Here is a 72,089-nt window from a genome sequence, read left to right on the forward strand (position 1 = left end):
AGGCATCGGACGTCCGGCAAGTCTCGGTCGTCCGGTGGCTGGAAATTTTTTGGCTGCTCTTATTCTGGTTCCTTGTACTTGGTGTCCTCGCCGTCTTGTCCATTTGACGTAGTTGCTGAAGGAAATATGCCCTAGAGGCAATAATAAAGTTGTTATTTATATTTCCTTATATCATGATAAATTTTTATTATTCATGCTAGAATTGTATTAACCGGAAACTTAGTACATGTGTGAATACATAGACAAATGGAGTGTCCCTAGTATGTCTCTACTTGACTAGCTTGTTAATCAAAGATGGTTAAGTTTCCTAACCATAGACATGAGTTGTCATTTGATGAATGGGATCACATCATTAGAGAATGATGTGATTGACTTGACCCATCCGTTAACTTAACATTATGATCGTTTAGATTATTGCTATTGCTTTCTCCATAACTTATACATGTTCCTATGACTATGAGATTAGGCAACTCCCGAATACCGGAGGAACACTTAGTGTGCTATCAAACGTCACAACGTAACTGGTTGACTATAAAGATGCTCTACATGTGTCTCCGATGGTGTTTGTTGAGTTGGCATAGATCAAGATTAGGATTTGTCACTCCGTGTATCGGAGAGGTATCTCTGGGCCCTCTCGGTAATGCACATCACTATAAGCCTTGCAAGCAATGTGAATAATGAGTTAGTTGCGGGATGATGCATTACGGAACGAGTAAAGAGACTTGCCGGTGACGAGATTGAACTAGGTATGATGATACCGACGATCGAATCTCAGGCAAGTAACATACCGATGACAAAAGGAACAACGTATGTTGTTATGCGGTTTGACCGATAAAGATCTTCGTAGAATATGTAGAAACCAATATGAGCATCCAGGTTCTGTTATTGGTTATTGACCGGAGATGAGTCTTGGTCATGTCTACATAGTTCTCGAACCCGTAGGGTCCGCACGCTTAACGTTCGATGACGATCGGTAATATGAGTTTATGTGTTTTGATGTACCGAAGGTAGTTTGGAGTCCCGGATGTGATCATAGACATGACGAGGAGTCTCTAAATGGTCGAGACATAAATATCGATATATTGGAAGGCTATGTTTGGACATCAGAATGGTTCCGGATGAGTTCGGGCATTTACCGGAGTACTGGGGGATTACCGGAACCCCCCGGGGAGTCAATGGGCCTTATTGGGCCTTAGTGGGAGAGAGGAGGAGGCGGCCAGGTGGAGGGCGTGCCCCCCCAAGCCCAATCCGAATTGGGTGGGGCGGCCCCCCTTTCATTCCCTCTCTCTCTCTCCCACTTCCTTCTTCTCCTACCCCTACTAGGAAGGGGGGAAACCTACTCCTACTGGGAGTAGGACTCCCCCCTTGGGCGCGCCCTATGAGGGACGGCCCTCCCCTCCTCCACTCCTTTATATACGGGGGGAGGGGGCACCCCACAAACACACAAGTTGATTGGTTAACCGTGTGCGGTGCCCCCCTCCATAGAATTCCACCTCGGTCATATCGTTGTAGTTCTTAGGCGAAGCCCTGCGTCGGTAACTTCATCATCACCGTCATCACGCTGTCGTGCTGACGAAACTCTCCCTCGGCCTCAACTAGATCAAGAGTATGAGGGACGTCACCGAGCTGAACGTGTGCGGATTGCAGAGATGCCGTGCGTTTGGTACTTGATCGGTTGGATCGCAAAGACGTTCGACCATCAACCATGTTTCATAACGCTTCCGCTTTCGGTCTACGAGGGTACGTAGACATACTCTTCCCTTCTCGTTGCTATGCATCTCCTAGATAGATCTGGTGTGATCATAGGAAAATTTTGAAATTACCGCGTTCCCCAACAGTTGCTCCATGGCTTTCCTTTAAGTACCTGATCATGCGTAGGGTTTCCGCCTGAGGTAGTAGCCATGTCTCACATATAGAAAGTGGTAGTTCAGAGAGGAGCGAGTTCACTTTATCTTTGATAGCCTTTGCTCGAGCTCTTGTCATTGGTCCAAGTTGTGTCATGGGAGACGTAGGTAGGTCCATGGGGATGACCATAGGATGCTCCGCATCACTAATGGTCACGAAGTAAACAAGAAGGGTGCATTTCTCAAAATTTCATTTACCTCTATTTTAAAAACTTGAGCTCTGGCACCGCTGCAAATCAATGCTTCCCTCTGCGAAGGGACTATCTATTTACTTTTATGTTGAGTCATCACCTTCTCAAATAAGCGCTAGATCCTGAGAGCACTATTGTCATCCTCATGCATTGTGTGTAGCTAATGTTGGGTGCATCATGACTGGGTCTTTTCTACCAGGAATTACAATGTTTAGTCGTTGCTTGAACTTTGGAGGTGCTCTGCATTTATGTTTTATGGTCTCGGAAAGGGCTAGCGAGATACCACTATTGTCATATTATATCATGGTTGTTTTGACAAAGTGTTGTCATTTGATATATCTCATTATTGCTCGGTAGTTGATTATGTCATTGATATGAGTTGATATAATTTTTAAGAGTTATTGTCGACATGGTTAGTCATGATCTTGGCTGAAAACCTGGGTGCTACTTAAGCTTATTTATGTAAACAAGAGCAAAAGAGTTCGTAAAAGTTTTTCTTTTTCACTTTCAGTTTATCAACTGAATTGCTTGAGGACAAGCAAAGGTTTAATCTTGGGGGAGTTGATATGTCTCCGTCGTATCTACTTTTCCTAATGCTTTTCCTCTTATTTTGGACTCTAATTTGCATGATTTGAATGAAACTAACCCGGACTGACGTTGTTTTCAGCAGAACTACCATGGTGTTTTTTGTGTGCAGAAATTAAAGTTCTTGGATTGGAACAAAACTTATATAATAAAATAGAATTACTAGAGTCAAGAACCACCGGAGGAGGGCCCTTGGGTGAGCACAACCCACCAGGGCGCCCCCCCCCCTCCTAGCGCGCCCAAGTGGGTTGTCCCCACCTGGTGACCCTGCAGACCCTGAATCCAACTCCATAAATACCTATTTTTTCAGGAAAAAAATCAGGGAGAAAGAATTATCGCGTTTCACGAGATGGAGCCGCCGCCCCCTCCTGTTATTCATCGGGGGCCAGATCTGGAGTCCATTTTGGGCTCCGGAGAGGGGGATCTTCGATCTTCGTCATCACCAACCCTTCTCCATCGCCAATTCCATGATGCTCCCCACCGAGAGTGAGTAATTCTTTCATAGGCTCGCTGGTCGGTGAGGAGTTGGATGAGATTCATCAAGTAATCGAGTTAGTTTTGTTAGGGCTTGATCCCTAGTATCCACTATGTTCTGAGATTGATGTTGATATGACTTTGCCATGCTTAATGCTTGTCACTTTGGGCCCGGGTGCCATGATTTCAGATCTGAATCGTTTATGTTATCACCATTATATCTATGTTCTAGATCCGATCTTGCAATTTATATTCACCTATTACATGTTATGATCCGTAAACCCCAGAGTGACAGTAGTCGGGATAATTTCCGGTAATGACCGTAGTTTGAGGAGTTCATGTATTCACTATGTGTTAAAGCTTTGTTTCGGTTCTCTATTAAAAGGAGGCCTTAATATCCCATAGTTTCCAATTGGACCCCGCTGCCACGGGAGGGTAGGACAAAAGATGTCATGCAAGTTCTTTCCATAAGCACGTATGACTATTTACAGAATACATGCCTACATTATATTTATGAACTGGAGCTAGTGTTGTATCGCCCTAGGTTATGACTGTTATATGATGAATATCATCCAACGAAATCACCGATCCAATGCCTACGAATTTCTCTTATATTGTTTTTGCTAAGTTACTACTGCTATCATTATTGTTACACTTGCTACAAAATCATTGCTATCACTGTTACTGTTACTATTGTTGTTGCTACTAGTACCAAAACTATCATACTACTTTGCTACTGATCACTTTGCTGTAGATAATTAATCTCCAGGTGTGGTTGAGTTGATAACTCAGCTGCTAATATTTGCAAATATTCTTTGAATCCCCTTGTGTCGAATCTACTCTACCCTCGAAAACTATTGCGATCCCCTATACTTGTGGGTTATCAGTCACTCACCCACCTCGCCAACCACACAGTTTGCCAACAGTAATAACCTTTTGTCCAAAATTAGCATACGTTGGATGGTCCACTTCACCCAACACCAAGAAGATTATTAACATAAACATGCAAAGAGGATATCAAATCTAATATCAATAGATCTATCACACACTAGGGTTCATCCATGTCACCAAGAACTAAGGGAACTACTCACACATGAAGGCAACGAACATCACACCACCGAAGATAGAGATCATGAATTAATCGCAAATGTAATACATAAGTTATTCCTCTAGGGTTATTAATATTACAATAGGGGAGAGGGTAGATGATGATGACAGTGGGGATGATGTTGGAGCCTTCTTGATGAGGATGGTGGAGGCGGCGACCTCCTCTCACCGGTTCCTCCCTCCGGATCACTCTGGCGGCAAGGGTTCCTGCTTCTGGATGAGTTTATGGTGTCTCTAGACATCTGAGCCATGATTCATCTTCACAAGGCGAATATAGTTAATCCGGCGGCAGCGATGGCACTCCATACGACCGCGCATACAGGCGGATGCGATCGTCTGGAATGTCGTCTTTTGCTCTAGACCTCCTACGACGACTACTTCTTTCTCTTATGGTAGGTGATTACCACTTTAGTTGCGTGATTCCACTACAATTTTATGAGATTTCTTCTATAATAATAATATTTGGCCCAAAAGGCTTTATCTAAGGAAAAAGACAAAAAGAAGCGCGCGAAATCGGTAAAATTCCAACAGCCTATAGAGTAGGCACATAAATACTAACAAAATAATCACATAATTTGGACTCATCACCTAACTCGTGCTAGTGTTGGCATTGCCCATTCTTGTCCTTTTGTTACATGCCATGTTATTGTGTCCTGGGTTGTCGCATTTACCACAATTGTTGTTGTCAGGAGGCTCCATGAAATGACCTCTACCAAATGTTTTCATGTCAGTATATCCAGGTAGATCTTCCATGTCACCCCTGGACCTCTTCTTTCTTCTTCTTCCCTTTGTAGGCACCATGAGTTCAGAATCAAGCACGATATGTGGTTCATCATACTCAGGCCACCGTGACTGGTCGAAGAAAGGATGGAATCGAGGCGCCATGTCAACCTTGTGGTTTCCAATGTGAACTCCTGCAACCACATGGTCATCCCATCAGAAATGGGCAAGTTTCTCGCCTTGGCCGCCATCATCAAATGCGAGCACGAGCAGTGATACTTATGAGGCCTCTCACACGCACACCACCGGTTCTTGAGGTGCACCTCATACACAACACCATTGTAAGTCGCATAGTCTCGTGTTGTGCCACCTGGCTCGTCGACTTGGTAGATCATTTCTTTATAGTTGAATCTAATGATTTGTTGATGTGAAGACTTTCTTGCTTGAAACCTCAGCCAATCATCAACCTTGTTGGGATAATTTATTTTCCACCTATCCATTTGGCAGTCTTTAGGGAATGCCTAAGAAAATACTCATTGAGCTTCAAGAAGGTATATTTCAATATTGCGGGCACCGACAAAGAATAGACACCTTAAGCACATTGAAGCATTCAACCATGTTGCCCTTCATGTCGTTGTATCTCTGACATCCTTCATCGTAAGTGCGTGACTACTTGTGCTTATCCTCCAAATTGCTTTTCAAGAAATCTCTTCCCCCTTTGTTCTTTTCCAATGCCTTCAAGAGTTTATCATAGCAACTTTTGAATGCATTGGTGTGAATGCCAGACAAACATGGGTAAGGTCTTTGCAAAACTCCTTGCTCTTGCATGTCCGATAAAAGTTTTCCAGGAAATGCCTCATGCACCATCGATGGTGAAGCTTCGGGAGGTCCAGAATAACAACGTCTATGGCCTTGAGAATGCCATGGTTCCAGTCAGATATGATGCATACCTCCCTATTCCCAATCACCCTGGTCCTCACATGCCCCATGAACCACTCCCAGTTGTCGTCGTGCTCGGAAGACACTAAAGCAAATGCCACCGTCATCACGTTATCATTGGACGAGTGAACCATTGCCACCATTAGTGTGCCCTTGTATTTCTCGGTCAAGAAAGTGCCATCTATAGACAACACTGGACGACAATGCTTAAATGCCTCAATGCATTTCCCAAAACCCTAGAAGGCACGGTGAAACACCCCGTCAATTTCCTCAATCCCATGCCGCATGCCAGGGTTCCTATGTGCAATGGCTCCCAACATCCTTAGGAGAATATTGTATGCGTCCTCATAATCACCATGCAACATCCTAATAGCATTTGCACTGGCCTTCCATACCTTCCCATAATTGACCTTGTATCTATATCGTTCTTTAACCGAAATCATGAGAAATTTCGCCTTCACGGTTGGATCGTGGGATATCTCATTCAATAATTTGTAGAGAGGAAACTCATACATGAGTTGACGGTGTCCCTTACTTCGGTCAGCATTCTCTGGCGGTATGCACCCATGAGTGGCCACACAACTCTTCAGACCCATTGCCTGGTTTCACAAATTTTTCTTCCATGGACCTTCCATGGGCAACCTTCTTTGTCACATTTCAGTGTAACACACACTTTGGTTGGATTTACCAACAACAAATGGCCTATGGTTCCTAATGACGTAGTCACTAAACCAAATCTTGAACTCTTGCAAGCACCCAAACTTGACGCCTTTCTTCAAATAAGCATTCTCATCCCCAATCTTTGGCCTTGGATCGCCGACTTTCGCGCAAGCTGTTGGTTCAACCAACCCCAATCTCATGCCACCATCAACAATGGCCTTGTCGGCAAGATTAATATAATGAAACAATGGGACACCTCTTTCCTTGCCCGTCACCTTCTTGAAGATTTGATTTTCTTGCGCCATGAATTGATCATCGTCTAATTCCTCTTCCGGACCCTCATCATCCGAGTCATACCCATACATACGGCTATAGGGGAGGCTACTATCCATGTCTTGCTGGTAGCGAATGGCATCCAAGTTACCAATGGGATTATAATGAATCTCTTCAGCTTCCGCATACGCATCACCATGAGCAATATCATCATTATCACCATGAACAATAGCTTCAACCTCTTTCTCTTGAATAACTATGGCCCGAGCATTCATCTCGGCTTCATTTGGTTGGCTACTTGGTGGTTGGCTAGAAGAATTAGAGACATACACCTTGACTCTCCCATCATGCATTAGGGAGGAGGCATGCTGGTTCAAGTCAATTTGTAGGAAAGGAACCTCAACCTTGGTGGCAAATAATTCAATTAACTTGTCTTGTGATTCCTCTACTTTATCCTTGTACACCTTCCAATGCAATTCTGAGGTGATGGGCATATTGGTTAATCGAGACTTCACGCCCACTCCAATATCGTACCTTCCAATAAGTTTGGTCTCATCACTTGGTGCAATCCAATGTAACACACTTCTCACTTTCACACAAAATAGAGCTAGGGTTTGCATAAAAATGACAGATGCCACAAAATGAGATGATTCCAACCAACCAAAAAGATGAGATTGAGTGAGGTACCTTGAGTGATGAAGATGGGCTCGATCCACCGGAGAAAGCTAAGCAATGGGGATGTATTTGGTGGAGGCTTGGGTAGGGGTGAGAGGAGGAAGAAGGGGTGAGCTCGGGCAAGAAGAGGATTTGGGGGCAAATGGGTGGCTGGTGGGCCCCACCCAAGCCCCACTCACTCACTTAGCACACTCACCACCCTACCGTCATGGCCTACGGCGGTAGGATATAACAACCTACCGCTAATGGTTGTGGCAGTAGCTACTTATCCACATCAACAACGTTGTTTACATTGACCCGAACCCTACCGTCAGGACCCGTAGCGGTAGTCTGTTACACCCTACCGCCGGATCAGGTGATGGTAGAAAAAGGGTCAGATCCGAATTTTTTTTGGGCAGTGATAGGCGCCGGGAGTCAGGCCGAACGGTTGGGCCGGACTAGCCCCAGCCGCATAATACGTGGGTCCCAGACCACAGGATTCCACCCCTCGCCCCCACCCCCACCTCGCGTCTCCTTCCTGCAACAGTTCCCCACCCTCCTGCTTCCCCGTCCCCCTCCCATGGCCTCCCCCTTGAAGCTCTGTGGCCACCGCTCGCCGGCTCGTTGGTGTCGCTCGCCGGGCCGCTCGCAGATTTGATGATTGCAGCAAAAATCAATTGGTAAATCCGGTCCTAGCTCCGCTTCGCGGTTCCAGCAAAAATCAAAAGGTCGTTGTAGCAAAATCAGTTGATGATTCCAGCAAAAAACACAAATGTAGCAAAAAAGTTAAAAAACATGCCTTGCCTCATGAAGAAATTGGTTCCAGCAAAAAAACACTGGGTTCCAGCAAATTAAATCATCGGTTCAAGCTTTTTTCAGCATTGAAACCTTTTTCCTACGGTGGAAACTTTTTTCTCGTGGCACTTGAAGCTTTTCCTCAAGCCGAATGAAGCTTTTCCACAGCTGGTTGAAGCTTTTTCTCCCCAGGATGGAAGCTTATTCTTCCATGCCGGCTTGAAGCTGGTTCCAGCAAGAAGCAAAACTCAGCGCGTCGTGAAAAAAGGATGTACCAATTGACCATGCTGATAGTAGCAAAACTCGAAACGGTGGTAGCAAAAAGCAGTACACTGGTTCCATCAAAACAAAAAGACATGGATGTAGCAAAATTTGTCTCCGGTTCCAGCAAAACAAAAACATGGTTGTAGCAAAAAACTCAACCGGAAAAAACATCACATTTGCACATTCCAAGCAAAGAAACACTCGCCGATTCCAACAAAAATCAACGTCGGTCGTAGCAAAAATTGAAAGCCGGATGCAACAAAGATCGCAGAAACGCTCAAAAACAGCTTCTGGTCCAGCTCGGGGCTTCGCCGGTAGTAGCAAAAATCGACAATGGTTGCAGCAAGAAAAACAATCACGATCCTCGGTATCGCTGGTAGTAGCTTTCCGTCGTCGTCCATGGCTTTCGTCGTCTATGGTTGAAACTTTTTTCGCCGTCGGTTGAAGCTTTTCTCGTAGCCGGTTGCAGCTTTCGGGTTTGCGCAAATGCCTCACCTCCAAAAATCAGTCTTCTGGTCGAAATCTTTTTCCAGAATGATTGTATCTTTTGAAGGAAATATGCCCTAGAGGCAATAATAAAGTTATTATTTATTTCCTTATATCATGATAAATGTTTATTATTCATGCTAGAATTGTATTAACCGGAAACATAATACATGTGTGAATACATAGACAAACTTAGTGTCACTAGTATGCCTCTACTTGACTAGCTCGTTAATCAAAGATGGTTATGTTTCCTAACCATGAACAAAATGTTGTTATTTGATTAACGAGGTCACATCATTAGTTGAATGATCTGATTGACATGACCCATTCCATTAGCTTAGCACCCGATCGTTTAGTATGTTGCTATTGCTTTCTTCATGACTTATACATGTTCCGATGACTATGAGATTATGCAACTCCCGTTTGCCGGAGGAACACTTTGTGTGCTACCAAACGTCACAACGTAACTGGGTGATTATAAAGGAGCTCTACAGGTGTCTCCAATGGTAGATGTTGGGTTGGCGTATTTCGAGAATAGGATTTGTCACTCCGATTGTCGGAGAGGTATCTCTGGGCCCTCTCGGTAATGCACATCACATAAGCCTTGCAAGCATTGCAACTAATGAGTTAGTTGCGGGATGATGTATTACGGAACGAGTAAAGAGACTTGCCGGTAACGAGATTGAACTAGGTATTGGATACCGACGATCGAATCTCGGGCAAGTAACATACCGATGACAAAGGGAACAACGTATGTTGTTATGCGGTCTGACCGATAAAGATCTTCGTAGAATATGTGGGAGCCAATATGGGCATCCAGGTCCCGCTATTGGTTATTGACCGGAGACGTGTCTCGGTCATGTCTACATTGTTCTCGAACCGTAGGGTCCGCACGCTTAACGTTACAATGACAGTTATTATGAGTTTATGCATTTTGATGTACCGAAGATTGTTCGGAGTCCCGGATGTGATCATGGACACGACGAGGAGTCTCGAAATGGTCGAGACATAAAGATTGATATATTGGAAGCCTATGTTTGGATATCGGAAGTGTTCCGGGTGAAATCGGGATTTTACCGGAGTACCGGGAGGTTACCGGAACCCCCCAGGAGCTATATGGGCCTTAGTGGGCTTTAGTGGAAAGGAGAAAGGGGCAGCCCAAGGTGGGCCGCACGCCTCCCCCCTCCCATGGTCCTATTAGGACAAGGAGAGGTGGCCGGCCCCCTCTCTCTCTTTCCCCCCTCGAGGAATCCTATTCCAACTAGGATTAGGGGGGAATCCTACTCCCAGAGGGAGTAGGACTCCCTTGGCGCGCCCTCCTTGGCCGGCCGCCCCCTCCCCCTTGGCTCCTTTATATACGGAGGCAGGGGGCACCCTAGGACACACAAGTTGATCCTTGAGATCGTTCCTTAGCCGTGTGCGGTGCCCCCTGCCACCATATTCCACCTCGATCATATTTGTAGCGGTGCTTAGGCGAAGCCCTGCGACGGTAGAACATCAAGATCGTCACCACGCCGTCGTGCTGACGGAACTCCTCCCCGACGCTTTGCTGGATCGGAGCCCGGGGATTGTCATCGAGCTGTACGTGTGCTAAGAACTCGGAGGTGCCGGAGTAACGGTGCTTGGATCGGTCGGATCGGGAAGACGTACGACTACTTCCTCTACGTTGTGTCAACGCTTCCGCAGTCGGTCTGCGTGGGTACGTAGACAACACTCTCCCCTCTCGTTGCTGTGCATCATCATGATCTTGCGTGTGCGTAGGAAAATTTTGAAATTACTACGTTCCCCAACAGCTTTCTTATGAACGATTGCAGCTTTCTTATGGACGATTGTAGCTTTTCAGTTTGCGGTGTCTCGGTTGAAGCTTTTTATGCCACGGGTTGAAGCTTTCGAATCGAATAGTGGAAGCTTTCGTATGAACGGTTCCAGCATCACCCTGCTGTCACACGCCATGGCTGGTCGTGCGCCATTGACGGGCACCAGCGCCGCACGTGGCCCTCTTGCAGTTCCCCCGCCTCGCGACTTCTCCATCCTCGCCGTCTTCTGAGCCCCCGTCGTGGCTCGCCATAGCAGCAAAAAGCACCATGGCTGATTGTGCGCGCAGCGCCGGAGATGAAGGGAAAGGAGCGGTTGCTCTAGTTATGTCGTGGGGGAGAAGAAGATAAAAAAACGATTCGGAGGAAGAGTGCTCCCGTGGCCTGCGGGACGTACGATTGAGAGCGACCGCAGGGCGCGCGCGCCCGGCGCAACGGTTCGGCCGGCGCTTCGGAGGTAAACGTTTTCTTTTTTTTACAGTTGAGGTCAGATCGTGCTAAACTATACAAAATGGGTCAAAACAATGAATTTGGCCGGAGGTAGGTCGTGATCGCAACTCAAGGGCAGCAAGCACGGATGACCGTCAGATCAGAGAGCTCGACGGCGCGAATTGAGCGTAGATCTTATAGCAGCCCTCTTCTCGCCCTCTCCCAAACGCTTCGTAGGGTTTTTCTCTAGTCTCGGTTCTCGGTGAGGCCTTCTTCCCAGCCATCGCGACGGCGGCCGCCATGAGAGCCCTCCTCTCCCTCTCCAAGCTTGCCCGTCGTCTCCCCACCTCCCTGGCCGCCACCAGGGTCGCCCCGCCCCTCCTCCAACGGCACCTTCACGCCGACTCCGCACTTCCTCCTCAAGCTCCGCCCCCTTTTGCCTCCCGCATCCTCCAATCCGAAGAGAGCCCGAACCCGAGCACTGATTTGGAACATGCTCAGCCCGCCCCCGACCCTGTCCTTGATGAGTTCCTCGCCCGCTTGGTCACCGCGCTCCGTCCGACACTTGCGGCCGCCTTCCCCACCCACACCCGCCCCGTGCTCGACGAAATGCTTCGTCTTATCGCGGAGGCCGTCCTCAACCGCCTCTCCGGAGCCGATCCGGGGCCAGACACCGTCGAGCTCAGCGACGACCTCTGGGCGGCGGTGTGGGAGGTCAGCGCCTCCGTGCGCGAGGCCATGCGCCGGGACCAGGTCCGCGCCGACCTCCGTAACTACCTCCACTCCGACGATGTCAAGGAGATGACGCGGTTCGCCGTTGACGTAGGCATCCGCGGCGCTATGCTCCGCGAGCTGCGCTTCAAGTGGGCCCGCGAGAAGCTCGAGGAGGTCGAATTCTACCGCGGCCTCGAGGTCATGCGCCAACAGGCTGATGCGGCTGATAGCCCTGCCGCACCCGCGCCGGCGAGGCTAACCGCGTTGCCGCAGAGGAAGGGGGAGGTTAAGTTCAAGATCTCTGGGTTGGACTTGTCAGACCCAAAGTGGGCTGAGGTGGCTGAGCGGGCGGCTGAAGCTGAGGCACACTTTGTGCCAGAGGAGGCCAAGGCTGTAGATGGGAAGGCGAAGAAGGCCGAGGAGCAACTGCTGGCGGTTGAGCCGAGGAAAGGCAACCCAGTTCCTGCCATGGAGGAGTGGAAGGAGGAGCTCCGACCAAAGCGCGTTGACTGGATGGCACTCCTCGAGCGGGTTAAGGCCCGCAATGTTGAGTTGTATCTCAAGGTCAGATTTTCCACTCTAATAAAATCTAGTGTTGCTTTATGCTCTAGTGTTAGTTCAGTAGTTTTGCTGCAGGTAGTACTATGTTTCCTTCTTCTATAGTGTGTTTGTAGCTTCAGTAGTTGTTGTGCCAAAATGGCCTTACTGCATGCATAACTAGTTCGTTCATCAAACAGAAAATAGCACTGAGGTGACAATGTCTTCATGCCTAATCTGCCTTCATAATACACATCGGATTCCCTAGGTTGATCTCCGATCGTTTCATCTGACTACGCCTTTGTGATTTGCAGACAAATTGTTCTGCTCCTTGGTTCACGTAGTGTTTTTATGCCTCTGATGTTTGTGTTTCGAGTGGCTAGTTTGTGGACTGGGAGTCTGGGACATACAAGCCCCAGAATTGTAAGTATAGAACTGATTTTTTGCTATCGCTTTTCCGTATCGTGATAGGAAAGGGCATAATCAGGTTGTTCTGGCATGGCTTGGAGACCCATATGTGCACACTGATAATAATTAGGACGAAATGTACTGTTTGGAATTGATCTCGCTTTAGACAGTAAGGATATCTGTATCATGGTAAACTTTGGGAATCTGATTCTACCTCAATTTACTATTTAAAACTCCGAGCTTTTATGTGGCGGTTTAGCCCATGTAAGTGACTTTAGGAAGACCAAGAAAACAATAGTCTAGTAGTCAAACAGTGGGTCCATCAACACAACTCTCCTTCTGTTCCCAAATATAACTCACTGTTAACGTTCTATGGTCTGAATTATGCAACCACTAACTTTTATCATAACATACTGCTACGTGCTTTAGAAGTACTGCTACGAATATTTATTTCCTGGCATGATGATTTTGACGTGGCAAGTGCAAGTGCTTTTAAAGGATTGATACCATCAACTAACTTTTATCATAACATACTGCTATGGATATCAGAAGGATTGATACCATGCTCTCCAAATGATGCATTCGTGGTTTGTGTAACTTTGGTATTTAGATGAACTTCAGCCTCAGTTGCTTTGATAATAAATTTGAACTCTATTACATGTGGCCCATGACATGAAAGGTTATTCTGGACTGGCTTTTGTCTAGTATAGTAGCCTGCTACTATTTCGGCCTTCTGTAAGTTAGTTAAAATTGTCTGAGTTTACATGGAAATGAAACTTCAGTTTGCAATGGACAATGTATATGACTGGTCGAGTTCAGTCAGAGAGTCCAACCTCTCACTTAATTTACCCTTGTTTTCTCTATTTTTGGCATAGAATTGCTTGAGTTATGCATTCAAGTACATGGTTACATCAAACTACTGAAGGGCCGTAATGATGTTAGTTACTTTGCATAGCTGGCCAGTTAACATTTTGTTTCAAATGCCTGCACGGGCTGCACTAATTCAGCGAACACTAATACTCTTGTATAATTTCTCATGTGCACTTTGTTTCAATTTATTGGTTGCTGAAATTCTTAGCACTAATACCTCACATTTGCACTTTGTTTCAATTTATAGGTTGCTGAAATTCTTTTGGATGAAGATTCATTTGCTGCAACTATCCGAGATTACTCCAAGTTAATTGATCTTCACTCTAAAGCAACTCACGTGCAAGATGTAGAAAGGATACTTGGTAAAATGAAAGAGAAGGATATTGCACCTGATATCCTCACATCCATCACCTTAGTCCACATGTATAGCAAATCTGGCAATCTTGAACAAGCCACGCGGGCGTTTGACTTTATCCAAAAGGAGGGCCTCCAACCAGATACGAAACTCTTTACATCAATGATTAGTGCCTGTATTAACGCTGGAGATCCGAAACAAGCAGAGAAATTGGTAAAGAAAATGGATGAGCTTTCCATGAAACCCAGCAGGGAAATATACATGGATGTGATGCGGGCATATGCTGAGCGTAACTTAGTAGATGGAGCTCAATCGGTGAAAACAAAAATGTCATTTGCTGGAATCGAGCCCCCGTTGGAGTGCTTCACATTGCTTATAGAAGCAAATGGACGGGCTGGCAACCCTGATTATGCATATGAAGCGTTTGAACAGATGAGGAAGAATGGGCATGAACCAGATGACCGTTGCCTGGCTGGTATGATTACTGCACTCATGAAGAAGAACCAGCTGGACCAGGCTTTGAAGTTGCTGCTGAGTTTAGAGAAGGAGGGGGTTAAACCTGGAGTTAAGACAAATCTGGTCCTGCTGGATTGGCTGTCCACGTTGCAGTTGGTGCAAGAGGCTGAACAACTTGTACAGAAGATAAGAAAGGCGGGAGAAGAGCCCCTAGAGATCCATGTTTACCTTGCTGATATGTATGCGAAATCACGCCAGGAAGAGAAAGCCCGCAAATCCCTCAAGATCTTGGAAGAGAAGAAGAGACTGCTGAAGGCTGATCAGTTTGAGAGGATTATAAGAGGCCTTCAGGTAGGGGGGTTTTCGGAAGATGCAAGCAGATATTTCAAAATGATGAGATCTCGTGGCTTTGTTCCATCAGCAACAGTCGAGGCCGGGGTCAGGGGCGTCGGTCGCCCGGCTGGCAGGTAGTTAGCCGGTCATGCCACTGATTCTGGTATGAAATCTAGCAGTAGCACCGACGACGTCACAGCTTATTCAGAGGAACTGATGTGATAAAGATCCCCATTATCGGGCGAATTTTGGTTGTTATTTAAGGTCTGTAGACCATAAGCTCAGATGAAGTTGATGAGTGCGTGAACCCCTGGTGCTAGTGCCATGAATTTTCTGCTCTCATAAATCGGGTCTTGCACTTGTATTTCATATAACATGTTTTGTCATTGTAAAATCTGAATCGCCAGATTGTGCCAAGAAACAGATTTATTTATCTTTCTCGGAGCAAGTACCCCTGAGTTTGTTGGTTAGCACGTCTAAACGCCATTAGTGGTGAGTTCAGTCTCACTCCACCTCATTTTTGGTCTTCTATTTAGAACCCAGCAGACCCCTCTCGTTTGGAAGAGTTCACTCCCCACTTCACCCCAATCTCCCTCAACCTCATGACTACACTTACATAGCTCGATCAAACCAGCAACCGACCACCTCGCATGTTTTGAATGGGAACTTATGTAGCCCACTCATGTTTTAAATGAGGAAGTATTTTACAAGTACAGTACATGACAATACATAGTTTTACCGCAACACAAACCACCCAGTCAATCCGCCGATTACTCTTATTTTCCTGCCGCGGCTCCTCCCCGAAATGCATCCCCCAGCTGCCCCTCCTAATCTTCGTCATCCTAAATTTCAAATTTCAAAATCTGGACATGCTGTTTGTCGCTACAAATCTTGCATCGGTGCTCCCATGGCCCTGCAGCTACGCAAGTGTGCAGTGTTGCCTGCTTGTTTGAGTTTCTCTTCGTCTGTTGTAAGTGCATTGATTGTCATATATACTACTAATCCCATACAACTTCAATTATTTCTATCATCCCGTAGCAACGCACATACGTTATAGAACTTGCGTCGCATATTCAGTTTAGTGCTAGAACCTTAAAAAAATGGTTTTATGATCATCTAACTTGTCTCAAGCATGCAGATACAGTCACAATACATGTATGTTGGTGTATCCATGCGTAGGCCCCATTTGTCAGTGAGTTATGGCGTTGGGTGCGTCATAATTTTACACACAAAACCCTCATATTTTTTCTATTTGCGGAAAAAATCAAACACGCTGACAAATGTTTTGCATAGAACCCCCTAACTTCTTTTTATTTACAACAAAAATCTAGCAACAGTCGTGCACGTATATAAGTGAAAATAAACACCAAAAAAGTGCGCCAGGATTTGAACCGGGATGGATTGTTTTAAGGCGTGACGGACTAGCCAATAGTAGTTTGACCTCCAGCTATTTTTTCGAGATATGTTTGACCTCCAGTTATTTTTTCAAGAGATGTTTGACCTCCGGATGACAAATATTGACAGGTACTGAAGGACTCATGTGGAGCTTAATTGGTCTGCGGATACTGCGGCCCTTTTTGCACAACCTATTTTTGAAAAATATCTGTAAAATGTAAGTAATATAGTTATGCTCAAATATTTCTGTGTTACAATATTATATATAGATAATGATTAGTAAATAAAAACATTTAAATATAGACATATGCATTATATATAAAATATTTAGTACAACGTAAGTAATATAAATATGTGTATTATATATAAAATATTTAGTAAAAACATACGTATTAAACTTACGTGCAAATATTTTTGTGTTAAATATACTATACATACAAACGATGAGTAGTAAACAAAAACATCTAAACATAAACCTGTGTATTATATATAAAATATTTAGTTAATACTGACACCAAAAATGTTTATTAAATAAATATGTTTATTGAATTGTAATTTTGAAAAAAATGTAGTACGCACATTTATAAAACACATATATTTACACAATACTCAGATTTATAAAATATTTTACCAAATATTTTTCATATAATACACAGATTTATATTTATTTACTAATCATCGTGTATGTATAATATTTTTAACACACAAATATTTGACCATAACACTATTACTTACACTTTTCTAAATATTATATATATAATACACAGGTTTATATTGAAATGTTTTTATTACTAATCATATATGTATAATATTTTTTTTGCGAGAGTATGTATAATTTTTTAACACACAAATATGTGGACATAACTTTATTACTTATGTTTTATGTTTCTTTTAGTCTACTTACATTTTACAAAGATCTAAAAAAATAGTGCCTGCCAAATGAGCCGCAGTATCCGCAGCCATTTAATTTCCACATGGGTTCTTGTTTAATCAAAGTATACATCCTCCGCTGAATTGTTGAGGTAGCTGGAGCGTCTCATGTTACAGTAGGTGGTAGACGGTAGAGGGTATGAATCTTGACGGACCCTCTTCTTGGCTGTTAATATTTTTTGCATATATATTCAGGACTGCTATCTGGTTTTTCTGTGAATAAAAAAGTGAGGTAGTTTTGTGCAAAAATACATCACACTGGCGCCTTTCTTCACTGACAAGTAGGGCCATACACAGTGTTCCATGTCAAAAAAAAAGTAGGGCCATACACATGAATGCGCCCGCATATGTGTATTGTGACCGTATCTGCACGCTTGAGTCAAGTTAGATGACCACAAAACCGTACTTTCAAAGTTCTAGCATCAAACTGAACATGAGACGCAAGTTCTATGACTCGGTGATATTACCTCTACGTTATACTAGTATAGGCTAAATTTTAACGATAAATCACGAATGGACATGCAGCCACGCGAGGTTGGTATCCTGCCCGTCCATTCCCATGTGATTCGTGCATGTCGAATACATCAAGCGTGTATAATTAATTCCATGCATCATATACAACTTGTATGGCTTGCGTATTACCTCTCACATCGGCAGCAGACGGCCCACAATGCAGCCTCACACATGATTTTAATCATTCCTGGATTACTTGATTGCCTGCCATGCATTTACAACTTGGCAGCTCGCAGCCATTTAAAGGAGGGTTGGCAGTATGTGGGAAATTTATGACAGTTGGCGTGTGCCCGATACGCCTTATTTATCTGCTTGCTTGCTGATGTTTTGTGTGTGCAGTCAGTCTTTGTAGAAGATTAGCATGGTTAGATATTGCCAGGAGTCTTGATTAATTTGTAATGCATTGAGGAGTTTTGCCCAGGCCATTTGTACCTGGGCAACCATAACACAAAGCTGTTTGCACGGTAGGTGAACCAGGTAGCACATACTAGTACACTGAGGAGCTTGATGGAAAACTAATTACTACCTAGTACATGAAGGACAACAGTGAAATGAAGCATTACTAGGTACTGATTGGCCGTCCGATGATCTAAAAATGGGTCACAGCTAAATGAACAAGGCGACGAGGATGGTTGCCCAGGGTTGAATTCAGTGGTTGTGGAGCTTATCGAGGATCAGTGCAAAGAAGAAAACAAAGAGAGGTCCCATTGTTGCCTTCTTTATTTTCTCCATTTTCTTCCCAAACAGATTTGTCGTCTAAATACTGCCCTTTACTATGAAATACTCATCTTCCAAACATGTCTGAAGGAGGAAAATATTTGTGATTTAGTTGGATCGCCATGCAAAGGAGAAAACAAAGAGAAGTTGCTTTATTTCAGGGAACCTTGATTTTTGTTGTAAAGGTGTTAGCACAAGTTTAGAACCAACTTCTGCTAGCATAACATGAGAGATGCAATTTTCATCTAGCCTAAAAAAAGGCAGTTTTGGCAAACCTGCTATTGCAATACAGGGTTGTCTGTGAACATACATAGTAAGCAAGAACCTTTTTCTTAGGCAAGCAAGCAAGAACCTAGTAGCAAAAACTGGAGCAACAATCTTCACCATCAGACGAACTGAATCCCATGAACTAGGTTGACCAAGGATCCATAGTGCAGGTTGGGTGAGTAATTTTTACTCACTCCGTTCCAAAATAGATGACCCAACTTTGTACTAAAGTTAATACAAAGTTGGGTCATCTATTTTAGAACAGAGGAAGTACTTACTAGGAGCAGACCTCATTTGCTACCACCCAACCCAGGCCATGAATGTTAATTACTCTGACGGGTAGCCAGCAGCCCTCCATCCTGACCATAAATATACATACCAGTCCTCTCCACCAAATGCAATAATAGCTGGCCAACGTCTACTGTATTAATGTTGCGTATTCACTCACTTATTCCACAGTCCAGTCAAGCACTATATTAAGTGTGAATCGCATGGCAGCAATCGTCGGTCAGGATAACATCTTCCCGTGGCACCATGTCCCAAAAATCCGCGTCGAAATTTTGACTCATAACCCCCCCCCCCCCCCCCCCCCCAATTCCCTCAGAAAAGAAGGTCTACAATTTTTTTAAAGGCCTACAAATTTCTTATTTAGTCAAACGGTATAAAGTTTGTTCAAGTCTGTAGCAAAAGCTATCAAGACCTATGATACCAAATTAATAGATACACTATAAAATATATTTTTTCATATTATATTTGTTCAATATTGTAGTTGTTGATTATTTTCTACAAGCTTGATCAAAGTATTAATCATTTGACTCTATCCAAAAATTATAAACCTTCTTTTTAAAAACGGGGGAGTACAGTATTTTTCAATTGGAGTGCAAGGATCAACAGGTTCATCTTGATCGAGGGGGAACGACTTTGACGTTCTTCTTGATTGGCTGAACTTAAAGCCTTGCAGGATAAAGACCTACTATGAGGTTGCACCTGACGCGCCGCCAAGATTGGAACCTGAAGCATTCGTTGACGCACAGACACTTGTAAAACAACAAATATAATGTTCATCTCATATATATAGGGTGCCGGAGGCAAACCACCATCAACCTATGAGTTTCACACCCAGAATATAAGCATGCCATGTGAAATTCTCATCATTGTACAAGAAAAACCCTTGTGGTGGACTAATCGGACACAAATTATCACACATGCCTGCCGGTGATGACATACTGAACCAAACACCACACACCAGTCACTATCTTTGAGCCAGCTTCTTAAGGTGCTGAAACAGCTTCTGCTTTATCCACTGCCGGTCATATGGCAGAAACGCATGGATTTCATGATCATATCTGCAAACAGAAAACATAGATATATGTTTAAACTCTGGACAGGAACATGTGAATCAACTTTGCCCCGCAGTGATCTAATAACGATTGATGGTCTTAAAAGTTATATTGTACTCACACTAGCGCACTGATGTCAGCTAGGCCGTCGATGAAGTTGTACAGGTCGGTGATGTCATAGGTTATGTTCGGGATCATTGGGTTGATATCCCTGATTTTCCTTTCATAGAGACCACAGATTCCTGACATTTCCATGGAGCGGTAGCAAACAGTTAACGAATTTACAAAACAAAAATGAAACAACAAGCAATTCTGGAGGGAAAAAAAGAATTTGTTTTCTATTACGGCATATGACATAACCATCACTTTAGTAGCGAGCAGTTGGGCATAGAGTAGGGAACATGAAACATTGGTCCTTCTCACTAGAATACTTCTAATTTGATACACTGCCACAGAGGAGCTACCCAGTTCATCTTTGGTTTCCTAAAACTCGAGCACTCAATAGTTTAATGCATAGACAGATAGAGCCTTAAATATTGACCATGCCTGCAACTAATAATAGGATAGGATAGGCACAGGCTGATCATTATTAAAATTTTAAACTAGTCATTTTTAACACAGCCAAAACTGAGGGGAAAGACTTGTTAATGAGGAAAAAACGAAAGAGGTTGCAAATGCAAAACATAAGAGCAACTACACAAAATCTCCAGTTCACATGGTGATCACTATGATCATGCTAATAATATTAACTGGGCTAGTTAATTGAACATTGCAGCACAGGTTCCATAAAGAAACTACACGTACCATCCAATGCATGGTTAATTGAATTATAATCCATGAACGTCCTGGAGCTCCTGTTTTGGGATGGTTGCATCAGAATAATGGTGTGCCTCCCAGCCTACAATATGCGCAAAAAGAGATTAAGATATCAACACACACAAATTGCTACAACATTACCAATGGATTAATTTTAATCTTTGTTAAGATACCACAGTGAACAGCAATGTATATTAATGGTTGCTAAATAAGTGGGATAAAGATTTAATAAACTTCTCCATATCTGAGTGCTAAATAGGTTTCTAAAATAGCCGCTATTTCTAGATGCAACTCTTGTACTAACAGAGCCAGTACTACAAAAGTGAAGATTGTCTGGAGTACCCATTGATAGCATGTGAGGTATGGTTCCTCTGTTTAAACAGCTTGATTGATACCATGATATTCCTAAGTTGAAGGATATTATGCAATTATCATATCCACAAAACTTCTTGTCAGGTAGTAATAATAGTTGTAGAGTGAAGCAAACGCAACCCAATACGATGTCTTGCAACAAGCAATAGTATTGATAACAAACTTAGTCATGCAATCACCAAATAGCTTTCGTTCTGTTTGAGAAAAAGTAAAAATTTCATATCAAGGTCCAACAACATGCTAGATCCTTGAGGCAGCTGCTGGATGGCCGCTTAGTGCCTACCGCCTACCCCGCTTAAGCGCAGGCTAGGTGGAGGTCTAAGAATGCAGAAGGTTGAAGAAGGCACATATTCGTGAAAGAAAATATTAAGAGAATAAAACGGAGTCAGTGTAGACTGCCCAGTCCATTAAAGCACCAGAACGACGCATATGCACACAACACGAAGTTAGGGCTCCCCCAAGATTCTCTTCCATGCAGCCGACTCCACCCCCGTCCCCATTTCCGCTAGCCCTAACTCCACGAGCAGGCAAGCAGCAGCAGTGCCAGCAACCAGACAGGTACCACAATACAACGTTCTCTCCTTCATCCTTTCTTCCCCATGCTGCCTCCTCTCCTTCCTCCACACTGTTGATTCCTCACGGGAGAAGTTTGATGCGCCGCCAGCTGCCTACAGCCTCAGGCTTCCTCACAGCACCAAACGATGCCTTTTGCAACTCTTCAGATTGTGCGCACGTAAGGTAGTTGCGATTTTATGCCGACACATTGTTTCCTAATATAGGTAAGATCGACTACGCATCACATTGATGATGGCAACTCTTAAGAAAGGGGAAGCAGAAAATTTTGAATAATGATTCAGATAGCAGGCATTACTTCCTGGCAGTAACTACATGCTCTGCTTGAAAGGTAAATTCTCATATTGTGCAAGCCAATAACTATGCTCTTCTAAATTGCAGGAAAGCTTTTCATGTGCATTTTGTAGGAAGTGTTTAAGCATAACTGATGGCAAGATGGATAATAAGTAAATAAGCAGCACTCGATCTTTAATACTGGGCCTAAATATCAGATATTTCTTTTTCTTGCCGAAATTAACTTTTTTTTGATAATATGCCCTGATTGCCTCCTTGCCCATAGACCATAGCGTAAGTACTTCAGGTGAAATACATAAGGGGGGAAATACCACAAACAAAATACTTTGTTCCGCAGCCATCTTTATATTTAAGTCAAAAGGCTCTTTTTCTAAGCTATGTTGCACTGGTACGCATCCGACATGAGATTAGCCATTTTTGAAAGAATTGTGAGTATACTTTGTTTCACAAGCCATGTTGTATATAATCCAAAAGGTACGTTAGGCGGGCGGCCAATATATGCACAATGTTGTCGAGGGTGATGTGCTGTGGCATGACGGGAATCGGCCGATTGTGGAAGATATGGGTTGAGTTCCAAGAACTCAGGGAAGAAGTAATTTTTTTGCGGTCACCACCAATCTCCAAAGAGAATATATACACGGTGCACATGCTGATCCAGACACCCCAGACACAACCGCCCCTAAACAGTAGGTTACAGGAGAAACGTGGAAACTAGTTACTTCGAATCGAACTCAAAATCAATGCACATTATCTACGCCTTTTCTTGTACCAAACATTATTGCTTAGCTACAAAGAAAGAAAAGACTATATGAAAATGGGCAGTGAATGAACGAAATCCAGTTGTTCTAAGGATTCGGATTCGGCAGTCGAGACATCCATATCTATGGAATTACAAAAGGAATAAAAGGATCTGAATCCGACCCGGGGACAGACTCAAACCTTAGCACAAACATTCACAGTGGCATGCGTTCCCACGTTAATCAATATAGCTAGGTGATCATCAACGTCTTCGGATAGGCCACGGCTCGGCTCGGCTCAACACATCCTCCCATAGTCCCTTTTCTCAGCTTAAAACCTAAAAGGCTATACATAACTTACTTTTCTATATGCTCATAGTTAAAAAAGGCATGCCTAGGCTCTAGGGTGGGTTTTGGTCAGAAAAGCGCAAAGTGCTTAATTGCGCTTAATCTGTGCAAGGCCCTTGATTGCGGTTATATAAACATTTTCTATATAACCTACTTTTCTATATGCAAAGCGCTTAATTGCACTTAATCTGTGCATAAGGGTGGGTTTTGGTCAGAAAAGCGCAATGCTGTGGCAAAACGTACAATTAACACCTAGCGCTTTTTTTTAACAATATATATGCTTAGAAATAATAGCAGCTGGAAACATGGAAGATGCACCCTAACTAGCCGGCAGCAGGCAGTGCATTAGCGGAAAAAAAACAAAAGGAGACACGAGTTTAGATTCTACGAACTCCTCCAATCTACAGACTACAACCAACCAACCTAGGCTTCGAAGGGAACTTCACCTGACCTCAGTGGCCGCACAAATTCTTGCGGCGGTGGTATACATGGAAGGAGGTCACCTAGACGAAAGAGAGGACAGGGGGCTCACCATTGCTAGGAAGGACTGTCGGGAAGGAGAGGATAGTGGCCCGCGCAGATCTGCCGATGCCCGAGAGGAGAGGAGAGGAGAGGAGAAGGGGGGCAGCGGTGAAGAGCGGTCGCCGTCGCTGGTTTGCCGAGTAGGCGAGAGCGAGAGGGCGAGCAGGGAGGCGTCTGGAAGATGTTCTAGGGTTAAGTTTTTGTTTTTTGTTTTTTTGGGGTTGTTCTAGGGTTAAGTGTGGGGTGACGTCGGCTCCGACTGGGCCGTGCCGTGCGACCCTGTCCGGATAGGTCCACGTTCACTAGTTGGACAACTTTTTTCTTTTCTTTATGATTATGAGGGGTCGCTGTTTCTCAAAAAAAAAAAGAGGTCGCTAGTTGAAAAACTTGCTCAGCGTGTCTGCACCATGTGTCTGAGGCCTTTTTTAGTTCATAGGATAGGATTATCATAGGAATAGGAATTTTGTAGAAAATGAGATGGCATATATCTCAAATCCTATGAGTAGGAATAAGAAACGAGATGTCATTTAATTGATACCAAAAGAATTTTTTCATTGAGTCTAGACTCATTTTTTTTCCTATGAAATATGAAGGATAGGAACCAATCCTATGTAGGAATAGGAATCTATTTCTATGAACCAAAGGGCTCTAAAGAAAAAAATTCTATAAAATTCCTATCCTCTAAAATTCCTATGAAATTTCTCCAAACTAAAGGAGGCCTGAAAGTCTGAAATGGATCGGCCTGGACAACTAAATTAATCTACACCGGAAGAAGAATCCACGCCAAATTAATCTTCACCATTTCCAGTATATTTCCGGAACAAGCAAATAAGTATCACACCCAAGGATTTAACCTGCACAGCTTTTTTTAGAATATTTAAATTGTATACTTTTCTAGGAAAATTTAACTTGTACAGTATAGTTGATCGGAGTACTACAGCTTGCGGATCGAACACATATAAAATACACACTCCCCGAAAAAAAAACACACGGAATCTCTTTATTTCTTCTAATTATCACGGTACAGATACCCTGATGCAAAGAATTATACATACAAAACCACCATAAAAGAATCCTGTATACTTTTTTTTGGCGAGATAAAAGAATCATATACACATGTGTAAATATATGGCCAACCTAGCCTGCACCTAGCAACTAGTACTAGCATATAGCATAGCAAAGCAGATATATATACTCGATCGAACAACACTCCGTGTTCTCTAAGATGCCAGAACCGGTTAGGATTATTTGTAGGACCAACTCACCTCCGCATATATTTCCACAATACCACTTGCAGCACCGGACTCTTGACTAGCTTGGACTAGCGTGTAGTACTTGGGTCATCAGGGCTTGAATGGGATGGCGAGGCCGCTGGCGGAGACGGAGACGAGGAGGACAAGGTACCCGCACGGCAGAAGACGCCTCGCGAAGGCCTGGAGGCGCGGCTTGCCGGAGAGGGCCGGGATGTGCAGAAAGATGGACGTCGCCATCTCGGCGGCGGCGGTGGCGACGACCACGGCGAGGATGAGGTAGCAGAAAACAGGACCGAAGATTGGTCCGGCCTGCGGCGGGTGGAAGGCGGTGCTCATGCCGAACGCGAAACTGGCAGAACCCACTGCCCAGAGAGAGGTTGCGAGCTGCGCCTTCGTCGGGGAAGCCCCTGGGAACACGGACCGCGCGATCTCGCTCACCGTGGGCACTTGCGCTTCCAGGTCGAGGTCGGGCGTGGCGGTGTTGTTGGAGCTAGCGGCGGATGCCATTGTGGCTGCTGAATTGCTGGAGCGAATGAACAATTAATTAAGCTGCAGCTCCTGGTGCTAGTAATACGAATTGAATAATAATTGTGCCCGATAATATTTATAGTGGCTGCAGCAACGAGTGTGTGGTCCGGTACGTCCTCATCAAGTTCCCTTTTCCTCTGAATAATAATGGCGCACGATGGCCAAATGTAATATAAGCTGCGAAAGCAACAATTGTCACCAGTACCTATCCATGATCCCAAGTTCACGACTTCATTTTCCAAATCGCCGTTTCTGTCCAAATCGTCGAGTTCACGCGGTTTTGTGCAGCCACGGAGTATAGAACTACGATGAGATCTTGTGGAGAGTCGACGAGTGCCGTGTAGGCCGAAGACCAACGACCGAGGGCGTGGGCGCCTCCGGTGGCCCATTTTATTCTCAGGATAATATCACATGAAAACCAACCTTCAAAAAATCATAAAAGCTAATTTTGAAAGTTTAAAAAAAACTGAAAAAATATATTTGATGTTAAGAGGGTAATGTTCTATAGGCGCGCCAAACTCTAAATCACATTACCGGATATGAGCTATAAAAAAACAAACTCAGCATGAATAGTGATGTTACTGTTTGACACTATATAATGATGATTTCTTTTTATAGCTCGCATCTCGTAATGTGTTTAAACTTGAATTTTCGTATGGATATAGGGCATCACCCTCTTATCATCTCATCGTTTTTTAATCCTTTCTGAAACTTTAAAACAACGTTTTCGTGTGGTTTTCATCGGTTTCCTACATTCAATGTTGGGTTTCATGTGATTCTACCTTTATTCTGAAACCTTTGCATTGTGAGTTTTTTGCTTGGGAACACAATAGAAACCCTTATAGACACCCTTCGATGTGGTGCACAAGCGTGGTGCACAAGGGGCTTGAGGTGGCCGGTGGCTGGGTCTCCCCCCGTGTCGCCCATGAGAGCGACGCAGGGGTCATGTGCGTCATGCAGGTAGATTGTGAGCCTATAAGGCCAACTTCAACACACGACACCATCCGGTCCGGGGTGTCTGTGGCCCAAAGGGACGCCACAGCCCAACATGCAACCCCATCTTCATTTTTTGTCCGTGTGACGTCCAGCCCGCTCCATTTCCGACACAAAATTACGCCCGGTATGCGTCCAGACGAACAGCGAACGAACGTCAACGTGTCCGCTCCGCGTCTGCCTCGGGCCCACGTTGTAGCCGCCCACCTACCTCCCACCGCTCGCATTTACGGCGCACGAGCGAGGCGCGCGTGCGCGCCGCCTGTCAGCCTCCCAGCCGTGGGGTCGGCGTCCTTTTTAATGTGGAAGTCATGGACCTGTCAATCCACACTTCCACTCCCGACAACACGTGCCTCCTTGAAGCCCGACATGCCCAAACCCTAGCTCCGTCCGCCTTTCCTCCACCTCGCAGACGGCGGAATGGGCTGGCATTGGATCCCGGCCGCAAGGGGAAGCACGACCACGAGGTCGGGTCGTCCTCCGACCATTGCAGCCGCTCCTCCAGCGTTCCACATGTCACCGTCGGTGACCGCTCCTCGCATGTGGCTGTACACCAAGGCGGAGATATGCAAGCATTATTGGGAGACGGGCACACCGTTGCCGGGGAGCGACATGCACCTCCCCAATAACTGGCATCTCTCTGCGGATCGGGTGCCCATTCCACCGATCTTGGTGAGCGGCCGCGACCGTCGCGAGGAGATCGACCGCCGCCGCGCCTGCCTACCGCCGGACCTCTTCCACGACGCGAGGTACGCCGTGGACTCCCTGCCGTGGGATACATGGCTCCGCGACGAGCACGATCTGCGACGACAATCCTTTTTGCCGGTCGTCCTCCCAGTCAGCCGCGGGCGCGTGGGCGTAGGCTGGTTCACGGCCTCATGCCCATTCCTTCACCGTCCTCGCCACCACCTGCTCCGATGACCATCGAGGAGGAGCTCATGAGGCTAGTGATAGAGGACTCCGTCTGCACCCATGACGAGCGCCAATGGTAGGGCCTCGAGGAGATGATAGGCCCACCCCGCGGCCGGCGACGTCGCCATCCCGAAGCTCGACACAGTCGTCAAGGAGAAGGCCATGGAGGACGTGCGCGAGGAGAAGCCGGCGGCATGGAACCCGACCTTGGTCGGCCAGTCCTTGTCATGGACGGATACGGTGTCGTGCATGCCGGAGCCCGGGTGGGTGGACACTGGCACGTGGTCACCGTCACCGCCACAGTCAGAGGTTGTGCAGGCGCCACCGCAGGCGCCACAGCATGCGCCTCCGACCTGGAAGAGGCCGCCAGCCGACCTCTGGCAGCCACCGCAGTACGTCGACCTCACCGGGGACGACAACGAGGACGACGGCAACTAAAGACGACGCCACAGCATGCGCCTCCGACCTGGAAGAGGCCGCCAGCCGACCTCTGGCAGCCACCGCAGTACGTCGACCTCACCGGGGACGACGACGAGGACGACGGCAACTAAAGACGACAGAAGCCGCAGTGGCAACGACCTTATCTACTTTTTTGTCTTTTAATTTTAAGTTTAGTTAAGAAATGTATTGGACCGGACTTTTGTTGACGTTAATGTTTATATTAATATTTTAAAATTATTTGCAATGTCTATTTGGGTTTGTTTGAGGGTCAAATTTCTAAATCCAAAAGGCGGACAGTTTGGGATGCGGTGGACCGGTTGGGCACACCGACAGCCGCACGACCACGAGCGGACGCACGTGTCCGTTTTGCCTACCCGAACGGGCAAAATCCGGACAAACCGGACGTCCCTTTGGGGTCGAGGGTTGGAATTGGCCTAAGCACAAGTGAAACAAAAAACATCAAAGGTTGTGCTCAGAATGTAGCAGCAATCCTATGAACAAAGTGCAAGTAAATATGGCACTGCAGATTTTGAAGTTACATGGGCCATTAGAAAGAGACGAACATATGTGGTTGAATAATAGAAAACAACAAAGAAAATTGCCATTCGGACTGAGCCGACCTACTGCTGCTACTCCTCGCCGACATGGTGCCGTTCATCTATGCTCAATGCTAGTAGAAAACAGTCAAGCACACATTAAACAATTAACCAAAGGAGCCAATGTAGCTCTTCTCCGGGATATCATCCTTCACAACCACAATTTAAAAGAGCAACATGACCATGCAAGACATAGTAAATGAAGACTTCTCCTGTTAGTAAATTGTCAAATATTCCAGAGGAAATTCCTTGTAGTTAGATTTGAAGCATTGGCGAGAAACAATTCATCAAACATCCAAAAGTGCATTGTCCAACATCAAGAAAAAAAGAGGTTACCTAGCATGGGTGCAGGATTCAACCTGGGCAGAGAAAAGGTAAGCATGCATAACTTGCTGTGGACAGGACAGAGAAGCGGAGCTCAAGCCTCGATCTCGTCCTCGTTGAAGTCGTTGACAGACAGGTCCTGCATTGCCCACTTGTAAGGACAGTGCATATCGTGTGTTTCAGTGCGGATTGTACATAGAAAAAATGATTGCAGCATGCTGTTGGCTGCATACAACCTCGTAAAAATGACATAGCTGATGCAAGTATGTTTTAGTGTCAACTGGAACAAACATAAAACTCCAACAACAAATATGCAAGTTTGGACTGAATAATAACTTATTTTCTTCATGCCTAATATAATTATAACATGACCCTATATAACCACCATCAACCTATGAGTTTCACACCTACTCCCTCCGTTTCTAAATATAAGTCTTTTTTAGGGATTTCAATACGGACTACATACAGATGTATATAGACATATTTTAGAGTGTAGATTCATTCATTTTGCTCCATATGTAGTCCGCATTGGGATCTCTAAAAGGACTTATATTTAGGAACGGAGGGAGTAGAATATAAGCATGCCATGTGAAATTCTCATCATTGTACAAGAAAAGGCTTTCTGGTGCACTAATTGGAAACAAATTATCACACATGCTTGCCGGTCACGGCATACTGAACCAACACCACGCACCAGTCACTATCTTTGAGCCAGCTTCTTAAGGTGCTGAAACAACTTCTGCTTTATCCACTGCCAGTCATACGGCAGAAACGCATGGATTTCATGATCATAGCTGCAAGCAGAAAACATAGATATGTTTAAACTCTGGACAGTAACATGTGAATCAACTTTTGCCCGTAGTGATCTAATAATGATTGATGATCTTCAAAGTTATATTATACTCACACTAGCACACTGATGTCAGCTAGGCCGTCGATGAAGTTGTACAGGTCGGTGATGTCATAGGTTATGTTCGGGATCATTGGGTTGATATCCCTGATTTTCCTTTCATAGAGACCACAGATTCCTGACATTTCCATAGTGGTAGCAATTCGGAAGAAAAAGGAATTCTGACTCTATTACGGCATATGACGTAACCATCGGTTTGGTAGTGAGCAGTTGAGCATAGAGTAGGGAACAGGAAACATTGGTCTTTTTCAATGGAATAATTCTGGTTTGATACACTGCCACTGAGCTACCCAGTTCGTCTTTGGTTTCCTAAAACTCGAGCACTCACAAGTTTAATGCATAGACAGATAGAGCCTTAAATATTGACCGTGCCTCCAACTAATAATAGGATGGGATAGGCACAGGGTGATCGTTATTGCAATTTTAAACTAATCATCTTTAACACAGCCAAAACTGAGGGGAAAGACTTGTTAATGAGGGAAAAATGAATGAGGTTCCAAATGCAAAACATAAGAGCAAGTGAGCAACTACACAAAATCTCCAACTGACATGGTAATCACTATGATCATGCTAATAACATTATTTGGGCCAGTTGTTTGAATGTTGCAGCCTATGTTTTTAAGGCGACGCCTTACCGCCTTAGGGAGGGGGGCGCGTTGGCGCCTAGGCGCCCAAAGCGGTCAATTTTCCAAAGCGGAGGGGGAGCGCTTCGACGCCTAGGCGTCGCCTTAGGGACGCTTTAAAAACATAGGTTGCAGCACAGGTTCCTTAAAGAAACTACACTTACCATCCAATGCATGGTTAATTGAATTATAATCCATGAGCGTCCTGGGGCTCCTGTTTTGGGATGGTTGCATCAGAATAATGGTGTGCCTAACAGCCTACAAGATGCGCAAAAACAGATTAAGATATCAATACACACAAATTGCTCAAAGACTACCAATGGATTAATTTAATCATTGTTAAGATACCACAGTGAATAACAATGTATATCAATGGATGCTAAATAAATGGGATAAAGAGTTAATAAACTTGCCCATATTTGGGTGTTGAATAGGTTTCTAAAATAGCCGCTATTTCTAGAAGCAACTCTTGTACTGACAGAGCCATTACTACAAAGTGAAGATTGTCTAGAGTACCCATTGATTGTATGTGAGGTATGGTTCCTCTATTTAAACAGTTGATGTCCCTTAAGTTGAAGAATATTATTCAATTTATGGTATCCACAAAACTTCTTGTCAGGTAGTAATAATAGTCGCAGAGTAAAGCAAACACAACCCTAGACAATGTCTTGCAACAAGCAATAGTGTCGATAACATACTTAGTCTTGCAATCACAAGTTCTACTTGAGAAAAAGTAAAAAGTTCATATCAAGGTCAAAAACATGCTAGATCCTCAAGGCAGCTGCTGGATGGCCGCTCAGCACCTATAGCGCCTACCCCGCTTAAGCGCAGGCTAGCTGGCAGTCTAAGGCCCTGTTTGGTTCGGCTGTGGATTTCTAAAAGCAGCTGTGAAAAATCTGCTGTGGAAAAACAGCTGTGGAAAATCTGATGTGAAAAAGATGTAGGTCATTTGGCAAACCAGCTGATACAGCTTTTTCAGATTTTGGCCCGCAGCGGAATCAGATTTTGGAAAGCACATCCTGGGCTGCTTCCGCTTTTGGTTCAGATTTTGGCAGCGGATTTCTGGAATCGGACTCTCCTGGGTTCGCCCTTTGGTTCAGATTCTGCTGCGCGGCAGCGGAATCCGTCGATAAAAGCTGAACCAAACAGGGCCTAAGAATGCAGTAGGTTGAAGAAGGCACACATTTGTGAAAGAAAATAGAGAGAATAAAAAATGAGTCAGCAAAGACTTGCCAGCCCATTAAAGCAGCAAAGACTGCCCACCAGAACAACACATATGCACATGACATGAAGTTAGGGTTCCCCCAAGATTCTCTTACATGCAGCCGACTCCACCCCCGTCCCACTCCTGCTAGCCCTAACTCCACAAGCAGGCAGGCAGCAGCAGTGTCAGCAACCAGACAGGTAACACAACAGAATGTTATCTCCTTCGTCCTTTCTTCTCCATGCTGCCTCCTCTCCTTCGTCCACACTGTTGATTCCTCACAGGAGAAGGTTGATGCGCCGCCAGCTACCTACAGCCTCAGGCTTCCCACAGCACCAAACGATGCTTTTTCCAACTCTTCAGATTGTGTGTGTGTGTGTGTGTGTGTGTGTGTGTGAGCTAGCTACGATTTTTATGCCGACACATTGTTTTCTAATATAGGTAAGATCGACTACGCATCACATTAATGATGGCAACCCATAACAAAGGGGAAACAGCCAAATTCAAATAATGAATCAGATAGCAGGCATTACTTCCTGGCAGTAACTAAATGTTCTGCTTGAAACATAAATTCTCATATTGTGCAATAAGCCAATAAGTTTGCTCTTATAAATTGCAGGAAAGCTTTCCATGTGCATTTTGTAGGAAGTGTCTAAGCATAACTGAAGGCAAGATGGATAATAAGTAAATAAGCAGCACTTGATCTTTAATACTGGACCTAAATATCAGATATTTCTTTTTCTTGTTGAAATTAACCTGCTTGATAATATGCCCTGGCCCCTGGTTGCCTACATTCCCATAGACCATAGCGTACATACTTCAGGTGAAATACATATAGGGGAAAACACCACACACAAAATACTTTGTTCCGCAGCCATCTTTATGTTTAAGTCAAACGGTTCTTTTTCTAAGCTATATATTGCACTGACAAGTATCCGACATGAGATTTGCCATTTTTGAAAGAATGGCGAGTGTACTTTGTTTCGCTACCCCTGTTGTATATAATCCAAAAGGTATGTTAGGCGGCTAGCCAATATATGCATGATTTTGTTGAGAGTAAAGTGTTTGCAGCATGATGGGAATCGGCCAATTGTGGAAGATATGCGTTGAGTTCCAAGAACTCGGGGAAGCAAGTGATTTTTTTGCTGTCACCACCAACCTTCAAAGAAAATATATACACGCTGAACATGCTGATCCAGATACCCCAGACACAACCGCCCCTAAACGGTAGGTTACAGGAGAAACGTGGAAACTAGTTACTTCCAATTGAACTCAAAACCAGTGCACATTATCTACGCCTTTTTTTATACTAAACATTATTACTTATATAACTATATAAAGAAAGAAAGACTATGAAAAATGGACAGTGAATCAACGGAATCGAGTTGTTCTACAGATTCGGATTCGGCAGTCGAGACATCTATATCTACGGAATTTCAAGAGAGAGAAAAGGATCCGAATCCGACCTGAGGACGAGCTCAAATCTTGGCAGAAACATACATAGTAGCGTACGTTCCCCACCTTAGTTGAGATAGCACTAGGTGACCATCCACAGCTTGGCTAGGCCACAGCTTGACACATCCTCCCACAGTAGCTTAAAACCTAAAAAACTATATTTCTAAGATGCATTGTATGAGCACAGGCAAACATGTGCCGACAGAGGGGACATAGCTAATATATATATGCAACGCAATATATAAGCTATTTTTCTATATGCTCATAGTTTTAAAAGGGCAGCCTAGGCTCTAGGCGGTAGCGGAGTGCTTAATGTGTGCATAAGCGTGGGCTTTGGTCAGAAAAGCCCAAGGCGGTGGCAGAACATACAATTAACGCCTAGCGTTTTTTTAACTATGTATATGCTTAGAAATACTAATACTACAAGCTGGAAACATGGAAGATTGGAAGATGTACCCTAAATAGCCGGTAGCAGGCAGTGCATTAGCAGAAAAAGCAGAGTTTAAATTCTACCAACTCCTCCAATCAAGACTGCAACCTCTCCGAACTACAGCCAAACAATCTAGCGTTCAAAGGGAATTTCACTTGACCTCAGTGGCCGCCCAAATTCTGCGGCGATGGTATACAGGGAAGGAGAGCACCTAGACGAAAGAGAGGACAGGGGGCTCACCATGGCTAGGAAGGACTGTCGCCTGTCTGGAAGGAGAGGATAGCGGCCCGCGCAGATCTGCCGACGCCCGAGAGGAGAAAGGGGCAGCGGTGAAGAGCGGTCGCCGTCCCTGTTTTTTTTTAGCAGGGAGGCGTCTGGAAGAGGTAAAGTGTGAGGTCAATTCCTATTTGGCGCGCTTTAAGCGCCCGTTTGCAAACAAGCGCCCGCCCCCCCCCCCCCCCCCCCCCCCCCCTCCCGCGAGCTGGGCCGGCCCGATTCACTTTTTTCTCTGTTTTTTACACTGCGAAAAAAGCGCAGAAAGTGTGATTCAAACCCGCCACGTACGTGTTTGGTATACGATAACCACCCGGCCACCTCACCTTGATGTGATTACATACATGTTTTGCGTATTTTCTTCTTTCTTCTCTTTTTTTCTTTCCTTTCATTTTTCATTTTTCTCTGTCCCTTTTTTTCTTTTTCTAATTCGCAATTTGTTCTTCAAACAGATGAGCCTTTTTCCCTTTTCAAAATGCACGAACTTTTTTCAATTCGATAATTTTTTTATTATATTTAATGAACTTTTTTCAAACTTGATGAACTTTTTTTAAATTTGTAAACTAACTTTTTAGAATCCGTGACCACTACAAGGTCTGGGGCGGCACGAAGAAAGACTCCATGGTTGAACTCGTCTCGGCCATCATCGACCCCTACTACGAAAAGATGAAGTAGGATGCCAAGAAAATAAATCATGTATCCTGGCACGAGCCTGGATGCGGGAAGTGGATGAAGCTCACCTCAAGTTCACGGTCAAGAACGTGTACACATGCTAAGAGATGCACAGGCGAATCGTTGACATGAGGGAGTGCCTCCTTCCCGTAATCAACGAGGCCGGACCGAGCCACCAGCAGAGCAGTGGCGGCAAGCATCACAAAAAAAAGTAGATGATGGTCAGATGATCTTTTATATTAGTTAATTATGCATGTAATAATTTATTTTGGTGTGCAAATGTTCGTATGTGTGCTAGCCACCTATGTAATTCGATGGTTAATTTGGTTATGCAAACACGTCTTTATAATTAAGTATATATGTTGTTGTTCTGTATGCAATCACATCGCTCAAGGACTAAGCTAGGGAACCCATTGGTGATGATTTCATCAATCGTTGACAGTTGTATACCAACAAGCTTTTGCCCACAACACACACGACTTATTAGCAGTAATCGTCTGTCTTATTAATGATCTTCGCACACATATCTGATTATGGACCTGTTTGTCGCATAACACTGATTGCTTACATCTGCGTTGGTAATTCCCTGAAGAGGAGAGGATGATGCAGCACATCAAAGATAAGTATTTCCCTTAGTTATGAAACCAAGGTTATCACACTACTGCAGGTTGCTGCTAACGCGACACTATGATCAGAGACCCTTCGACGAAACTATGTGCGATGCCATAATCGCAAACAGTGGTGTAAAAAATCGTCAAGAAAGGTGCAAAACGTTTGCGATGGAGCATGTATCAAACACGTTTCAGATTTTAGTTGCGTGTGCGATGCAGGGCATACAGTTCAGCTCAATTAACTATTTGCGATGAGGAGGAACGAAATAAACGGGCAGCCAGATAAAGGTGTGTGCGATGTACAACGTACGGTTCACTCGGATGATCTGTTTGTGATTAGGCAACACAAAAGAAACGGTCAGCCAGATCAAAGATGTGTGCAATATACAGCATGCGGTTCACTCGGATGAACTGTTTGCGTTGAGACATGAGAGCAAAAATGGTTCAAATGAACAAGATCTATGTGATACGAGGCAAACAGGTGTGTAATCGAAAACGTGTGCGAAGACCGATGACAATATAGACGATTACTGCTAACAAGCAGTGTGTGTTGTGAGCAAACGATTGCTGGTATACAATTGTGAGTGATTGATGAAAACATCACCGACGGGTTACATTGTTTAGTCCATGTGCGATGTGATTTTCTTTGTCCGCACAATATCTACGATCTGTCTACAGAGTATCAACATATATACTTAAAAAGATAGCATTGCATAACCAAATTAAGCATATAATTACACAAGTGACTACACACATAACATTTCCACACACCAAAGCAAGCAATTATATGCATACTAAAGTAGGAGAAACGAGGATCTAATCATCTACTTATTGTTGTGACGACGCTTGCCATTGCACTGCTTCTGGCTGTATCCCTGGCCGTTTTGGGGAAGGAGGCACTTCCTCATGTCAACGATCCGCCTGTACATGTCGTAGCTCGTGTACGCCTCCTTGGTCGCGTACACGACGTAAGCTTTGTCGAGTTTCTCCATCCAGGCCGAGTGCCAGGCACGCTTGTCCTTGTTGCACGGATCCTTCATATCTCTGTAGAAGGGGTCGATGATGGCCTCGGCGACGTGAACCAGTGAGTCCTTCTCATGCTCCTTGCTGCCCCAGATCTTGTATTGGCCCTGGATGTCGACAAGATTCTGGCAGGCGAAGCCCGAATTCTCGAGCGCCTTTACATCGTTGGTGATGTTCACCGTAGCGAACATGTAGTGGGGGTTGTTGACAAACCTGACGAAACGCTCGCAAGGCCTTGTGGCCAGGCAGTAGTGGTAGACGGGGACGTGGTGGCGCACGCACATCTGCGTGACGGCGACCTTGGGACGAGACCCGAAACGCTCGCAAGGATCCGTGCAACAAGGCACGCTTGTCCTTGTTGCACGGATCCTTCATATCTCTGTAGAAGGGGTCGATGATGGCCTCGGCGACATGAACCAGTGAGTCCTTCTCATGCTCCTTGCTGCCCCAGATCTTGTATTGGCCCTGGATGTCGACAAGATTCTGGCAGGCGAAGCCCGAATTCTCGAGCGCCTTTACATCGTTGGTGATGTTCACCGTAGCGAACATGTAGTGGGGGTTGTTGACAAACCTGACGAAACGCTCGCAAGGCCTTGTGGCCAGGCAGTAGTGGTAGACGGGGACGTGGTGGCGCACGCACATCTGCGTGACGGCGACCTTGGGACGAGACCCGACACGAGCGCGGGTGTACTCGAGGTCGAACCCAACCACCTTGTACTTCTCCGGGGCAAGCAACAACTCCATAATGTGGATGGAGTGCTCCACCCAGACCGGGTCGTTGGTGTACACCACTGAGAGGTCCATGAACCTTCTGTCGGTGTCCACTATGGCACGCATGGTGAACTGTTGTTCGTCGTCGGCAGCCGCTCTGAGTGCCATTGGAGCCGCGTAGGATACCCTCTAAGAATTTCTCGTGGTGGGTGTGCTTCTTGCAATGGTGGGGCGCGATCGAAAGGTTGAAGAGACACAAGGGCTAAATGGCCGCTGTAATAAATGGGGGCCGACCGGTCTGTAATCGTCACGTCTTGTCACGACGTTCATAGTGGAGGATTCCAATGCACGCTTGACAACACCACCCCGCACGCGTGGGCTTGAAGAGGCGCCAAATATATTGTCGGTGAGCCTGTTCCCGCGCTACCGCACTGTTTACCGCGCAAGCTTCCCGCCCGGCTTGTTTGGACACGCGTCGGCTAGAAGAGGGACAGCAATGTGTGCGGAATGACTTTGATTATAAGTTTACCCATGGGTGATGAGGTCAAAGTTACATAGAAGGGTGATGATGGACACTCGAGTGCGATAAGTAATTATGCGCTCTACAGTGCGCACGGTGGAAGAAACCAATTGTGTGCAATAATGTCCAAGATCGAAGTCGATTTAGCTATGCAGATCGTGTGCTGTGAGATCGACAAGGTAAACTGATTCGAGAATGGTTAATAAAATCTAAGACCATTGCATATTAAGGTCAAAATAGTGTTAGCAATATACAAGTCTCATATGATGCCATTTCAACGATTCTATCACAAAAGCTCGAAATGTTACAAGGTTCAAATTCTAGAGTTATATGGCTCAAATTCAAAGATTACAAGGTTCAAACTGATATTAAAAATGAAATTTATCTCATCAGTTGCAAATGCTCGCGCTGATCCGCTGAACATGGATATCAGAGAGGTTCAAACTAATATCACCGCTTCTAAGTCTAGTTTCGAAACCTCACAATTTTTGCAAAGGGGTCAGCCACTTAGAAGTCATGTACGAGGTTGACACGATGACTTCCGATTACTCTATCGTCTAAAGTTCCAAAATGAAATTCCGCATTTTTTGAGCCTACTCCATTCTGCCGCAGGCGCCGGTGCTGAACCAATCATTTTTGCGAAATAAATGTAGGGCAAACCTCATTTCCTTCAGCACCCTTGCTCTGAGAATAAAGAACCTGGCGAATATAATCTCCGGTAAGGTCCCTCAACAGGAGTTCAAAGTAATTTCTGAGAGATGCAGATCTAGGCATTCAACGTGATTGTTATATTGTATCACATTATACACCACTGGGCCTAATCTTATCTGCAAAAGAAGAAAACGTGTTAGTGTCTACATGCAGTTTTGAACATTTACTACAGGCCTATTTGGTTTGCAGGATTTGTAAAATGCACTAACATGTCATCTTCGATCTGACATGATTAACATGGGCATTTGATTGCATTCTAGAAAAATGTAGCCTTCTTCACAAGAGGTTGGAGTGGATGAAAAGTTCCCTAAGAAAACTTGAACTCCCTTATGGTTAACATTTAACAAGAAAGGAACATCACCTCGATATATAGCTTCTCCAGTCACGGAAAGCATCTCAGGAAACTGATAGCTTGCTCCAAGTTGGGGCCGATAGATTCTAGTGTCAAGACCTTCACTGTGCGCAGTTTCGGGGTCAAGCTTGTCAGAATCGTTTTCTGAATGACAGACGAACAAACATCTTCAAAATTAGAAATAATGTTAATTTGTAGAAGGAGAGGTAGAAGGCGGCTGTTGTACCTGAACAGGTGTGGATCCAATAACAAGTTCGGAGTATTTGTGAGACGAGTAGCCCACCACTGTCAATTTCGGCGCAGAAATGACATTGATTCTTGTTGGACCTTCTTGATCAACTACAAGTAATCTCTCAAGTGCAGGTGTGTCCTCAATGACCATACCGTGGTACACATCTTGTGATGTCTTCCTGCCGCACCAACAACACACATAAATAGTCCGGAGAGTCATGGAGGTGATCTGGAAGGTACTCACCCATTTGATCGCCTGAAGACGAAGGAACTCGAGTGCAGTACAGCCACGGAGCAGGCGCTCCATGTCACCGTTTGAGAGGCAGACGGCGACGAGCTCGAGATGCTTCAGTCATGGTAGAATAAGAGCGGGCGCGTCATTAAGGGGGGATGGCAGTTCCTGAACTTGGTGACACGCAGCGTGGGCGCGAGGCGAAGTGCGGATGTTGGCAGCGACCACATATGCCCATCATCAAAAGTGAGCTCCTCGAGCTGATCTAGGGCGGGTGATCGGAACCAGTCGTCAAGCTTGGCTCGGTCCTTGCCGTTGGAACAAAACTTGCCCATTCTAAGGCCTTTGGTTGGGCCAAGGTGACTGTCGAGGATCTTGGAGAACACATCCAAGCTTTTGCGATAGTCATGGCAGAGCTCGTGGGTGTCGATGAGGTCGAGATGGCTAGAGTTCTATAGGGGGCGCCACTACCGGGAAAGGACGATTGTCTGTGCCCCATATTTGATTGGGAGGAGGGAGATGATGACTCTCAACATATCATCGAGGAGGCTGCTGATGAAGTCTAGGCCTGCTGGAGTCGCTTGTGGTTCTAACTCGCCTCACCTCTGCTTGTTGATAGCCCCGTTCTCCACCTCCGGAGTCTCCTTGTCAGCGGCGCTTTCTGATAGAAATGGGAGTACAAGGAATATTTAGTTAAAACAGGGCAATAGAAAAATGTATTGATAACTAGAAGTTATTAGGTAGGAATATAGTAAGAAAAGGGAATAACAATTGGTTGCTTAAATACCACACAATTCATTTGACATTGCTGGGTAAGTCAACATGTAGATAGTTGAAAAGAAAACTTACTTCGAACAAAGTCTGGACGGATGCTTTTGTCGGGGAAGTTAGCATATATCTCATGACCAGGCCCTTTTATGTGTAGTGTAATTTTAGTGCCAGCTTTCAGTACATAAAAATTTGTAATTTCTTTCCAAAAGTCAGTGCCAAAATAGGAGTCACCATGTTCATCAAGTCTTACAGTAGCAACGATTGTAAATCCATGGTTTGTGTGCAGTATGACATCCGTGGAGCCTTCATCTATGTAAAGGGAAAAATTGTGCACTACATAATCTGTTGCAGAGCAAGGGATGTTCTGCAGAAAATGGTAGGATTGTTAAAGAAAATATGGTAACATGCAAATATGAGCCCAAATTGAAAGAATTGTACAACAGTTGAAATCAAAAGACAAAAATCTATAATTAAACAGATAGGGTAAACATGATGTGAAAGTGCTAGTTATCGACTAGAGGGGGTGAATAGGCGATTTTTATGAAAGTCTTCAAAACATGGAAGTTTCGAAGACAAACGATAGAACCAATCTATTACCATGCAGCGGAAGGTAGACTACACTAAGCAAGCCATAGTCAAGTATTCAATGAGATGAAAGCACAAGGACTAATAGCAGCTAGGCAGTATAGATCAGGATGGAAGATAGTATGAAGCCAATCAGAACAGCAGTCACACAGTGAAGACAAATAGATAATGCAGACAGGCAATGACTTCACAAGGAATAATCTGAAAGTAAAGAGATGGGAAGGATGGAACCAGTAGCTTGTTGAAGACAATGATTTGTTGGACCAGTTCCAGTTGCTGTGACAACTGTACGTCTGGTTAGGGAGGCTGAGATTCAATTCAGAAGACCATGTCTTCACCTTATTCCCCTTGAGCTAAGGACACCCAGTCCTCGCCCAATCACTCTGGTAAGTCTTCAAGGTAGACTTCCAAACCTTCACAGACTTTGTTCACCGGCGATCCACAATGATTCTTGGATGCTTAGAACGCGACGCCTAACCGGCTGGAGCATTCACAGTCCTCAAGTGTAATAAGTATTCAGATCACACAGACAGGAAGACTTCAGTGATGCCTAACACTCTTTGGATCTGGGTGTTTAGGGCTTTGTCCTCGCAAGGAATTCTCTCTCAAAGGCTTCAAGGTGGGTTGCTCTCAAACGACAAAAGCCGTACACTAACTCTGAGCAACCAACCATTTATGGTTGTAGGGGGTGGGCTATTTATAGCCACTAGGCAATCCGACCTGATTTGTCCGAAATGACCCTGGGTCACTAAGGAACTGACACGTGTTCCAACGGTCAGATTTCAAACACACACGGCAACTTTACTTGGGCTACAAGCAAAGCTGACTTATCCAGCTCTGGATAAGATTTGCTCTCATTGTCTTCGCTCGAAGACATAGGATTTTGGTTAAGCATAACTTCAGTCATTCTGACTGGTTCACTTGGACCCCACTTAACAGTACGGTGGTTCCTATGACTCAACAAAGAAGAAAAAGAACGACGAAACAACTAAGTCTTCGTGCTCCATAGTCTTCACGCAATGTCTTCTCTTGTCATAGTCTTCAATGTGAATGTCTTCACATACCACCTTTGACTTCAATGTCTTCATGCATTTTTAGGGGTCATCTCTGGTAGGAAAACCGAATCAATGAGGGACTTCTACCTGTGTTATCCTGCAATTCTCACAAACACATTAGTCCCTCAACCAAGTTTGTCGTCAATACTCCAAAACCAACTAGGGGTGGCACTAGATGCATTTACAATCTCCCCCTTTTTGGTGATTGATGACAAACTAGTTGAAGTTTTCAACGGGGAATAAAATATGTGAAATTGTAAAGGATAGGGTATTGTCTTCATAAGTGGCAAAGGCTCCCCCTGAAGATGTGCATATAAGTAATTTGCTTTTGGAATGCAAATGCACATGGCAGGTTGTACTTGTGGAGATCCTCTTCAACTTATGATGACAATTCATCATGCATGATTTGATGTAACAAAGATAATGACATGCATAATGAAAAATGGACGTCTGCAAAATGACCTAAGTGCGGAAGTTATCATCGCATCACTGAATAGCAAATAAGTAGCAGACGACCATCGAGTTTAAGTGTTACAACTCAAAGGACCAAATGTATCGAAAAGCGAGAGTTGTAAGCACTTGCCAAAAGTAGCAAAAAGTAAAGCAACCACCCATATGGACCCGCTTGAAGACTATCAACTCATATGCTTCTCCCCCTTTTGTCAGTAAGGACCAAAAAGGTTTGAAGACATAGAGCGCCTACTCGTTCCCATGAGGTGCAGGCAAGGCAGCAGGGTCGTCGTTGAGGTCTAGTGGTGCAGAAGAACTTGGTGCAGTGTCGACACGCGCTAAAGTTGGAGGAGGTGAAGTTGCATCATCTTGGTCATCGATGACTCTGGCATCCACTGTCGCAGCTGAGGACGAATAGTCAGAGTCTTCAAGTGAGGGAGTCCGACGCAAGTGAGCATTCCTTGGGGGAGTTGAGTCAAACTTGAATCTTTCGGTGAAGCCATCGTCTTGTAGATCAGCTTCAGCACTAAGCAATGTCAAACTCTTCCAAGACCCCCGATAGGTTTCATGAGTAACAAAGGCATTCTTGGTGGAAAGATTGCGAATGCGATTGACATCCACCAAGAGGCTTTGCATCTGACGCTTAAGCCAGTTGTGATGCTTGTCCTGTTTCTGGTGTAGCGCGACGAGAAGCTCTTGGTCATTGAGAACACGAGATTGCCTCTGAGGCCTTTGGGCAATGGTGCTTCCAGTGGCGTCAGTTTGAGCGCGAGGGGCACGTGTAGTGCCAGCCAAGGGATAAACACGCGAGACTGCCTGAACTCCTTCAATGGGCTGGGTGAAGCTTTGGTGATCAGCATTGTGAAGATAAATGGGATCCTTAGCAGGCTCTGGGTAAATAGCTTCAACAGACAGATCAACCTCTGGCAAGAATACAAGATGATTGCGCGCAGACGACTGATAGTTGATGGTAGAGTGAAGCTTGATAAGGCGCATTACCCATGGAGCATAAAACTTCAGACCAAAAATGTCGGAGCCAGATGCAGCCAACTGCCTGATGAAGAAGTCTTGAGCATTGAAGCAGATGCCATTGAAGATATAGAAAACCAAAGTCTTCATTTCTCCTTCAAGCTTCACTGAAGATGAATGTCCTTTTACAGGCCATAGAGTTTTTCTGATGATATGATAAATGGTGCGAGGCAAATACTCTAGGTCTTCAACAAAGAATTCAGATGGGTAGTCAGCGTCGTGAGGCAAAGGCTTCATCATGCTCAACATTTGGCTCATGTTGGGTTCTGGCTTCTGAAAAATGCTCTCCAAAGCATTCTGGTGTTGTTGACAACCTGGTTCATAGTATTCACCAGGAGTAGGCAGGCCTGTGAGCTCAATGATATCAAGAGCTCTGGCTTCATGATGGACATTGCCTGTTATCCACTCAAGGACCCAAGTCTTTGGATCCCTGTTGTAGCCTCGAATGTGAAGAGTTGCATAGAACTGTAGCAGAAGCTCTTCATTCAAGTGTTCCTTGTCTGTGACAAACTGCAGGAGTCTAGCGTCTCTGAAGCAATCCAATGCTTCTTCTAGACAGGACAGGCCAGCGATAGCTTCAGTATCAAGACGCATATGGGGAAATATGCGCCCTTGATTGTATAATACACAGGAATAGTAGCTGCGCTGCTGATAGCTCTAGAACCGATCCGAGGAAATACGGGGTTTGGTGTAAGGGTTCTTGGCACTGTTGAAGAAGGTGTTATGTGCCACGAAGCCATTCACATTGAAGACCCCAGGAGAGGTTGCAGTGACTGGGAATCTTGGAAGTCGTGGCTTGGGCTTCTGGACATGAGGTCTGTGCTCGACATGATAGTCAAACCGTGGACCCGCAGCAGGTGGAGGAACCAGAATGGGCCATCGGACCATAACAGGCTGACCACAATCAAATGCCAGCTCAATTGTATGAGGTCTTGGAGGGGGTACAGGAGCATTGGCATTGGCGTTGACATGGGCTTCAGGGTCCACATTGGCTTCAGGAGCATCAGTATTGGCTTCGGGCGCTGCAGTGGCTTCAGGTGCATGCACTTCTAGCACCGCATGAGCTTCAGGCACCACATTAGCTTCAGCCATGACAACGTCATTGGCTTCAGTGTTGATGTTGGTGGCCGCCTCAGGATTGTTAACCTCCACTTCAGGAGCTGGAGGGTCAAACACATTCTCCTCGAGAACAACATCTTGGTGGGACGGGGGTGTAGCAACTCTTTCTGCTTCAACTCTTGGTTCTTCTCCTTCATTGGCTGATGCAGCTGGAATATCTTCAGCTGTTTTCACTTCAGACTCAGAAACGTGCACAGTGGAAGGGACTTGGGGCCTTGGTCCTTTGCGAAGCCTGCGTAATGCTGGCGACGCTTGTGGAGATGGAGTTGGCTGGGCCTCAAAGTCATCATCATGAGCACTTGGGGTGTCTTGGTGTTGTGGGTGATCAGCCCATGATGCATCCTGAGCAGTTGGTGTTAGAGGATGACCAATGCTGATGAGTTCGCTGTGTGTGAGCACATGCGATGATACCAAATTGTGCTCGATCTGAGGAAGGACTTCATCATCTTCAACATTGTCGTGAGGACCAATGTCTTCAGCTGCGGTGGGGTCAACAGCTGGATTGTCTTCAGCTTCAGGAGCCTCTGTGGAAGCAGGCTCATGAACTATCACTTAGCGTTCTTGATGTTCAGATGCAGGACGAGCCACTAAGATTGGCTCGACATCAAGGGGCTCTGTGGGAGCAGCCCGATCTCTCTTCTTGGTTTTCCGTTTCTTGGTTGGGGGAGCATCATCAGTGGTGGCCTTGGTCTTGCGTTTTCTTGATTCGGCTTCAGCTGCCCTTGTTTTCTTGAGTTCTGAAGCCACTGTGGGGACCTTAGGCTTCGAGCCTGTCATACTGGTTGGGAAGACAATTGGATGTATTTCCTGCCTTGGTGCTTCGGGTTCTGCCATAGCTGGCTTCTTCTTCTTCTTCTTCTTCTTGGCCGCCATTTGGGGGTCGATGCCGGGACGCCCCAAAGCCTTGCGTTTTTCAGCTTCATTGTATCCCTGAACACATTTAGCAGCAAGATCCTTCATGCGCTCACGAGAACCTTTGGCTTCTTCGCGTTTCGTGCGGAATGCTTCCTTGAGCTCATGCATCATGACCTGGAAGTTCTGAATGTCTTCAACTTTGAGCTTGGCCATATGCTTCTTGAACTGAACCTTTTCATAATCTATCTTATGCTTCAGCTCAACAATTTTTTGAGCTAGAGCCAGCTCAGCAGCAATGGCTCCGTGGAAGACGACGCTGAGGCCAATGGGAAGCTGAAGATCATCAAAGCTGACATTTAGGCTGTCAAACCACTCATCAATGAACTTGTTTAAGATTTCCACATCAAAGAGAGGAAGGTCATTGAAGATTTCCGCCTCTTGCTTGCTCTTGATCAACTGCTCAAGAGCGTCATCGCCAAGATCGTCGTCGCTGGACAGATCAATGGCGTCATTCTCATTGCACAGAACAACAGCAGGGGTCAGTGCTTGGCTAGTGGGTTGCATGGGCATCTTCACTTTGGCGGGCTTGGAGATGCGTGAAAGATCTTCAGACTGCACAGTCTTCAGGAGGTGCAGTGGCCAGAGGCTTCGCCCGTGAAACCTTTGGTGCAGGGGAAGGCTTCGAAGCTTTAGGTTTCTTCAGCTTCCTTGGCTTCGGTGGTGCAGGCGCTTCGTCAGAATCAGCGTCATCTGCAGGTTCATCCATGGCTGTCCCTTGAACCATAATATGAGAGATGAGACCATCTAGGTTGTAGAAGGGCCCAACAAGATTGGGTTCAGCTTCGCGAGGGCACGAGGAGTAGAGGGACCTTGATTGAAGTCTAATCCCCGCGACTTCTTATTTTCTTTGGCCGAGTTCTTGGCAAACTGGAAGTTGCGCTTGAACAGATTATCGTCACGACACCATAGTAATGAAGATGGGTCTGCATCTGCAGGCTGTGGTCCACGGACCATGCAAGGATAGAAGCCTTGTTCAATGGCTTCAGCTCTGGACCTGGGTTGAAGATTTCTATACAGGATGTCTCCCCACGGTCGCTTGATGGCATTCTTCTCAGCATATTCCTGGGTCACAAACATGTACTTGTACCATTGTTCTGCCCAATATCGTCGAATCCATTGGATTCGGGTTTTCCGCTGATTGTAGTCCTCCTCTGGATCTGTCTTGTACAGCTCATAGAGGTCAGGAGGCAAATCTCTTGAGGTGTTTCCACGGCGCTGTCTTCCACCCTTCCTTGCAGATTTCTCTGGTGCCATGAAGTTTAGACTGAAAGGCTTCAAAACTGTTAAAGTCTTCCGTCTACTGGTCAGACAAGAACTGGCTTCAGGAGAATTTATATGATGCTGTAAGAACTCTGCAAATGAATGCAGACTATGAGAACCAAGGGATTCTCCCATGGACATGTACCTGTGACAGCATTAAAGGTGCGAGGGAAGGGGAAGAGGTCATATGCATTCTCAGAAGATTTTGAAGATAAATCAGTTTAGAAGACATTGACCTCATAGTGCGAAGACATTCACTCATAGGTAGAGAGTTGGTTCCAGATTTGTACGAATCCACGAATAAGTACAAGTGAGGAATCTAACTACTTTGTGAAGCATAAGTGAACATACTAGGCAAGTTATGAGATGCAGTATGAGATAGATCCAAATTGTGTGAACAGAAACTACTTGTGGTGGAAAAGGATGAATCTATCGGATCAAAAAGACTGTAAAAAGGAGATTTTATTTACCACACGAGGAACTGCTAGATGGAGTGGGAGAGGAGGCTGAGCAGTTCGATCTTCCGTGCCCTAACTTGGCGACGGAGGACACCTACGGCAATGACGAAGAAGACGATGTCCGCGACCGGCGTGAGGACGGCGTTGGTGAGGTCGCGGCAGCTAAGCGCTTCATCGCCGGCGTCGTCGAGGGCTAGTGGTGGCGCTAGGGTTTGTGCGAGAGTGGAAGAAGAGATAATGACTGGGGTGAGGCATGTATTTATAGGGACATGGACGGCACAGTGTTATTACACAAGTGCCCCTGGCGATTCGCATCTGAAGGACACGTGGCGATCATGCAACACATGAGAGGTTGTTCCATGTTCCCACGCATGCCTAGATTGTCGGGTGGTCATTCCCACTTTCCGGGTTTCAAGCAGAAAGGATTTAGCATTGAAAACATATTAATGTTTGTCTCTGTGTCTTCTGCTGACAAGGACGCAGAGAAGATGTTTTGATAGTTTCAATAGAATGCATATGATTTGGATAGAGAGACTTAAGACGAAAGCATAGAGAGGTTAGGGTCCGATCACATTCACTTAGTTCAAAAGATTCAACGTGAAGACATAGCTATAAGTGAATGCTGTAGAGGACATAAACCAAATCAGTACATTGAAGATAAACAAGAAGCCATGTTAACATTGAAGACAAACAAAATGCAAAGACTTTGCAAATGTAACTCCATGTGAAAAACACTTCTAAGGGAAGAATTTGGTGGTGGCGTTACCCACCGTATAGGAAGTATTAGACCCAGACATGGCGCACAATTATCGTGGCGCTCCGAAGTCAAATTCCACGTTGATGTATTCACACTCAGAATGCAAGTCTTCATTGATTGAAGACATACTTTACTTTGTGTGTTGCACATCTAAGTCATCAACATGCATAAGTGTTAGGATGTGTGCCTGATCACAGGACATTTGAGGATTCCAAGATATTTAGCTCACACCGTAACTTGCAAAACCTCTTCTCATCCAAGGGCTTTGTGAAGATATTTGCCAGTTGCTCTTCGGTGTTGATGTGTATGATATCAATATCTTCCTTCATGACATGATCTCTGAGAAAGTGATGACGAATTTCAATGTGCTTTGTCTTTGAGTGCTGAACTGGGTTGTTAGCAATCTTGATGGCGCTTTCGTTGTCGCAGTAGAGTGGCACTTGCTTCAGATGAATGCCATAGTCTTTGAGTGTTTGCTTCATCCATAGAAGCTGAGCGCAGCAAGATCCTGCAGCAATGTATTCAGATTCAGCAATGGAGAGAGATACACAGTTTTGCTTCTTTGAAGACCAATATACAAGTGATCATCCCAAAAAGTGACATGTGCCTGATGTAGACTTGCGATCCACCTTGTCACCAGCATAATCAGCATCCGAGAATCCAACTAGATCAAACTCTGAGCCCTTTGGATACCATAATCCTAGTGTTGGGGTGTGAGCCAAATATCGAAGAATTCGCTTCACAGCTAAGTGATGCAATTCCTTTGGTGCCGCTTGGAATCGGGCACACATGCAAACACTAAGCATGATATCTGGCCTAGATGCACATAAATAAAGCAAAGAACCAATCATGGAGCGGTATACCTTTTGATCGAACTCTTTACCATTGTCGTCGGGACTCAGATGGTGTTTAGCTGGCATTGGCGTCGTGTAACCTTTGCATTCTTGCATTCCAAACTTCTTCAGGCAATCTTTGAGGTATTTCTCTTGATATATGAAGATGCCGTCGCGTTGCTGTCGTATTTGAAGACCAAGGAAGAACCTCAGCTCACCCATCATGGACATCTGATATTGCTCTTGCATCATATATCCAAACTCATCACTGTATTTCTGGTTGGTGCAGCCGAAGATAATGTCATCCCCATATATTTGGCACACAAACAGTTCACCACCATATGTCTTCGTGAAGAGTGTGGGATCCATGGAACCAGGTTTGAAGCCTTTGCTCTTCAGGAAGTCTTTGGGTGTGTGATACCAAGCACGAGGGGCTTGTTGAAGGCCATACAGTGCCTTGTTGAGCTTGTAAACCATGTCAGGATGTTTTGGATCTTCAAAGCGAGGCGGTTGTGCAACATACACTTCTTCTTCAATCTTGCCATTGAGAAAATCGCTCTTCACATCCATTTGATATAGAAGAATGTTATGATAATTTGCATAGGCCAGCAGTATGCGTATAGCTTCAAGCCTAGCCACAGGAGCAAATGTCTCATCGATCAATTCCTTCAACTTGAGTGTATCCTTGAGCAACGAGACGAGCTTTGTTTCTGACAACTTGACCATGCTCATCTTGCTTGTTGCGATATATCCATTTAGTGCCTATGATATTGTGCTTACGGGGATCAGGACGCTTGACCAGTTCCCATACATTATTCAGTTCAAATTGTTGAAGCTCTTCTTGCATAGCTTGAATCCATTCAGGTTCCATGAAGGCTTCATCAACTTTCTTGGGTTTAGATATTGAGACGAATGCGAAGTGCCCACAGAAATTTGCTAGTTGTGTTGCCCTTGAATGAGTGAGTGGACCAGGTGCATTGATGCTGTCAATTATTGCAAGGAAGGAGTTTCAAAAGCCCTTTTTCTCAGAGGTGGTTTTTCTTGCATGGTGGAATATTTGGAAAGTTAGGAATGACATGGCTTTTAGGCATGTCAAACCAACTTTTAGGCAGTGGAGGAATGGATTCATTCATGACATTACTCTTCTTTCACACCGAATCAAAACCAAGTACAAGGAGGCTCTGCTAAAATGGATTGATTTCCTGCCTCCTTGAAGGCCATCTTTTGCTTCATCTTCCTCTCCTAGCTGTACATTGTAATGTTTTTTCTTTTCTTTCCTTAGTCTTCTTTAGCCTTTCTAGTTTAGCCTTTTCTTTTCTTTGTTCCTCCCCTTGAGGAATTTTGTATTTTTTATCTCTATTCTTTCAATAAAATGTTGTGGGGTGTAAGCCCTGCAGTCTTCCAGGTCAAAAAAAATTTATTCTCTCAATCTGTACTTCATTTGCAACACGAGGATGAACATGACGAAGATTTTGCTCTTGCTGATCATTGTCATTGTTGGAATGATTGTCTTCAGGCTGAGCATTGTCTTCAGGTTGATCAGGTGCAGAGATGATGAGTTCCTCTTCAGGCTGAGCTTCAGACGGTATGATTTCTCCGGTTCCCATAAGCTTGATGGTTTCACTGGATGGAACTTCATCTAGCACATTTGGCAGATGCTCTCTTTACGAGCCGTTAGTCTCATCGAACCGCACATCCACAGTTTCAACCACTTTATAGTGAAAGAGGTTGAAGACTCTGTAGGAGTGTGAATCCTTTCCGTATCCAAGCATAAAACCTTCATGTGCTTTCGGTGCAAATTTTGAAGTGTGATGTGGATCCTTGATCCAGCACCTGACACCAAATACTCTGAAGTAGCTGACATTTGGCTTCTTACCAGTGAGGAGCTCATAGGATGTTTTGTTCAGAAGCTCGTGAAGATAAACACGGTTGATAATATGGCATGCAGTATCAATGGCTTCAGGCCAGAACTTTCTTGGAGTCTTGTATTCATCGAGCATCATTCGAGCCATCTCAATAAGTGTTCTATTCTTGCGTTCCACGATGCCATTCTGCTGCGGCGTGTACGGAGCTGAGAACTCATGAGTGATGCCCAAAGTATCAAGACAAGTGTCGAGGCCAGTGTTCTTGAATTCAGTGCCATTGTCACTTCTGATGTGCTTGATCTAGACGCCATAGTTGTTCATGGCTCGATTGGCGAAGCGTTTGAAGACATCCTGCACTTCAGTCTTGTAGAGGATTATATGCACCCATGTATATCTTGAATAATCATCAACAATGATGAAGCCATAGAGACAAGCAGTAGTAGTAAGAGTTGAGTAGTGAGTGGGACCGAAGAGGTCCATGTGTAGCAGTTCGAAGGGTTGAGTCGTTTTCATGATTGGCTTCGAGGGACGCTTGGCTCTCGTCATCTTTCCAGCTTCACAGGCACCGCATAGGTGATCTTTCTTGAACTTGACGCCCTCGATGCCTATGACATGCTTCTTATTTGCAAGAGTGTGCAAGTTCCTCATGCCAGCATGCCCTAGCCTCCGATGCCAGAGCCAGCATTCTGAAGCCTTTGCTAGAAGACATATGGCAAGCTGTGGTCCTGCTGAGAAATCTACCACGTACAAATCATCTTTTCGATACCCTTCAAAGACTAGAGACTTGTCAGATTCCATTAGAAAAAGGCAACGATATTTTCCAAATATCACAATCATGTTCAAATCGCAAAGCATTGAGACAGACATTAAGTTGGAACCAAGGGATTCAACAAGCATCACTTTATCCATGTGTTGATCCCTTGAGATTGCAACTCTACCTAGACCCAATACCTTGCTTTTACCCGTATCAGCAAATGTGATGTGACTCTTGTCAGATGGACGTAAAGTTGAGTCCATGAGAAGATTTCTCTTGCCAGTCATGTGATTAGTACACCCACTATCAATAATCCATTCTGAAGCAGCTGGTGTCATACTCTACAGTGCAGTTGGGGGGATAGGCTTCACGAAGAGAATTGTGAAGCATAAATATTTGACGAGCAAGTAGATTATGAAAGCTTAGATCGAGGTTAGGACTGATAGGGTAAGTAGCAAGCGACTTAGGAACAATATACATAATAAGACCATTTGGGCATTTGATCTTGCGCCCTACAAGATGTTTAAGGTCCCTAGCAATAGCTTCAGACGAATTTGATTTTCGGCTGGAGACCCTTCCCTGCAAAAGAGAGTTAAGCTTTCTTAGCCACCCACATCTTCAAGGGTGGCTTCGAAGCAATGAGTCTAAGTGCAACATCTAAGAACTTTGGCTTAGAAGCCCTAGCAAATAGTCTTGCAGGAGGGCAATAGTACTCATAAGAATAAGCAGAGTAGTTCTTGGTCTTATGAACATGGCGGTTTGATGAAACGCGCCTGAGTATGGTTTCCCTGCAAAACATTTGCGTTAGTGTGACTCAGGTGAGCCCTCTGTCTGTATGAAGCCTTTGGACCATATGAAGCCTGTGGTCTGGGGTTTGTCTTCTTCACTTGTGGTGTCATGATGATATTCACAGGAAGATTCTCCAGACACCTTTTCGGCACCCAGACTTTCTTCATAGGTGGCCCATTCCTACAGTTAGTACCAATATACCTGGCAAACACTTCACCATTCCGATTCGTAAACAGTTTATAGTTTGCATCAAAGGATTCATCAATAACAATGGGTTAGCACAAGTGAAGCCAGATAGGGTGGATGGATCCACTGAAGATTCCTTTGCAGCAACCCATGTGGTTTTGGGGTACTGCTCAGGTTTCCAGTATGAGCCATCAGCATTCATTTTCCTTTCGAACCCAACACCCTCTTTCCTAGGGTTTCGGTTTAGGATCTGCCTTTTGAGGACATCACATAGTGTCTGATGTCCTTTGAGACTTTTGTACATCCCTGTTTCAAGCAATGTATTCAACCTAGCATTTCATCAGCAATAGTAGTGGCATCCTCAGCAGAGGGGTTAGTTACCACATCAACAGTTGAAGATATTGCAACAGTAGCAGTAGTAGAACATCCAGCAACAGAAGCAGCGTTATCACGCTCAATGCATTTAAGACATGGTGGTTCAAATCCTTCCTGAGCGGGACTGATATGTTTGGTGCAAAGTGACTCGTTTTCTTGTTGAAGATCTTCATGAGCCGCTCTCAATTTCTCAAGATCTTGCTTGCTTTGAAGATAATCATAGGAGAGCTTTTCATGAGTTGTTGAGAGCGTTTCATGACGACTTTCAAGTTCCTCATACTTAACGTGAAGATTTTTTATATCTTCAATTAAGGACCGAGATCGAGTCATTTCAGCGTATAACAGGTCATGGCTTTTGTCTAACAGTTTTTGAATATGTTCCATAGCTTTCTGTTGTTCAGTTGCAATTTTAGCAAGTGTTTTGTAGCTAGGTTTGGAACCACAATCAGAGTCATCTTCACTGGATGTTTGATAGTGAGTAGTGCATGAGTTTACCTTGGCACCGTGTGCCATGAAGCAGTAGGTGGGAGCGGAGTCATCCTGGTCATTACCATCAGCGTCGGTGATGGAGTCATTGTCTTCAATGTTGAAGATGGACTTGGCAACGTAGGCTGTAGCCAGACTTGCAATGCCATAATCGGACTCCTCCTCAGACTCCACCTCCGCCTCCTCAGAAGCAGACTCCTCCTCTGAATCCATTTCCTTGCCAACAAACGCACGAGCCTTGCCAGATGAGCTCTTCTTGTGTGATGAAGACTTTGATGAAGACTTGGAAGATGACTTTGAGTATTTCTTCTTCTTCTTGTCGTCAGAATCATATTCCTTGCTTTTCTTCTTCTTCTTCTTGTTCTCATTGTCCCACTGAGGACACTCAGAGATGTAGTGGCCAGGTTTCTTGCACTTGTGGCATGTTCTCTTCTTGTAGTCAAGAGCAGAAGCTTCATCATTCCTTGAGCTAGATCGTGAGGACTTTCTGAAGCCTTTCTTCTTGGTGAATTTCTAGAACTTCTTCACAAGCATAGCAAGCTCCTTTCCAGTGTCTTCAGGATCATCAGTACTGTAATCAGATTCTTCTTCAGATGAGGAAATAGCTTTTGCCTTCAAAGCATGAGTTCACCCATAGTTGGGACCGTAGATGTCTCTTTTCTCAGAAAGCTGAAATTCATGTGTGTTGAGCCTTTCCAGTATGTCAGACGGATCGAGTGTCTTGAAGTCAGGGCGTTCTTGAATCATCAGGGCTAGGGTGTCAAACGAGCTGTCAAGTGATCTCAGGAGTGTCTTGATGACTTCATGCTTGGTGACCTCAGTAGCGCCAAGGGCTTGAAGCTCATTTGTGATGTCAGTGAGTCGATCAAACATAAGATGAACATTCTCATTATCGTTTCTCTTGAAGCGGTTGAAGAGGTTGCGAAGGACACTGATTCTTTGATCTCTCTGGGTTGATACGCCTTCGTTGACCTTGGAGAGCCAGTCCCAGACTAGCTTGGATGTTTCCAGAGCACTCACACGGCCATACTGCCCTTTGGTCAGATGACCACAGATGATGTTCTTGGCAGTGGAATCCAGTTGAACGAACTTCTTGACATCAGCAGCGGTGACACCTTCACCAGCCTTGGGGACGCCATTTTTAACAACATACCAGAGGTCGACATCAATGGCTTCAAGATGCATGCGCATCTTATTCTTCCAGTAGGGATATTTAGTTCCATCGAAGACTGGGCACGCAGCGGAGACTTTGATTATCCCTGCAGTCGACATAGCTAAAACTCCAGGTGGTTAAACCAAATCACACAGAACAAGGGAGTACCTTGCTCTTATACCAATCGAAAGTGCTAGTTATCAACTAGAGGGGGGGGGGGTGAATAGGCGATTTTTATGAAAGTCTTCAAAACATGGAAGTTTCGAAGACAAACGATAGAAACCAATCTATTACCATGCAGCGGAAGGTAGACTACACTAAGCAAGCCATAGTCAAGTATTCAATGAGATGAAAGCACAAGGACTAATAGCAGCTAGGCAGTATAGATCAGGATGGAAGATAGTATGAAGCCAATCAGAACAACAGTCACACAGTGAAGACAAATAGATAATGCAGACATGCAATGACTTCACAAGGACTAATCTGAAAGTAAAGAGATGGGAAGGATGGAACCAGTGGCTTGTTGAAGACAATGATTTGTTGGACCAGTTCTAGTTGCCGTGACAACTGTACGTCTGGTTAGGGAGGCTGAGATTCAACTCAGAAGACCACGTCTTCACCTTATTCCCCTTGAGCTAAGGACACCCAGTCCTCGCCCAATCAGTCTGGTAAGTCATCAAGGTAGACTTCGAAACCTTCACAGACTTCGTTCACCGGCGATCCACAATGACTCTTGGATGCTCAGAACACGACACCTAACCGACCAGAGGATTCACAGTCCTCAAGTGTAATAAGTCTTCAGATCACACAGACAGGAAGACTTCAGTGATGCCTAACACTCTTTGGCTCTGGGTGTTTAGGGCTTTGTCCTCGCAAGGAATTCTCTCTCAAAGGCTTCGAGGTGGGTTGCTCTCAAACAACAAAAGCCGTACACTAACTCTGAGCAGCCAACCATTTATGGTTGTAGGGGGTGGGCTATTTATAGCCACTAGGCAACCCGACCTGATTTGTCCAAAATGACCCTGGGTCACTAAGGAACTGACACGTGTTCCAACGGTCAGATGTCAAACACACACGACAACTTTACTTGGGCTACAAGCAAAGCTGACTTATCCAGCTCTGGATAATATTTGCTCTCATTGTCTTCGCTCGAAGACATAGGATTTTGGTTAAGCATCACTTCAGTCATTCTGACTGGTTCACTTGGACCCCACTTAACAGTACGGTGGTTCCTATGACTCAACAAAGAAGAAAAAGAACGACGAAACAACTAAGTCTTCGTGCTCCATAGTCTTCACGCAATGTCTTCTCTTGTCATAGTCTTCAATGTGAATGTCTTCACATACCACCTTTGACTTCAATGTCCTCATGCATTTTAGGGGTCATCTCTGGTAGGAAAACCGAATCAATGAGGGACTTCTACCTGTGTTATCCTGCAATTCTCACAAACACATTAGTCCCTCAACCAGGTTTGTCGTCAATACTCCAAAACCAACTAGGGGTGGCACTAGATGCACTTACATGATGTCATGGAAATATGAGAGTAATCAAAAGAACAATACATCATTAATTTTCCTTATATAGAAAGAAGAGGGGGGGAATCCCCTTTGACGTATATGGTGCATGTGGCATCTTTTATCCAAATGTAGCAATATTTAGAATATGTTCAGGAAAGTAGGCCATGCCAACCGATTTAGGGTGAGATTGAACATACCGCGCGCGTTCTCAAGTTATCTGGTATGGTGAGATGGAATCTCTGGCGGAGGTCACAAAGTCCTGAAGTGTCGGTGCACTTTACATATTATGAATGAAAGAAAACCCTCAAATCAGCTCGAATAAAAATGAATTCACGGCGATTTCCGCCGGGTGATTAAAGGAGGCGGATGAACTGGGATAAGAGATGAGATAATATCTCGTTAAATTAGTTACCTTGTTGTCCATGAGAAAGAACCCTCAGTACGGCAAATTCCCCAACCGAGCGGAGCTGGGTCGACCGCAAGCAGCATCGAGAAAGTCGATGGCGATAGGAGGCGGTAAGCGGAAGTGGCGAAATGTGGTGGGCTTTGCCAGCAGCCTGGCGGCGGCAGGCGTCCAGCTAAGTGTTTACCACCGCGATAGGCGGTGCCATGGCATAGACGCGGAGGAGCTTGTGCAGGTGTGAATGGGGAACGTACCGAAGAGGCCGAGGGGGTGGCGGGTGGGGTGAGGGTTTTTGTGACGTGGGGATGGTGAGGGTTTCCTTTTTCTTTTTTAAATTCGGTGATGAGGGTTTTCTATCCCACAAAGAATTTTGGGGGCGACAGTTTGCTAGAGCGTACCGTGTGTGATTGATGCAGTAGGCAAAATGAAAGTCATTGCACACGGTTCCAATTTTTGGAACCGTGTGTGATTGACGTACTACCTCCGTCCTGGTTTATTGGTCCCCGTTGTAATTTTTACCAAAATTTGGCAAAATATTTAACATACTCAGACATAAATAATAAGCGTACACGTACATAAGCATAGTTCAACCATAAGTAGTATATAGTTCAACCGCATTAAGCATACTCAAGCGTACATATATAGTTCGATCCATCCCACATCTCATCTCACAGGCCGGCACGATCCTGAAGCTTCTTCAGGTACTCGGCATACGCGCCGTGCGCCACCGTGCGAGAATACTTCTCCTTGAAGGAGCCAACGGGCCGTCCTCTTGCATCCGCCAAAACAATTAGATATGTGTCATGAAGCTTCTGGTTGCAAAATGGGCATCCATAGCCGCTGTTCCAGGTCCTAATATGCCTGTTATGCATTCCCGCATAAAGCTCCCTCAGGATTTGCGTGTTGTACCTCCTCTAGACATCTTCATCCTCGCTGTCCACATCGTCAGACAACACCTATACAAATAGTAAAACAAATCTGGCAACAAATCAATGATTACATGCCGTGAAGTAGGATTAGGAATTTATGGCTATTTATTTATACATATCCAGATATTATGGTTCGATTTTTAAGCACAGTCGTCTATGTACAGACCAATCTTGAAGAAAATGGCACAAACATATGTAGGTCATTTAAAATCAATTGTCAAGCCCTGGCTAGGAATTATTAGCACGAACACTAACCCTAGCCAGATTACTAGCAGAAATCATTTGCATAGATGAAACAACTAATCACTTATCACCTGTACCATTCAAACAATCAATACACTACACGGATCTAACAAAACTTACTCAGATTTCATGGTTTGGGAGAACATAACCATAGGATTTCTATTCCAAAAAGGGGGAGACAGGAGTAACCAGAGAAACCCTATGATCTATTTGACACATAAATGGGTATAGATGACTAACCAACTGTCCGTCGTCATCGGAGTCGTCGCCGGAGTGGTCGTCGGAGTCGGTGTGGAACTCTATCTCCGGCTGTGGAAGCTCGACGCCGTCGACGATGTCAGGGTGCAGCGATAACTCACCGGCGGTGATGGCAACCTCTGTCTCCATCTCCACGCCGTGCTCCGGTGCTTTAGCAGCCCCGGTGTCGCCACTCCCTCCGATGGGGCGCTTCGGCAGCATCCTCATACACCGACGGCTTTGAGAACTAAGAGCGGCGTCGAGGATGCAAACGGAGAGAGAGGATTGTGTGTGCGTAGCGAGGATGGGGGGTGCGGCCGCTCGGGCGCACCATTAATATGGAGTAGTGGGAGTTGTGGGAGAGGTGGGTGGCGGTCAAACCGATGGCTCGCCTCCCGATGAGCTTGCGCACCAGACTGCTGGCATGCCTACCAAAGTTTCACACAGCTACTCGCACGCCTCCCGATGACACTACGCAACGAGCACGCCTCCATCAATTCACACACCTGCACACACACCTCCCCGTCTGCCTGCATGGCGGACGCGTCCCATCAACTCACACCTGCTCGCACAGCACACGGGTCGTGCGACGGCACGTATATTGTTTTTCTATTTGGATGATTAATGCTGCCGCTTTATTGCTTAATCGAAGCATGGCACATATCCATTGTTGGTCTAATGCTCACGGTTCGAATAAATAATCCGTTTGGGATATTGGTTCCCAATTATTAATAATCTCCCATCTGTAATTAGATAAAGATTACATCAAAACTAGGGTGAACCTCGGTTGGGGGGCATGCATTCATAGTTTAGGATTCCCTTTGTGTCGACACGAGGGAGGGGGCTGCTAGCTACTTCACACTTTGCTAGGGTGAACCTTGGTTGGGGGGGCATGCATTCATAGCTTAGGATTCCCTTCGTGCCGACACGAGGGAGGGGGAGGGGAGGCTGGTAGCTACTTCGCACTTTGCTAGGTGAATGAACCTCGGTTGGGTGGCATGCATTCATAGCTTAGGATTCCCTTCGTGCCGACACGAGGGAGGAGGGGGGCTACTAGCTACTTCGCACTTTGCTAGTTGAACCTCGGTTGGGGGGGGAGGGGGCATGCATTCATAGCTTAGAATTCCCTTCGTGCCGACACGAGGGGGGTGGGGGCAAGCAATACAGTGCGCTTTGCAAGAGAGATGCCACATTGAAGTTGCATTTGGTATTTGAAAATCAAATCACCCTTTTGATACATAAATTTGGTCCACATGCAAGTGTGTTCTGACCCTCTCCCGCGTCATTTTTCACCAAATTTATGAACATTAGATAAGTCGGATGATGCAACAGACATAGTTTACTCAAACTAACCATGTGCCACGCTGGTGCATCTGTCACGCACACATCCACACAGTACATTGGGCTCCACGAGGCTCCCCCTCTCAAAAATATCTGCCCGCCTCGAGGGTTTTTCTGTTTCAGAACACACGGTTGTTATCTCCGGACTGTGTGCGATGTTTCTTGTTCCCAATCCCGCCTGCATCCCTATAAAATATCTGCCCGCCTCGAGGGTTTTTCTGTTTCATAACACACGGTTGTTATCTCCGGACCGTGTGCGATGAACTATCATCAAAATTTTCAATAGCCCGACATTTCAATCCCGCGTTTGACTCCCGCGTAGTAAAATTTTCAGTACCTGCGTCATTGCCTCAAACACCCTCCACACACACACACACACACCAAAACCTCCTCGGGCGTCGCGCGCGCGCGCACACACACCCTCCCTCACTCGAAACCCTAGCAAGGTCCCCGCCGCCGCTGCCGCCATCGCAAGGCCTCCATTGTCAACATCTGCCGGTTTGCCCGTGCAGCTTACCCACCGATCTCTATACCCAGGCCACCCTGAGTTTCTTCGATGACGCCTGCCAAACGCCCCCTTTCCCACAGATCCCCATCCCCCACTCCAGAGCATCGCAGCCTAAGCCTGGCTACGCTTCCCGTGGAGCTCAAGGAGCGACTAGCCCAAAAGAGGTGTATAGCGGTCTCTTTGCCCGACGTCGCCGAGGAAGCTGACGACCATTACTGGCGACATGCACTCAAGCAGCGGGCTAGAGTATGCGGGCATGTCTCGTCCGCCGGCTACGACATCGAGGTCATCGACAATGATGGCCTGAGCCGGGCTATGTCATAGGTTAAGTGGCCCACCCCCAACCCCTCGGGTTCAACTACCATCGATCTCATCCATGGCCCTGCCGCTGATCTCCTCTTGCTCGCTGTCAACAATTTTCCATTCTACCTCGCCATCGAGCCCCTTTTGTCATTTCTGAAGGACACGTTCTGCGACGCTGGCTTGGGATCCATAGCTTCCAAGTCAGACCTCATCGACGGCGACCACGAGGAGGGCACCCTCTCCGACTCTTCCAAGGGGAAAGAGCTCATATGCTCTTCCAAGGGGAAAGCGCCCGTCTGCAACATGTCGGGACCCCGATTCTAAGTCACACCGATCTAGCATGTAACACCTCATATCACTTTGCGGCCTCACGCACGGTATCCCCACGGGTGTCGCCTTACCATGGCCCGGAACCGTTTGCGCCTTTTGGCTCACGTATATGATAGTGTCGCTAGCATCCATATGACAAAGAACCCGGGCCGACATGGCTAGTCATGAACCCAAAGCAGCACAGACCTATGGAGACAGGCATACATGAATCACATCGAGCATGGCGGTCAACAGTGTATGAATCTGGGCTGTAGCACTGGGCTAACAGGAATCTGGAAGTCACCGCGTGACCTTTCCCCGAAGGGACAGACATAGGAACAAAGTGGAACACATGCCGGCCAGTCAAGTGTTCTGAGCAGTAGTGCTGGGCTAGCAGGACTCCGGTGAACCGGGCTGTAGCGGACTACTATGGCTCAAGGAAGCACTAGACTACATTTCCCCATAAGAGAGGCTGCCAAGGACAAACAACTAGATTGTCGGATCCCACACATAGCAATGCACGTCACACATACGCATAACATGCAAGCATGTGATGTACAACATGGCATCACAACATAACGCAACTCATATAGATAAAGGCTCTGAAGAGCCACATAGCATAAATACAAACAAGGGTCACATGACCCATCATTTAGAGCATACAAGCAACGGAAGCATTACATGTCTGAGTACAGACAACTACAAAAGAAAAAGGCCGAGAAGCCTGACTATCTACAAGTCCCTCCAAGGTACAAGATCGTAGCTGAGGTAACAAGCTATTCGTCGAAGTCCAAGCGGTACTACTAGTGAGACATATGTCTCATCTGCAAAACATAAATAAAGCAAACGTGAGTACAAAGGTACTCAGCAAGACTTACATCAGATCCTATCATACATGCATTTGTATCAAGAAGGTAATGTGGGGTTTAGTTGCAGCAAGCCAACTTTGACTCAGTGGCTATCCTGTTCTACGACAATGAGAAACTTCTTCGAGGTGAGGCAGCACACATGAGTCCACTAATCACCACATCAATACACTACTATGGATTCATCCCCGTCTCTCCTACGAGAAGGCCATCCATAGCACTCACACTTGTCTTGAGCATTTTTAGAGTATCCACTTTAAGTTGTCTATGTACCACGTAAGCATCCAAGAAGTCCATAACCGAGGACACAGCTATTCGAATAGATCATGATAACCCTGCAGGGGTGTACTTCTTCACACACGCTCTCACCACTTATCACCATATACACGTCATGTATCTCGGCAACCTTCAAGCGGAAGCCTGGCGAGGGTGTCGGCCACGACCTGACTAACCACGCAAGACTCTAGTCCAGGTTTATCACCTATTTGGGTTCCATCGGCAAGGAGATCCGGCCGGGGTGTCGCTCACGGCCCCAAACGATGTGAGCAGGGTTCCCAAGCCCACCATCCGGGTGCCACTTGGTACACCGTGCCACCCGTGCCTGGTCTGTCCCGAGCCCACCCTGCCGGGTGCCACTCGGTAGAAAAATAGCACTACCTACAAACACCAGAAACTATTTGCAACTCCTGGACAGAGATCAAGGCGGTTAATAAGCCGAGAGAGCTTGGAGCGCCCGGAGCCCAATGTGTGGTAGTAGCTAGTCATTGGACAACTTACACAGAACTCAGTTCTTAAGGACGGTCCCAATGAGACAACCCACCATGTACTCCTACATGGCCTCTCACCGCTACCTTTACCAAATCGTGTTCACACGCTTAACTCTCAGCACCAGAACATATCATAACACTCCAATTCATTCCCGATGAATCAGACCTGACACAACTCTAAGCAATAGCAGGCATGGCATGGTAGAAGCACAGCATGGCTCAAACAACTCCTACACATGCTAGTGGGTTTCAACTATTTACTGTGGCAAAGACAGGTCATGCAGAGGAATGGGTTCAACTACCGTAGCATAAAGTAGCAGTTGAATCGTTGTTGTCCTAATGCAATAAATGAGAGCAGGAGCGAGAGAGTAGGATTTTATCGGAATGAACAAGGGGGGGTTGCTTGCCTGGTAGATCAACAGGGGGCACTGCTCCACTGATAGGTGCTCCCGAACACTTTCCGGAGCAGGACCTATCGAGAAGGAACGGTGTCGAAAATCAAACACAAGTATATGCAACAATATGATGCATGATCATGGCATGAATATGTGATGTTGTTTGAGTTAATGCATCTAGCATTTATTTAGTTGAGGTCCATTTGAACCAAGGGTTCAAATGCAACTCCAAAATAAGCTCTTAAATATGCCATAAGTGTGTTTTTATATATACAGCATGTATAGGTTGGTTTGTCATGCATGAAAATGGTACAGATGGATAGATTGATTTTTTCTGATCATTTTTCATATATAAATTATTTCAATCTGAGCTACGGTTGAATTTCTATGAATTTTTGAAGTTTTGAATATATTCTGGAATTTCCTGATTAATTTTAAACCAGAAAATGAGATATTGCGTCAGCATGATGTCATGCCTGCGTCAGCAGGTCAACGGAGCTGACCAGGTCAAACCTGACGTGTGGGGTCCACACGTCAGTGACCGGTTAGTTAACAGAGTTAATTAGATATTAAACTAATCCTAACAAAAACATTAGCAGGGCCGGGCCCCACCTGTCATTGACCCTAGGTAGTCAAATCTGGTCAACTAGGGGGGGTTAGTTAGCGCGGGTTGACCCGGTCAATCCCGCTGGTGTTTAGCCGCCGGCGAGGCCGAACGCGGCGGAGGGCTCGGAATCGTGTCTCTGGCGACCAAATGGGCCGCGGAGACCATCCTCGAGGAGCTGGTGCTCGCGCGCATCCAGTGGAGCAGTCGGGAGGCTGCGGGGCGGCGGAGCTCGCCGGAGCGAAGCTCGCGGCGGCGGCCGGTGTTCGGGCGCGAGCGGGGATACGGCTGCGGTGTGCGAGGGCGAGAACGGAGAGGGGGAGGAGGAGGAGCAGCTCACGGCAATCTCGATGGGCTTGACGGCGAGCTCGGGGATGCGCTGTGGTCGACGGGGCGGCGATGGGGATCCACGGCGGCCGGCGGTGAAGGAGACGACGGTGGCGACGATGGAGGCCGTCCGGAGGTGCGTGGCTCGACGAGGAGGTAGCAGGCGACGTGGCGAAGGTTCTGAGCACGGGGAGAGGGCGAGGGGGAGGCGGTGGCTACAGCAACGGTGGCCGGTGGCGACGGCAGCGCTTCGGGCGCGGGGAGAGGAAGAGATCCAGGGGAGGAGGGAGAGCGAGAGAGAGAGTGCGAGAGGTCCGGGGCGGCGCGTGGCGACGTTCGGGACGGCCAGGGCGTCGGGGGAGAGGCCAGTCAGGTAGGTGGCGTGGCCGGACACGTGGCCGCGCGCGCCGGGCGTGTGCCCCTGTCCTCCTGGTGCGAGGAAGGGGACGACTGGCACTTCCAGTTGGCTGGGCCGGCCTGTTGGCCACTGGGCCAGGCCAGGCTGCACAGGGAGGTAAGTGCAGGTGGGTTTTCTACCCTTTTGCTTCTATTTTGTTTTTGTTTTCTATTTTCTGAAATTTGTTTTGATTTAATAAAAATACTAAATCATTTTTATTTTATTCTGTAAATTTTAGTAGGGACTAGTTGGACCACTCCAAATCCCCTCACCAAAATTCAGAATTATTGGACAATATTTTATATATAATAAAATATTTATCCAACGCAAATAATTACTGGATTAATTCCAAATGCCCAAAATAAATACTTATGAGCTCCTAAAGATATTGGTTTGATTTTTATCTCTGTCTAATATTTTCAGAGAGCAACATGAACATTTTCTTGGACCTTTTTGGAGAAATTTTTATCTGGGTCATTTCCAGAAATGATTTCTGAGGGTTTCACAATCCCCATTTCAAAGTTAAATGAAATTTAAACATGATGCACACATGACTAACTAGCCTAGGTCATACCAGAACTAGGGATGTGACAACTCGCCCCCACTCGGTAGAATCTCGTCCCGAGATTCAGGAGTCGGCGGAAAGAAAGTGGGGTACTCAAGTCAAAGACGATCTTCACGCTCCCAAGTAGCTTCTCTCTCGGAATGATGAGACCACTGAACCTTGAGAAACTTGATGTTATGACGTCGGGTGACACGCTCTGCTTGATCAAGGATGCAGACAGGGTACTCTCGATAAGTGAGGTTATCTTGGAGATCAAGCATTTTGTGGTCCACTCCGCGGATGGGATCCGAGAAGCAACGCCTGAGTTGAGAGACGTGGAAGACATCATGAACTCGAGAAAGATGTGGTGGTAGTTCCAACTGGTAGGCAACCTCTCCTCATTTAGCGAGAATGAGAAAGGGACCAATGTAACGAGGAGCCAACTTTCCCTTGATACCGAATCAATGGGTACCCTTCAAAGGGGTAACCCGAAGGTAAGCTTTGTCGCCAATTTCATAAGCCACTTCCTTATGACTACGGTCATACTGGCCCTTTTTACGAGATTGGGCTGTTTTCAAATTCTCACGAATGATGCGAACTTGTTCTTCTGCCTCCTGGATCATATCCGGTCCAAAGAATTGTCTTTCACCGGTTTCTGACCAGTTCAAAGGTGTTCGACATCTTCGTCCATACAGAACCTCAAAAGGAGCTTTCTTGAGGCTGGATTGGTAGCTGTTGTTATAAGCAAACTCGGCGAAGGGAAGACACTTCTCCGAATCCATATCGAATGAGATAACACAAGCTCTAAGCATGTCTTCAAGAATCTGGTTGACCCTTTCCACCTGACCACTTGATTGAGGGTGGAAAGCGGTACTGAAGGAAAGATGGGTGCCCATGGCAGTTTGGAAGCTCTCCCAGAAATGAGAAGTGAAAAGACTACCACGGTCTGAATTGATCTCTAGTGGAACACCATGAAGTGACACTATTCGAGAAATATATAAGTCAGCAAGCTGACTAGCAGTGATACTCTCTCGAACAGGTAGGAAGTGAGCCACTTTGGAAAGACGATCAATGACTACGAAGATAGCATTATTCCCTCTCTTGGTCCTGGGAAAGCCGGTGATGAAGTCCATACCAACTTTATCCCATTTCCACTCAGGAATAGCTAAAGGTTGAAGGGTGCCAGCAGGTCTCTGATGCTCTGCCTTCACGCGACGACAAACGTCACAGTTAGCAATAAATTGAGCAATTTCTCTCTTCATCCTAGTCCACCAGAACCTCTGGCGTAGATCCTGATACATCTTAGTACTACCGGGATGAATCGTGAGAGGAGATTCATGCGCCTCCTTAAGGATTAATTGTCGAAGATGTTGATTCTTGGGAACCACCAAGCGACTCTCAAAGAAAACAACACCACGATCATCTATAGAGAAACTACCACCAACTCCTTTGTTAATGTTTCTCTTGATCCGGGAAATTCCCGTATCCTGCTTCTGGGCAGAGATGATTTGATCCACAAGAGTAGGTTTCGCCACCAAGGTAGAAAGGAATCCATGAGGATCAAGGTGGAGGTTAAGCTTACATAATTCCTCATGGAGAAGTGGTTGACCCTACTGCAACATGAGATTGTTGCAATAGGACTTACGACTTAGCGCATCAGCCATGACATTCCCCTTGCCTGGGGTGTAGGTAATCCCTAAGTCGTAATCTGAGATCAACTCCAACCAACGTCTTTGCCTAAGGTTCAAATCTGGTTGGGTGAAGATATACTTGAGACTCTGATGGTCGGTGTAAATCTCGCAACGTTTACCAAGAAGGTAATGTCGCCAGGTCTTAAGTGCATAGACTACGACTGCAAGCTCTAGATCATGTGTAGGATAATTCTCCTCATGTGGATGCAACTGTCGAGATGCATAGGCAATCACATGGCGATCTTGCATAAGAATGCAACCTAGTCCCTGTCGTGAGGCATCACAATAGATAACAAAGTCCTTAGTGAAATCCGGTGGCACAAGTATGGGAGCAGAAGTCAAGCGTCTTTTCAGTTCCTGAAAACTGTGCTCACACTGTGGGGACCACTCAAACTTTTTATCTTTCTTGAGAAGTTCCGTGAGAGGTTTGGCCACTTTGGAGAAGTTCTCAATGAATCGGCGACAATAACTGGCTAGACCAAGGAAACTCCTAACTTGCTTAACTGTTTCAGGAGGAGTCCAATCAAGAACGACCTGAACTCTTTCGGGATTGACAGCAATTCCCTTACCAGAGATTACGTGGCCGAGATAGGTCACTTCTGGCAACCAAAATTCGCACTTGGAGAACTTGGCATAAAGGCAGTGCTCTCTGAGTTTTCCTAGCACAAGTCTAAGATGTTCGGCATGCTCTTCCTCGTTCTTCGAGTAAATAAGGATATCATCGAGGTAAACCACGACGAACTTATCTAAGTACTCCATGAAGATCGAGTTCATCAAGCGAGAGAAAGTAGCTGGAGCGTTGGTTAGACCAAAGGACATGACGGTGTACTCGTACTGACCATAACGAGTGACAAAAGCCGTCTTAGGAATGTCCCCATTTCTGATCTTGATTTGGTGGTAGCCTAACCTCAAATCCATCTTGGAAAAGACTGAGGATCCAACGAGCTGATCATACAGGTCGTTGATCCTGGGGAGCGGATACTTGTTCTTTATCGTGACCAAATTAACGGGACGATAATCTACAACCATCCGGTCCGTACCATCCTTCTTCTTGACGAAGAGAACGGGGCAAGCCCAGGGAGAAGAACTAGGACGGATGAAACCCTTTTGCAAGGATTCAACGAGTTGTTTCTTAAGCTCAGCTAGTTCTAAGGATGCCATCTTGTAAGGTCTCCTAGAGATTGGAGCGGTTCCTGGGATAAGATCTATGACAAATTCTACATCTCTGTCAGGTGGAATACCTGGCAGTTCCTCTGGAAAAACATCCGGAAAGTCATGGACTACCGGGATATCTTCAAGGTCAGGAAGAGGGTTGGCATTAAGAGAATAGAGCTGATGCTTTGCAACCCTAGTGGATACGGTGACTATCTTGCCAGATGGGTGTGTAAGCTGAACAGACCTAGTGTAACAATCAATCTTGGCATAATGAGCTTTCATCCAGTCCATACCCAAGATGATGTTAATATCCGTAGACTTGAGGGCTATAAGTGACGCAAGGAATACAAGTCTGTCAACAAGGATTTCATTACCATGGCTTACACTAGAAGTTTGCCATTTGGATCCAGGAGTTTGAATTACTAGTGGAGAGGGCATATCACAAAAGGATATGTTATGCAAGCTGGCATAACTTTCGGAAATGAAGGAATGAGATGCTCCGGTATCAAACAGAACCGAAGCTGGATGACAGTTGACAAGGAGTGTACCAAGAACGACATCCGGATCATCATGAGTGTCTTTAGCTGAGACGTGATGCACACATCCACGTTCAGTGGGAGCTGACTTGACACTAATCATCTTCCGTGATGGCTTACCACGGCCAACAGACTTCTCAGGCTGGGGTGGAGCATAGTTGGTTTGAGAGTAGTCACGTGCATAGTGTCCTGGCTCTCCGCATGTGAAACAAGTCCCTGAAGTAGGACGTGGACCTGCTTTGACAAGCAGTCTACCAATAGGCCTGGGTGGAGCATACTGCTGAACTGGGTGAGGCGCCACACAAGATGGCCTCGGTGTATAACCGGGTGGAAGAGCGGAGTTTGGAATCCAAATCCGGCGCTTCTGCGAACTAGAACCGGAGGAAGAAACCAAATCACGGGTGTGCTTACGACACTCCTCGTAAGTGAGCTGAGCTGTCTCCGCATTAATGGCCTTGTTCACAAGAGCCTGGAATGTATTGCAATGATGCAAGTGGAGATCACGATGCAACTTGGGGTTGAGACCCTTCCAGAACCTAGCCTGCTTCTTGGCGTCCGTGGACACCTCTTCTGTAGCATAGCGAGCAAGGTTCTCAAACTCTCTGCTATAAACATCAACAGCCATCTTACTCTGGGTGAAACTACAAAACTCTTCTCTCTTGTGATCAATGAGAGCCTGAGGAATGTGATGCTCGCGAAAAGCCTCAGTGAAATCTCTCCAGGTGGTTTTCTGGCCAGCTAGAAGCATAGCCTCATAGTTCTGCCACCAAATACTAGCAGGACCTTCTAGATGATAAGCAGCATAGGTGACCTTGTTACTTTCAGCTACGTTCGCTGAATGCAGCTTGTGTGTGATACTACGGAGCCAGTCATCTGCATCAAGTGGTTCAATGGAATGATGGAAGGTATGTGGTTTCAGACCAATGAAATCATAGATGGACGCTGACTCTTTGTGCTGATGGGAGGTGTTCTCCTCGATACGTGCTAACAAGCGGTTAGACTCATGCTTGTTCCTCTCCATCTCTGACATGAACTCTGCCAATGAAGACTGGTCGGGAGGATCCTCATCCCTACCATCTCCGTGGTTCCGGCTACGAGCAACAGAACTTCGGTTAACTGACGACATCCTGAAGAACCAACCAAGGAAACAAAGGATGGATTCAGCATCATCATAAGGATGTAGATTATAGTACGAGGAAAAATACTATCTCTTGAACTCCTAGGAAAATTCCGGCAGCATAACGGCAGTAAAATGATCGAAATGAGACATTCTGCCAAAGACGGGGTAGCACCATACTCAACATCATCACTCAAGGTTCTGGGATATTGCTAATCAGGCTACACCGGAGGTACTCAAACTGGGATATGACTCAGATCAACCAAACCTTAGAGACTACGGAGTAGTAACACGTGATCCTGATAGACGGAACAGAAAGCCTAGTTCCTTAACCCCGTAGGAAAGATAGGATGACTCAGATCAGAAGGCATGAGGCATAAGGAGTAAAAAGAGCCTTACGTTCCCTTCCACAATCAATTCCCCTATATAGCTAAAGAATTTCTAGACTCAACTTCGACCAGGTTGGCTTGGAAATCCTACAGGCAGTCAGGCTCTGATACCAAAGCTGTCGGGACCCCGATTCTAAGTCACACTGATCTAGCATGTAACACCTCATATCACTTTGCGGCCTCACGCACGGTATCCCCACGGGTGTCGCCTTACCATGGGCCGGAACCGTTTGCGCATTTTGGCTCACGTATATGGTAGTGTCGCTAGCATCCATATGACAGAGAACCCGGGCCGACATGGCTAGTCGTGAACCCAAAGCAGCACAGACCTATGGAGACAGGCATACATGAATCACATCGAGCATGTCGGTCAACAGCGTATGAATCCGGGCTGTAGCACTGGGCTAACAGGACTATGTAAGTCACCGCGTGACCTTTCCCCGAAGGGACAGACATAGGAACAAAGTGGAACACATGCCGGCCAGTCAAGTGTTCTGAGCAGTAGTGCTGGGCTAGCAGGACTCCGGTGAACCGGGCTGTAGCGGACTACTATGGCTCAAGGAAGCACTAGACTACATTTCCCCATAAGAGAGGCTGTCAAGGACAAACAACTAGATTGTCGGATCCCACACATAGCAATACACGTCACACGTACGCATAACATGCAAGTATGTGATGTACAACATGGCATCACAACATAACGCAACTCATATAGATAAAGGCTCATAAGAGCCACATAGCATAAATACAAACAGGGGTCACATGACCCATCATTTAGAGCATACAAGCAACGGAAGCATTACATGTCTGAGTACAGACAACTACAAAAGAAAAAGGCCGAGAAGCCTGACTATCTACAAGTCCCTCCAAGGTACAAGATCGTAGCTGAGGTAACAAGCTATTCGTCAAAGTCCAAGCGGTACTACTAGTGAGACAGATGTCTCATCTGCAAAACATAAATAAAGCAAACGTGAGTACAAAGGTACTCAGCAAGACTTACATCAGATCCTATCATACATGCATTTGTATCAAGAAGGTAATGTGGGGTTTAGTTGCAGCAAGCCAGCTTTGACTCAGTGGCTATCCTGTTCTACGACAATGAGAAACTTCTTCGAGGTGAGGCAGCGCACACGAGTCCACTAATCACCACATCAATACACTACTATGGATTCATCCCCGTCTCTCCTACGAGAAGGCCATCCATAGCACTCACACTTGTCTTGAGCATTTTTAGAGTATCCACTTTAAGTTGTCTATGTACCACGTAAGCATCCAAGAAGTCCATAACCGAGGACACGGCTATTCGAATAGATCATGATAACCCTGCAGGGGTGTACTTATTCACACACGCTCTCACCACTTATCACCATATACACGTCATGTATCTCGGCAACCTTCAAGCGGAAGCCCGGCGAGGGTGTTGGCCACGACCTGACTAACCACGCAAGACTCTAGTCCAGGTTTATCACCTATTTGGGTTCCATCCGCAAGGAGATCCGGCCGGGGTGTCGCTCACGGCCCCAAACGATGTGAGCAGGGTTCCCAAGCCCACCATCCGGGTGCCACTTGGTACACCGTGCCACCTGTGCCTGGTCTGTCCCGAGTCCACCCTGCCGGGTGCCACTCGGTAGAAAAATAGCACTACCTACAAACACCAGAAACTATTTGCAACTCCTGGACAGAGATCAAGGCGGTTAATAAGCCGAGAGAGCTTGGAGCGCCCGGAGCCCAATGTGTGGTAGTAGCTAGTCATTGGACAACTTACACAGAACTCAGTTCTTAAGGACGGTCCCAATGAGACAACCCACCATGTACTCCTACATGGCCTCTCACCGCTACCTTTACCAAATCGTGTTCACACGCTTAACTCTCAGCACCAGAACATATCATAACACTCCAATTCATTCCCGATGAATCAGACCTGACACAACTCTAAGCAATAGCAGGCATGGTAGAAGCACAACATGGCTCAAACAACTCCTACACATGCTAATGGGTTTCAACTATTTACTGTGGCAATGACAGGTCATGCAGAGGAATGGGTTCAACTACCGTAGCATAAAGTAGCAGTTGAATCGTTGTTGTCCTAATGCAATAAATGAGAGCAGGAGCGAGAGAGTAGGATTTTATCGGAATGAACAAGGGGGGGTTGCTTGCCTGGTAGATCAACAGGGGGGCACTGCTCCACTGATAGGTGCTCCCGAACACTTTCCGGAGCAGGACCTATCAAGAAGGAACGGTGTCGAAAATCAAACACAAGTATATGCAACAATATGATGCATGATCATGGCATGAATATGTGATGTTGTTTGAGTTAATGCATCTAGCATTTATTTAGTTGAGGTCCATTTGAACCAAGGGTTCAAATGCAACTCCAAAATAAGCTCTTAAATATGCCATAAGTGTGTTTTCATATATACAGCATGTATAGGTTGGTTTGTCATGCATGAAAATGGTACAGATGGATAGATTGATTTTTTCTGATCATTTTCCATATATAAATTATTTCAATCTGAGCTACGGTTGAATTTCTATGAATTTTTGAAGTTTTGAATATATTCTGGAATTTCCTGATTAATTTTAAACCAGAAAATGAGATATTGCGTTAGCATGACGTCATGCCTGCATCAGCAGGTCAACGGAGCTGACCAGGTCAAACCTGACGTGTGGGGTCCACACGTCAGTGACCGGTTAGTTAACAGAGTTAATTAGATATTAAACTAATCCTAACAAAAACATTAGCAGGGCCGGGCCCCACCTGTCATTGACCCTAGGTAGTCAAATCTGGTCAACTGGGGGGGGGGGGGTTAGTTAGCGCGGGTTGACCCGGTCAATCCGCTGGCGTTTAGCCATCGGCGAGGCCGAACGTGGCGGAGGGCTCGGAATCGTGTCTCCGGGGACCAAATGGGCCGCGGAGACCATCCCCGAGGAGCTGGTGCTCGCGCGCATCCAGTGGAGCAGTCGGGAGGCTGCGGGGGCGGCGGAGCTCGCCGGAGCGAAGCTCGCGGTGGCGGCCGGTTTTCGGGCGCGAGCGGGGATACGGCTGCGGTGTGCGAGGGCGAGAACGGAGAGGGGGAGGAGGAGGAGTAGCTCACGACGATCTCGATGGGCTTGACGGCGAGCTTGGGGACGCGCTGTGGTCGACGGGGCGGCGATGGGGATCCACGGCGGCCGGCGGTGAAGGAGACGACGGTGGCGATGATGGAGGCCGTCCGGAGGTGCGTGGCTCGACGAGGAGGTAGCAGGCGACGTGGCGAAGGTTCTGAGCACGGGGAGAGGGCGAGGGGGAGGCGGTGGCTACGTCAACGGTGGCCGGTGGCGACGGCAGCGCTTCGGGCGCGGGGAGAGGAAGAGATCCACGGGAGGAGGAAGAGCGAGAGAGAGTGCGAGAGGTCCGGGGCGGCACGTGGCGACGTTCGGGACGACCAGGGTGTCGGGGGAGAGGCCAGGCAGGTAGGTGGCGTGGCTAGACGCGTGGCCGCGCGCGCCGGGCGTGTGCCCCTGTCCTCTTGGCGCGAGGAAGGGGACGACTGGCACTGCCAGTCGGCTGGGCCGGCCTGTTGGCCACTGGGCCAGGCCAGGCTGCACAGGGAGGTAAGTGCAGGTGGGTTTTCTACCCTTTTGCTTCTATTTTGTTTTTGTTTTCTATTTTCTGACATTTGTTTTGATTTAATAAAAATACTAAATCATTTTATTTTATTCTGTAAATTTTAGTAGGGACTAGTTGGACCACTCCAAAGCCCCTCACCAAAATTCAGAATTATTGGACAATATTTTATATATAATAAAATATTTATCCAACGCAAATAATTACTGGATTAATTCCAAATGCCCAAAATAAATACTTATGAGCTCCTAAAGATATTGGTTTGAT

The 72,089-nt window shown here is 45.9% G+C and overlaps 3 protein-coding genes across 4 annotated transcripts; 1 reads left to right on the forward strand and 2 right to left on the reverse strand.

Moving 5' to 3' along the window:
• Nucleotides 1–11,505: 11,505 nt before the first annotated feature.
• On the forward strand, nt 11,506–15,403 carry NFD5 (pentatricopeptide (PPR) repeat-containing protein). The gene is made up of 2 exons (XM_048678384.2): nt 11,506–12,573; nt 14,072–15,403. The coding sequence occupies exons 1-2, from the start codon at nt 11,596–11,598 to the stop codon at nt 15,104–15,106; spliced, it is 2,013 nt and encodes a 670-aa protein (XP_048534341.1). The 5' UTR covers nt 11,506–11,595; the 3' UTR covers nt 15,107–15,403.
• Nucleotides 15,404–19,828: 4,425 nt separating this feature from the next.
• On the reverse strand, nt 19,829–24,006 carry LOC125513309 (enhancer of rudimentary protein). The gene is made up of 4 exons (XM_048678387.2): nt 23,803–24,006; nt 20,935–21,028; nt 20,252–20,372; nt 19,829–20,136 (listed from the first exon to the last, which is right to left on the reverse strand). Exons 1-4 carry the CDS (start codon nt 23,803–23,805, stop codon nt 20,043–20,045), a joined length of 312 nt encoding a protein of 103 aa, XP_048534344.1. The 5' UTR covers nt 23,806–24,006; the 3' UTR covers nt 19,829–20,042.
• A 764-nt stretch (nt 24,007–24,770) lies between these two features.
• On the reverse strand, nt 24,771–33,836 carry LOC125513307 (uncharacterized). 2 transcript variants are annotated; one of them, XM_087528118.1, is made up of 6 exons: nt 33,702–33,836; nt 30,537–30,630; nt 29,747–29,845; nt 29,534–29,633; nt 28,852–28,978; nt 24,771–25,568 (listed from the first exon to the last, which is right to left on the reverse strand). In XM_087528118.1, the coding sequence occupies exons 5-6, from the start codon at nt 28,899–28,901 to the stop codon at nt 25,136–25,138; spliced, it is 483 nt and encodes a 160-aa protein (XP_087384244.1). In that variant the 5' UTR covers nt 28,902–28,978; nt 29,534–29,633; nt 29,747–29,845; nt 30,537–30,630; nt 33,702–33,836; the 3' UTR covers nt 24,771–25,135. The 2 variants fall into 2 exon arrangements, with proteins under 2 accessions (XP_087384244.1, XP_087384245.1); XM_087528119.1 differs by lacking the exons at nt 29,534–29,633; nt 29,747–29,845; nt 30,537–30,630; nt 33,702–33,836 and adding an exon at nt 25,779–25,996 and having other exon boundaries at nt 28,852–28,938.
• Between the last annotated feature and the right edge of the window lie 38,253 nt (nt 33,837–72,089).

This window comes from Triticum urartu, chromosome 6A, assembly GCF_056163025.1.
Source record: "Triticum urartu cultivar PI428250 chromosome 6A, HENAU_Tu73, whole genome shotgun sequence".
In the NCBI taxonomy this organism is placed as follows: domain Eukaryota; kingdom Viridiplantae; phylum Streptophyta; class Magnoliopsida; order Poales; family Poaceae; genus Triticum; species Triticum urartu.

Bases quoted from the DNA above. Each gene is read 5' to 3' on its own strand.
- LOC125513309 (XM_048678387.2), bottom strand. The intron at 20,373-20,934 runs GTACGTGTAGTT...TGGAAATGTCAG, and splicing joins AATTAACCATGCATTGGATG to GAATCTGTGGTCTCTATGAA. The intron at 20,137-20,251 runs GTGAGTACAATA...TTCTGTTTGCAG, and splicing joins GCTGACATCAGTGCGCTAGT to ATATGATCATGAAATCCATG.
- LOC125513307 (XM_087528118.1), bottom strand. From the start codon at position 28,901: ATGCATGCTTACCTTTTCTCTGCCCAGGTTGAATCCTGCACCCATGCT. The intron at 25,569-28,851 runs GTAACCTCTTTT...CATTCGCTCCAG, and splicing joins GAATCCTGCACCCATGCTAG to CAATTCAGCAGCCACAATGG.
- NFD5 (XM_048678384.2), top strand. From the start codon at position 11,596: ATGAGAGCCCTCCTCTCCCTCTCCAAGCTTGCCCGTCGTCTCCCCACC. The intron at 12,574-14,071 runs GTCAGATTTTCC...TTCAATTTATAG, and splicing joins ATGTTGAGTTGTATCTCAAG to GTTGCTGAAATTCTTTTGGA.